The 62,203-nt window shown below is 48.2% G+C and overlaps 4 protein-coding genes across 6 annotated transcripts in view; 1 reads left to right on the forward strand and 3 right to left on the reverse strand.

Annotated features, from left to right (window-relative positions):
* Nucleotides 1-3,317, reverse strand: part of BNIP5 (BCL2 interacting protein 5) — a gene marked incomplete at its 5' end in the record, with an annotated part of 4,713 nt that extends 1,396 nt beyond the window's left edge. Inside the window, 4 exons of the mRNA XM_018079562.3 lie at nucleotides 181-242; nucleotides 713-847; nucleotides 1,500-2,236; nucleotides 3,283-3,317. Coding sequence (XP_017935051.3) covers nucleotides 181-242; nucleotides 713-847; nucleotides 1,500-2,236; nucleotides 3,283-3,317 — 969 coding nt within the window. The remainder of the gene's footprint in view (nucleotides 1-180; nucleotides 243-712; nucleotides 848-1,499; nucleotides 2,237-3,282) is intronic.
* A 7,372-nt stretch (nucleotides 3,318-10,689) lies between these two features.
* On the reverse strand, nucleotides 10,690-16,576 carry ETV7 (ETS variant 7). Its single transcript, XM_008922368.3, is given in 9 exon segments — nucleotides 10,690-11,634; nucleotides 11,961-12,061; nucleotides 12,373-12,515; nucleotides 12,799-12,990; nucleotides 13,025-13,066; nucleotides 13,870-13,977; nucleotides 14,214-14,378; nucleotides 14,649-14,947; nucleotides 16,536-16,576. Coding segments are annotated over 9 exon segments (1,203 nt in total). The 3' UTR covers nucleotides 10,690-11,522.
* A 1,456-nt stretch (nucleotides 16,577-18,032) lies between these two features.
* On the forward strand, nucleotides 18,033-46,138 carry KCTD20 (potassium channel tetramerization domain containing 20). Of its 3 annotated transcripts, none has more exons than XM_008922358.3 (9): nucleotides 18,033-18,085; nucleotides 22,830-22,904; nucleotides 36,812-37,011; nucleotides 37,841-38,120; nucleotides 39,169-39,271; nucleotides 39,790-39,910; nucleotides 40,839-41,036; nucleotides 41,502-41,612; nucleotides 42,958-43,391. In XM_008922358.3, exons 3-9 carry the CDS (start codon nucleotides 36,861-36,863, stop codon nucleotides 43,248-43,250), a joined length of 1,257 nt encoding a protein of 418 aa, XP_008920606.1. In that variant the 5' UTR covers nucleotides 18,033-18,085; nucleotides 22,830-22,904; nucleotides 36,812-36,860; the 3' UTR covers nucleotides 43,251-43,391. The 3 variants fall into 3 exon arrangements, with proteins under 3 accessions (XP_008920606.1, XP_017935229.1, XP_017935228.1); XM_018079740.2 differs by lacking the exon at nucleotides 18,033-18,085 and adding an exon at nucleotides 24,305-24,352 and having other exon boundaries at nucleotides 22,863-22,904; XM_018079739.3 differs by lacking the exons at nucleotides 18,033-18,085; nucleotides 22,830-22,904 and adding an exon at nucleotides 29,459-29,508 and having other exon boundaries at nucleotides 42,958-46,138.
* Nucleotides 46,139-47,022: 884 nt separating this feature from the next.
* Nucleotides 47,023-60,646, reverse strand: STK38 (serine/threonine kinase 38). The gene is made up of 13 exons (XM_018079764.3): nucleotides 60,361-60,646; nucleotides 57,817-57,868; nucleotides 57,550-57,672; nucleotides 56,963-57,046; nucleotides 56,137-56,260; nucleotides 55,384-55,538; nucleotides 53,715-53,817; nucleotides 53,146-53,207; nucleotides 52,485-52,602; nucleotides 52,019-52,142; nucleotides 51,255-51,350; nucleotides 50,916-51,010; nucleotides 47,023-50,119 (listed from the first exon to the last, which is right to left on the reverse strand). Exons 1-13 carry the CDS (start codon nucleotides 60,531-60,533, stop codon nucleotides 49,989-49,991), a joined length of 1,440 nt encoding a protein of 479 aa, XP_017935253.2. The 5' UTR covers nucleotides 60,534-60,646; the 3' UTR covers nucleotides 47,023-49,988.
* Between the last annotated feature and the right edge of the window lie 1,557 nt (nucleotides 60,647-62,203).

Below are 62,203 nucleotides of genomic sequence, written 5' to 3' on the forward strand. Positions count from 1 at the left end.
GGTGCCCTCACCCCACGCTGAGGGAGGACACACAGACAGCCCCGACCACGCCCAGGACTGGGGAACTGGGAGTTGCCATTTCCTTGATTTCACTGATCCCCTGCGCCAGGGGATCGATGGTGCTGCTGCATTTCACAGCAGTGCAGAGCTTGGCCCAAATTCCCTCAGCTCTCCTCTCACCTGCCTGTCCAGCTCGTCTCCTGCGCTCCGGAGCAGGGCCACGATTCTCCTGATGGGTTCATCTGCAGACAGAGATCCCACATTATCTCCAGCCCTTTCTCCAAGCCTCCCACGCCCACATGCTCTGTTTAGTCCCCAGAAAAAATTCCCTGAGCAACATTTGTCCCTCTCCATCCCTCCAAAAACCATTTCAGCCTGTTCCAAGTGCCTTGTTACCCTCACCCAGCAAAACCACACTCCTGCCTTGGAATTTTGCCCTTTGTGTGGTCTAGTTGGAAGTTGGAAGTTGTCCCTGCCCATGGAAGAGGGAGGGAATGAGATGATCTTTAAAGTCCTTTCCAACCCAAACCATTCTGAGATTCCATGAATTTCTCTCTCCCCCAATCAAGACCTGATGCTGAAAACCTCCACCAAAGCCTTTGTATTCCCTGCATCAGGACTGCAGCAGGGGTTGGGTGCTGTGCAGGCTCTGTGTGGGGACAAGTCTTGTGTGCATATCTTTTCTGTAGGTGCCAGCAAGGGCAACACTCACCAACCCCATCGGTGCCAGGTGGCTGTGGGGGCTCCCCAAATCCACTTGCTCTGCTCCCCTGGCTCTCACTGCCCTGCACGATCAGCCCAATCTCTTCTGAGACCTCTGTGTAGTAGCCATCGGGCTGCTCCACCTCTGCTGGAAGAAAAACACACATTCAGCAGTGAGGATTATTTTTGTTGGTGATTGATTGAAAGGGAAAAGCAGCTGCAGCAGGGACTGGATGTGCTGGTGCCCACCCTGGATTAGTGCATTCCTGTGCTGGAGGATGTGGCTGCGCCTTCTGAGCCACAGCTGAGCAGCTGTGACTTGCCCCAGATCTGCCAAAGCTCCTTGTAAATCCCCTCACCAGCGTTTTGGCACTGGAAGGGGTGGAACTGGGTGTCCCACGGGCTCTGCTGCACCACACCCACCCCCATGGCAAATGTCAAACACCTTAACATCGGCCCCGGAGTGGTTTGGGATTTAATCTCAGGTCTCAGACACAGGTTTAAACTAAACCACCGTGACCCTTGGTTGCCAGAGGGGCGAAAACTTGTGCTTGGGTGGTTACTGCCAACATCAGGCTTGGGGTGACAGGTGCTCAAAGCACGGGCAGAACAACCCTTTCCTGGGGCAGCGGGTTGGGACTGGAGTCTCCAAAGCCCACCCCAAAACCCCAGAAAGCCCCGGGAGGGCGACACCTCATTAGAAACCAGCACTAAACATGACGGTTTTCCCAAAAGAAGCCCAGGGAGGTCCCGTTGGGTGAAGGGGTGGGTCAGGGGTGGGTGAGTGGGGGTCCCACCTGGCGTGGCCGGTGCCAGGACGTGCCTCAGGGGAAGGCAGCCAGGTCGCTTGGTCCTCGCCCCGGATCCCGCCTCCCCCCGCTCCTCCTCCCCGTGCTTCTTCAAGGAGAAAACCTTCTTGAGGCTGGTTTTCCTCTTTGGGGCTCTGCCTGGCACTGGGGACGTGCTTGAGTCTACTCTGTGCTTTTTGGCTCCTTCTGGTTTGGAGCCCTGAGAAGCTTTGGCATCTTTCTCCTTTGCTTTTTGCCCTGCGTTTTCCTTCTGGTCCTCAGGGCTCCTCTTGAAGAAGAAATTTAAGAAACTTTTCAACCAGGTTGGTTTTGAACCCGAATGTTGGGGTTTGCCTTGGGAGGAGTTTTTTGTGCTTTTCCTCTTGGGCTTCGGCCCCTCTTTAGGGACCTCCTGGGGAGCTTTGCTGTCATCATCCAGAGCCTCTTCCAGGTCCAGCACTCTGAGTCCCTCCTCCTGGTTCTTCTTGGGGCTGGATTTGGCACCTGAGTACGTACAGAAGTCGCTTTCTGACCGTTGCAGCCCGTCCGTCTTCCTCCCTCGCCCTCCAGTTTTCTCCTGTGGGGTTTGTTTGGCCCCTGGTGGGTTCTCACGGCAGCTCAGCGAGCGCCTGACATAAATCTCCAGCACTTTCTTGGCCTCTTGCCTGTCCAGGGAGAGGATCTTGCCCGACGGCTGCCTCCCCACATCCCACCGAGGCACCTCCTCAGCCGGAGCCCTCACGTTGCTGGGGAGAAAAACAACATTTTCAGCCTGGTGCTTTTGCTTTCCCCAAGTGGCTGCACAGTTGGGTTGGGCATGATGGAAATCCTCCCCCCCCATTCTGGCACCCAGGTGTGCCTGAGACTGTTAATGTTCCTGGTTACTGATCAGCCAGTTTTACAGTGGTTATCTGGCTGCTCCTGGTGCAGGGTTTTATGATGGACTGTAGACACCACTGATAAAGGAACTGAAACTACAGGGAGCGGGAGATGGGCTGGGCATGTCTCAGGGGAGAACTTGGTCACCATCCAGGGGGTTTCACCCAGTAAGGTCATCACCCAGACACCCTCCTGTCATCCCATTGCAACGTGTTCCCACATTGTGATCAAAAATGACACCCCAGGAGCACACGGTGAATGACACAATTCAGATTTTTGAGTATTTCCCCTTAAAGAATTGGCTGCTAAAAAGAAAATCCTCCCTCAGCAAGGCTGGAGAGGTCAAGGGAAATATGGGCTCCTGTAAATCTGCTCAGTGACACAGTCCCTCTGAGCTCCCACCAGCACAGGGCTGTGAACAGAGCTCGGACCACCCACTCCCTGCCTTTCCCATTGCCCTTTTTCTCTGTATTGGCAAGCAAAATTAAACAGGAATGTTGCTTTTGAAAAACCAGGAAGCTGTGACCGTGCCTTGTGTTGGTTTTATCTTTGAAACCAATTTCACCCTTCAAAGAACCAGACCCAAAACAGACTTTCTCCGCCACTGAACAGCACAGAGGGAGCAAGCACAGAAACCTGGTACACTGGGCTGTAAAACCACCCTGGAGTTGGGCATCAGCCTCCCCTCAGACTCAGTGAACGTCATCAGAATGCCCAGCACACCCACCCACCCCACCTTGGCCGGTTCTGGGGATCAGGAAGACAAGTTTCCTTCATCCAAGCCAACACCAAACCCCACCAACCACCCAATAACAAATCATTCCACTAAATTTAATCACAGCAAAGCCACAACCCCCATCCTACTTCGACGATTCGAGTGCATTGGCCACACTGTTCATTATTTGGTTTTTACCTTTCCATCAGTATTTCTGCCTGTTTGGACACAGGTCAAGACAAGCTCCTCGGCCACAGGCGCTAAGGGTTCTTCTCAGGCTCTCCTGGGAGGTGCCCTTTTATGCCCAAGCCGGTGGAGGGCTGAGATAATTCCTATTTTTAGCAGCCATTCAGGTAGGAATCCCCGTTATCACCGCCCTCGTGGCGGAAACCAGTGGGCGTGAGTTTCACTGGAGGAGAAAACAATTTCCTTGTGACAAGTGGCAGCAAAAACAGCATAAAAATCACCTGTCAGCCGGTGTCAGAGCTGGCCTTTGAGACCGGTTATCTCAGGCAGCTGCTCGGCTTTGGGTTTGGTTTGGTTTGTTGTTTTTCACTGTGCGTGGTGCCTTTTATGGGCTTTTCTGGGTTGTTTTTGTAAAGGGAAGTCGTAACTTTTCTCAGACAAAAGAAGGAAGCAGATTGCCCTGCTCGTGTCAGTTCCCAGAGGATGTTGTGGGACCACAGACACTCTGGGACACGGTGCTGTCAGGTTGTTGAGACGCAGAATCAGAGTCACAGAATATTTTGAGTTGGAAGGGACCCACGAGGATCGTCGAGTCCAATTCTTAAGTGAATGATCCATACAGGGATCAAACCCACAACCCTGGTGTTGTTAACACTGGGCATGGCTGGGCTGAAATCCTCCAGACCTTCAGACCCACCCTAAAACATGAATCAGCAGCAGCTCATGACCCGAATCCTTCACAGCCCCGTGGCTCCCACTCAGCCTCTCCCAGGACCACAGCATCTCCCACCGGGCACATCCCAACACCTGCAAACCGCACCCGAGCCAAGAAAATCTTCTTAAGATCAAACCTTTCTTACACCAAAGCTCCTTTTGACCCCAGGGCCACCTCTGTGCCCACCCCCGTGAGTGTGACACCCTCCGGCAGGTGCTTCCCCCATTCCCCATCACTATTTTGCCACCTGATGGCAAAATTCCGCACTGCACCTCGCAGGGAGGGAGCCGGATGCTTTTGCCGGGCGGGACTCAGGCTTTGGAAAAACCCCTCCTGGAAAACCCCTCGGAAAGATTGCCAGCCGAGCAGCGATGCACTGTCTCTGGTTTTCAGCTGGGATGATGTGCAGCCAAGGTTTTCCCTGGATACAAATGGCCTTTTCCCGATTATGGGTTCGGTTTGCAGTCAGAACAGCCCGGGATTATTTTCTTCCTTTCTGTAAACTCTCTGACACATAATTTCCTGTGACTGGGAGAGATCCAGTGCACGTCTCTCCTGAGCCCACACTGATGAATCAGAGTCTAGTATTGATTTGGAATTACCTGGCTCGGTTTTTCAGCATCCCCATTTATTGATAAATAATTAAATCCTCCATTAGGAGCTCTGTGCTGCTCCCCAGCACATGTCCACATCCTTCCATAAACAGGTCAATTCCAGGGGAGGAGAAGGACTTTCACAATCAATTTTGTTGCTTTTTTAACTCTGAAACACCCATAAAACAAAAAGCCACATCCACTCCAGCAGTTTGGCCACCTCCAGTTTGGAGATCTTGCTACTGGAGGTTATTCAAGGCTGAGTCTAAATCCCATCTCTGCTCATGGAGGGCTTCTCATGGTTCAGCTGGGAATCAGTATTAACTTGTGACCTCTTGCAGACTTCTGCTCTCTGTAGTAGCAATTCCAGACACAGCCTGGAGATGGGATACCTGAAGTGACACCAGGAAAAATCTTGACCTGAGCTGTGATTCTGGATCCAGATCTTTATGCAAGTTCAGACCCCTCCTGGGATTTGGGACAGGCTCAAAGCCAGTGGGAGAGAGGCATAAGAAAAAGATGTTTGCAAGAGACTGAGACGAACCAAAACCCCACTACAAGAGTGGAGGGGAGGGATCTGGATCCAAGTTTGTCCACTTTTCTCATCAGTATTGGAGAGAAGGAGGAGGCTGGTAGGATATGTGGTCATGAGGAGGGAGCACACAATGCCAGGGTTGGTGTCTTCAGGCCAGAGATGCTGGAGGGAAAAGCAGAATTAAGTCCATGGGGATACAGGAGGGGATAACCAACCACCTTGCAGGAAATTGTTTCAGAAGATGGAACAAAAGGAAAGGAGAGGCATTGCCCACATGGAGCTGTGAGGAACAGGGGATTACAACAGGCTCAGAAGGTGGCAAGGGTCAAATCACCCAAATTTCTTTGGAAGAAGACCAACAGGACACAAGGCTGAGGTTGGACATCAGGAAAACTCTCCTCTGCAGGAGGGTGGGACAATCTCAAACTGGTGTCTAGAGGGGTTGGGAATCACCACCCTTGGAGGTCTTCAAGGCTTGGCTACCCAAAGCCACAGCCAACCTGAGTGGGTGTTGGAGCCTGCTGTGTTTTCCATGGACCACAAAGGTGCCCTGCAGCCAACACCAGCCACGAGCCAACAACAACCTCCTGGGCACAAAAACATCCATAGTTTCAGATCTGAAGCATAACAGGGGTACTGAGGAGAGCACCTGAACCATGACAGGAGTGCTGAGGAGAAAACCTGAACCATGACAGGAGCATTTGGGGAGCACCTGAACCACAATGAGGGGTGTTGAGGGGAGCATGTGAACCATGACAGGGTGTTGAGGGGAGCATGTGAACCATGACAGGGGTGTTGAGGAGAGCATGTGAACCATGACAGGGGTGTTGAGGAGATAACCTGAACCACAACAGGGTGTTGAGGGGAGACACTACTCCCTGCACCAGCCCCAGTTTGGATGGACAGCACAGCCAACACATGGCTTTGCTGGAAACCTCCCAGCCCAGTTGTGCAGTTCATCTGATCCAAGAGGGTGCTGGGCACCAGCCCCCAAAGAAAATCCTCTTTTCCTCCACCCCTGAGCCTGGTTTTAGCTTCCCCCAGCACATGAGTGGGGTAAGAAAACAGCCACTGTGCAACACTCTGCCCCAAACACTGCCAGACCTGGTGCTGCTGAATGTGGGTGATGTTCTCCAGGGATCAAAGCACCTGCAAACCTTTGGGAAAGCCCACACAGGGCACCTGCCTGTGTTCCACTGCCCCTGATTCCAGCCATGTCAAGGGCTGTGTGCTCTCCCTCCCCACACACCCACACCAAACTCCCCGGCACAAGCAGTGCTGACTCTGTTGTTTACCAACAGGGATGGCTCTCCATTCCAGGAAATCAGCAGATTTACAGCCCTCCTGCCACTGTTTATAGCAGGGAAAGACACACATTGCCCCAGGGAGGATATGAGAGATTCCCGGGAACTCCAAAATTCCCAAATTGCACCTTTCCCCCAGGAACGAAAGCCCTCAGCCCAGGTCTCTCAGGTGCAGGTGGTGGGACACTCTTGGCACTCCATGGGCAGCAAGAGCTTTCTGTGAGGGCACATTTTGTCTGGGAGGAACCTTTGTCCATATTCAATTTTGGGAGTCGGACTGGCAATTTCAGTGCAGGGTTCCTGCAAGGGAACAACAGCCCTTCCCCCAGGAAAGAAAGCTCTTACCCTCAGTATCTCAGGTGTAAGTGGTGGGCCACCCTTGTCCCTACATAGGCAGCAAGAGCTTTCTGTCCTGGCACCTTTTGTCTGGGAGGAATCTTCACCTGTATTCAATACTGGGAGTCAGACTGGCAGTTTAGGGCAGGTTTCTACAAGGAAACAGCAGCCTTTTCCCCCAGGAAAGGAGGGCTGTCAACTTTAGGTTTCAGGTGCACTTGTTGGGCCACCCTGAGCCAAGAGTGGCTGACCAGCTGCACGTGAGAGACGGACAGTGAGGGCTTTCTTTCCTGGGGGAAGGGGCTGTTGTTTGTTTGCAGGAGCCCTGCGCTGAAATTGCCAGTCCCACTCCCAAAATTCAGCACAGGTAAAGATTCCTCTCAGATAAAAGGTGGCAGGACAGAAAGCTCTTGCTGATTATGGAGTGCCAAGAGTGGCCCACCAGCTTGACCTGTAACACAAAGGTTCCAGGCTTTCTTTCCTGGAAAAAAAGGGCTTTTGTTGGCTTGCAGGAGCCCTGTGCTGAAACTGCCAGTCCAACTCCCAAAATTGAATACGGACGAAGATTCCTCCCAGATAAAAGGTGCCAGGACAGAAAGCTCTTTGTGCTTATGGAGTGTCCTGGGTGGCCCACCACTTACACCTGAGACACCGTGGGTAAGAGCTTTCTTTCCTGGGGGAAAAGGAGGTGGTTCTCTTGCAGGAACCCTGCAATGAAATTGTCAGTCCAACTCCCAAAATTGAATGCGGACGAAGATTCCTCCCAGACAAAAGGTGCCCTCACAGAAAACTCTTGCTGCTTGTGGAGTGCCCAGGGTGTCCCACCAACTGCACCTGAAACCCAAAGATTATAGGCTTTCTCTCCTTGGAGAAAGGGCTGTCACTCGTTTGTAGGAGCCCTGCACTGAAATTACCAGTCCCACTCCCAAAATTCAGCACGGATAAAGATTCCTCCCAGATAAAAGGTGGCAGGACAGAAAGCTCTTGCTGATTATGGAGTGCCAAGAGTGGCCCACCAGCTTGACCTGTAACACAAAGGTTCCAGGCTTTCTTTCCTGGAAAAAAGGGCTTTTGTTGGCTTGCAGGAGCCCTGTGCTGAAACTGCCAGTGCCACTCCTGGAAGTCAATACAGAAGAAGATTCCTCCCAGACAAAAGGTGCCAGGACAGAAAGCTCTTGCTGCCCATGGAGTGTCCAGGGTGGCCCACCAACTTTACCTGCATTACAAAGGTTACAGTTTTTCTTTCCTGGGGGAAAAAAAGGGCTTTTGTTGGCTTGCAGGAGCCCTGTGCTGAAACTGCCAGTCCAACTCCCAAAATTGAATACGGACGAAGATTCCTCCCAGACAAAAGGTGCCAGGACAGAAAGCTCTTTGTGCTTATGGAGTGTCCTGGGTGGCCCACCACTTACACCTGAGACACCGAGGGTAAGAGCTTTCTTTCCTGGGGGAAAAGGAGGTGGTTCTCTTACAGGAACCCTGCGCTGAAATTGCCAGTCCGACTCCCAAAATTGAATGCGGACGAAGATTCCTCCCAGACAAAAGGTGCCCTCACAGAAAACTCTTGCTGCTTGTGGAGTGCCCAGGGTGTCCCACCAACTGCACCTGAAACCCAAAGATTATAGGCTTTCTCTCCTTGGGGAAAGGGCTGTCACTCGTTTGTAGGAGCCCTGCACTGAAATTACCAGTCCCACTCCCAAAATTCAGCACGGATAAAGATTCCTCCCAGATAAAAGGTGGCAGGACAGAAAGCTCTTGCTGATTATGGAGTGCCAAGAGTGGCCCACCAGCTTGACCTGTAACACAAAGGTTCCAGGCTTTCTTTCCTGGAAAAAAGGGCTTTTGTTGGCTTGCAGGAGCCCTGTGCTGAAACTGCCAGTGCCACTCCTGGAAGTCAATACAGAAGAAGATTCCTCCCAGACAAAAGGTGCCAGGACAGAAAGCTCTTGCTGCCCATGGAGTGTCCAGGGTGGCCCACCAACTTTACCTGCATTACAAAGGTTACAGTTTTTCTTTCCTGGGGGAAGGCAGTCATTCACTTGCAGGAGCCTTGTGCTGTAATTGCCAGTCCGACTGCCAAAATCGAATAGAGGAAGATTCCTCCCAGACAAAAGCTGTCAGGACAGAAAGCTCTTGCTGCCTGTTACACTCTTCATTAAGCTATAAGTTGCCCAGAGTAGTTATATTTTTATTTAAGACTTTTTAAAGGCCTTTTGGTTCGTTATAACCACTAATTAGCATCGGAGAAAGAGTCACACACTCTTCTCTAAGAGAAATTCTTTTTCATTTAGTGGAAAAAAATAAGATATTTTGGCAAAAGGTTTTTACAGGAGTAAAATTCAGCCAAGAAAAAAGCATTTCACTAAAACATTCACACAATTCCAGGCCAGAGTGAGCTGTGCTGTAGCCAGTCACAGGCTGCAGGGCTGTGGTGTGCTCGGGCTACCAGGCAGGTCTGACTTGACTGGCAGCCCAGCTACAGGCCTTCAGCTCTGCCCTGTGCCCTCAGCACAGGCTTACCACGTTCCTGCAGGTCCTTCCCCACCTGCACACACACACAGAGTGAGATGGTTCTGACCCATATCAATAATTCAGTGAGATTCGGATCCAGGATCTCACACCTTCCCCCCAGGAAAGAAAACCCTTACTGCCTGTCTCGTGTGCAGGTGGTGGGCCACTCTTGGCACTCTGGGCAGCAAAAGCTTTCTGTTGTGGCACCTTTTTTCTGGGAGGAATCTTCTCCTGTACTGACCTTCAGGAGTGGGACTGGCAGCTTCAGCACAGGGCTCCTGCAGGCCAACAAAAGCCCTTTTTTCCAGGAAAGAAAGCCTGGAACCTTTGGATTTCAGGTGCCCTTGGATTTTCACCCTCTGAGATCAAGGAGTGTTGAGAGGTTTTGGCAGCTTCCCAGGCAGGAGAGGAAATTCCCGTCCAAGTCCAGAGTGATCCTGAGTCATCACAGGAAAAACAAGTGAACAGAGGTCACATCACAAGCACCGGGGTCACCAACTGTCACCTGCTCCAACAAAACAAGCACACAGGTTGGGGAAGTGATGGAATGCTCAGTAACCATCAGGGCTGTTTGCATGGCAAGAAAGTGTAGGGATGTCTTGTTAAGGGAAGGTCACGAAAAATGCACCCATGGGTGTGTATTCCAGGAGTGGCACAGGGCCAGCGTGGGACAGTGGCCAAGGAAGGAAGTCTGCTGTCCCACCAAAGATGTCCAGCAGGGCTGGAGAAGATTTACCCTTACTCTGATGGATTTTATCCCAAGAAAGATCTGGTTTTAATCTTCCCTGGGACAAAAAGCCCCCTCTGTGAGAGGAAGGATGAGATCTGGGTGCTTCACTGCACCTTCCTGGTGTGGTGCAGCCCCAGGCTGCAGCTTGGTGGGTGCTGGGTAACCTCCAACCCCTCTCCTAGCAAGGATTTTGGCCTCCCTTCCCGGCCAGGATCTCCCACAGGCTGTGACCTTACGCTCATTTACCCCATTAGAGCTTTTCCTTTCCTTCTCCTCCCTCCCTTGAATTGCCAAGCACCTCCTTTTTGCCAGTGAGCTGGTGATTTTTTGTGGAAGTGAAACTTCTGGGGCAGTGTTTCCAGAGCTGCTGAAGCTTTGCCAATCAGCCACCACCCATCCCACCACCACCTCTTGCTGGCTACAGCCCTACCAGCATCTCCAGCCTCCAGCTGTAAAGTAGTTTTGGAGGAGCAACACCAGTTACAGCAAAAAAGGAACTGTAATTTCAGGTTGGAAACCACCAGTTTTGGTGGAAACCTCATGGTGCAAAACCCCCCATGTCTGTGCTGTGTTCACCCATCAGCTCCTGAGCGGCTCAGATTGCTGCACTCAGGTGTAGAAGTTGCCCAAAGACCTTTGTCCTGGGTAGGAAAGCTGGAATTTCCCAGTTTCAGACCTTTAACCAGCAAGAAGTGGGATTTTCAACTTTACACAGTCACAGGATTTTATTTCCTCAATGAAAAGCAATGTGAAAATATTAGTGGGTATTTTGTGTTTTCAAACACACACACAAACACACTCTGTTCCCTCAAGGCATTCCTGCTTCAAACTCAAAGCAAATAACCACATATCTGACCAGACTGGGCTCACAGTCATTACTTTCTTTGTTTCTTTTCACATTATTCAATCAGCTAATTACAAAAAGCATCACCTGGAGGGAAAGGAGTTAAAGTGAGAACCAGCTTAGGGCAACCCTGGAGCTTCAGCCAGGCCTGATCCAGGTGGATATTTCACCACACTCCCACCCTTAATCACAGGGGAGCCACTGTGATTCCAGTATGCCCCATTTCTGCAATACAAGTCCATTTAGAAGTCAGGGAAATGGCTCAGACTCAGAGCAGCATGTTCACACTCAGGGACACCACTCACTGCAAAGGCTGCTCAACCCAGAGCACACGCTCTGCTCTGCTCAGCACATCTCTCTGGAAGAACAGCGGGATCTCTGCCAGCAAGTCTGAGCCTTAAAGACAAGCATCAAAGTTTTCAGAGCAAAAATATCACATTCTCTCCCCGAGGGCAGGAGAGAAACAAGCAGAAGACCAGCCCACACACATTCCCATGCACTGTCGGGGCTGGGGGATGGTTTCTGGGGGAGTTTTGCTAATGAAGCCCCAGAGATGTCCCAGCTTTGGCTCAGGGCAGGTTTTGAAATCCAGGGCCAGCTCTGTGGCCTTCTGTCCAGGAGATGCAAGACACACCAGCACTTCCCAGCAGAGCACAAGTCTGTCTGTGAGGCACCTCCAAAGATTTTCTAGAGTGAAACCTCCAGTGGGTCTTCTTTTGAATCTTCATGGTCCTCATTCTCCAGCTGCTCCAGTTTGCTGGATTTCTCATGGACAATCTCCCCAGGAGTCTTCAAAAACCTGTGATACATTTTTGTCATGACTTTAAGGGTATGTCCAAACCCAGCCCCAAAGCAGGCTGTAAATACTGGAGCCTTTGCCCTCAACAAGGCCAGGCTGGATGGGCCTTGGGGCAACCTGGTCTAGTGGAAGATGTCCCTGCCCATGGCAGGGGAGATGAACTTTAAGGCCCCTTCCAACCCAAGCCATGATCAGCTGAGCTCTGGAGCTCACCAGAGGGGATCTGCCACCCTTGGGCCTTGCTGAGGATCCCAGCTCTTGCTTGGAACCCAGGAAGCACCATCAGAGGGGGCCTGGGTTCATTTCTCTGTTCTGCTTCGTCTCACCTGAACAGCAGCTTCTGCCCTGGCTCCTTTTTGATGATGTTGAGTTTGTAGTAATGTCTGAGTGCTCGTGACATCTTCTCATAGGTCATGTTCATCCTGTTCTGGAAAGGGGAAGAATTGTGGGGTGTTGAGTGAAAGCAAGTGCCGACACCTGGTTTGGGTCTGTCTGCAGCAGGACCACAAGTGGAACATTCTAGATGGTTCCAGTGTAGGTCTCCAACCCAGACTGCCTTCACAATCATCATTTTCCTTTCCAGGGGATGAGAAAGTCCCTCTTTCTTGACCAGGCTGGCATCTCAGCAACCACCGTGCCCCCCCTTCCCCTTCCCTGTGCCATCAGCCCTGGGGAACAGGTCATGAAAGGGACCTGCAGAAGCCCAGGGGTGACAAATTTGTTCTCAACTGCATTTACCTTGTGGTTCCCCCAGAGCTGGGCAAGTCCATTTGGGTTAACCACCCGGAAGACCTTGGCTTCCTTGTCTTCCCACCTGATGTAGGGCTCGTAGCGGCGGTCGGAGAGGAGCTGGTACACATATTCCCACAGCAACCTGCAGTCTGAGCAATGGGGGGGGGGAATAAATGGTCACAGAGCTCCCACTGTGCTCCAGCGAGGGTGTATCAGCACCAGGATCACACGTGGCAGCAGTGACAATAAATATCAGAAGAGCCCAGAGCACTTCTACTGCGAGATCTCAGAACACAGGCACGAACTGCAGTTTGTTCAGGGGGGCAAACTGAGGTGGGGAAGCACGAAATAAAGGGGAGGGAGACAGCTGGGCAGACAGGACAAAGCACCATGTCATTTCCCCGAGGAGCCAGGCTATAAATTCATAGTTACCTGCCATTTTCCCATCCACTGGGGCCAACGGGGTTGTAGGAAAGGAGCAGATGGCACCTGCCCTGCAGCCACTCTCTGAGCTGTGATGGGACAGGTTCAGTGGCTCCACGTGGCTGAGGAACACAGGCTGTTGTTCACAGCCCAGCCAGGAGGGAACAAGGACTGGGGCAGCCTCAGCACTGCAGTCTGCCCCTGCAACTAAAAGGGAAAAAAAAGCCAAATAAACACCCTGTGGCACATTAGGGTAGGTCCCAGATCTTCCAAAGCCTTGAAACAGGAGGGGAGGGACAGCCCAGGGTGGTTATCAGCCTGGTGGAGCCCAGACAGGGGAGGAGGGTGCTGAGGAAAGCCTGGGATTTTCCTAAGGCAGGAGCAGCAGAAAGTCCAGGAGGGTCAGAGGAGATGCCAAGTAGGGTCAGGGTCAGGTACAGGGGAAAATCTGGAACTGGAGGATGTGCCAGAGCACAGGCACCCCCTGGCAAATTGTTGTAGAGACTTAAGGTGTTCATTACTTTACAAGAGCCAGCAGAAGTGCCCAGGATCCACCTCCCAGATCCACCTCCACACACAGCCAGCCATGATACCAACCTCTCCCCACCCCAACCCCTACCTGGGCCCCCCCAGGGCACTAATAAGCCTCACTGGCCCACACAGCCTCACCTGGGGCCTCTCCCCACTACCCTTTGGCCCAGAAGCTCTATTTAAGCTCAGCCCTGGCTCCTCAGCCCTTTCCCAGCTATGCAGCAGGACCAGTCTCCAGCAGGGCTGTGCCTCTGCCTGACGCTTGACCCTCCCTGATCCAGATCTCACTCTGCAGGCAGATTTCTTAGGGAAGTCATAGACTTGCCTGGTCACTACAGACCCCCCTGGTGCTGCTTAGGCCTGATTCTGGCCAGACCTGCTTCATCACTACAAACTTCCCAGATGACCTGGACTTTGTTGGACCTGGTTGCCTCTCTCAGGTGCTGTGGGATGGGTTCAGCTGGCTGAGCTCCAAACCCCAGGTGTGTGTAACCCACTGGAGCTGTGGGCAGGTTCTGCTTGCTGGGCAGCTGCTGTTCTCCATCCTACCTTCCTCCGTGCTCCTGGCCTTCCCAAAGGGTGAGTTCAGCAAAGGGCTGCACACCAGAGCTCTTCTTTGAGTCTTAATGAAGCAGAGTATTTCATAAAGCACATCACCTACAGGGAAGGCAACTCTGCTCAGATGACTTTGGACAACAGACTCTCTCAAGGTGATGTTGCTGAGGTTATAACATAGCAGAATAACAAGGTTATTCCCCCCCAACAACAAGGGTTGTCCTTGTCTCCAGCACCAAAGTGCTAAAGCCTGGCCTGCTGGGACCCATCCAGCCCCTCTCAGCAGACCACGGGTTGTGCTTGGATGATCCTTGAGACCCCCTTGCACTGGGTCTAACCTGAGCTGGGAGCTCGGTGTCTGAAGTCCTCCTTGGTGAGGATGCACAGGGCTTTGCCGTTCATTTCGAACTTGCTCTCGTCGGTTTGCCGAAGGGAATATTCCCTCTCAGCCCATCTGAGCCAGTGGATCACGTCATCCTTGCTCCACAGGGCGGGCTGGATCCCTGAAACCAGGAGCAGCCTCTGAAACAACTCTATCTCCATCCTCCAAACTGCTGAGGGACAGGGTGGGATTTCTTCTCTGTCATCGAACTTTCCCTCTGGATTAAGCACTCACAGATCAAAAACACTCCAAAGAGAGAAAATGAACCCTGATGACACTTTGTCCCTCTTGCCAGCAGGGAATGGTCCCTGGGTGGGACACTGTGGCTGTACCCACCATATCCCACCCTGCCCTTTAGTAAGCAGCTTTGACTTGCTCAACCTCTACTCACTCAGCCTGCCTGGAAGCTTGAAGATCTCCCCAGTGCTGATGAGTGGCTGTCTGGCCTGGGATGGGGGTGGTAATGAAGCTGCCACAACAGGGCTGGAAGAGCTGATGGCCACTTTGCCCTGGGGAAAAGAGATCAGACATATCAGTGGGGTCAGTTCCCAGTTCTGGTCCTGCCTTGGCTTTGGAAATGCCTGCTCCAGTGTTTTCAAGCTGTTTTCTCCCAGCAGCCTGTTGTGCTGTCTGCAGCTCTTCCATACATCTTCCTCACGTTCTTCCTCGCCCCAGCCCCAGGATGAGTCTCTGGTTGCCCAACTCAGTTTTAGTAGCCAGAGACTCCCCTCTCTTTCTCCAGCTCTTGTCTTTAGCAGAGGAACCTGCCCTCAGTCAGGCTCTGGAAGGAGGTTATCCATCCCCACTGCCCCATGGGCTGCAGGGAAGTAGGAGATGGATCCAAGACTGGCAGAGCCTGCAGTGCCTGTGCTCCCAGTTCCTGCAGGATCCTCAGATTCTCGTTGGATGCCCAGGGTTTTAGGACAGCATTTCAATTATTTAGAGTTGAGAAATAAAGCTGGCAAGAGTGCTTAGATTTGGTCTTAAAAACACTGTGTGAAGAGAGATCTCCAGCTTTATCCCCAGTGATCATTTGGGCATAAGGGGAAATGGCCATCCCACCCCTTTTGTTGACCAGCCATCGAGTTCCAGCCCTTCAACAATTATTTTTCTCTCTCAGCCAGAGCTCACGAGCCACAAGGGAGCTCAGATCCTGCTTCCAGCCCCATCTAGATCTTGAACATTACTGGCAGCCAAGCAGATAATATTTCCCCTTAAAAATCTATTCATGTGAATCCCAGCAATTTCTCAGCTTTACCCACTGGAAAATTAACAATTTTGCAGGCAAATGGTATTTTCTAAAGCAGTTGCCAACTCTGAGCACTTCAGGCTCAGGTAGGTTTTTGGAGGTGGTTAAAGCAGCCTCCCCTCGACTGTGTGTGCGGGGTAGAGGAGCTGAGTGTCCTGAAAATCAGAGGTGAAGAATGTTACAGTGGCAAGGCTTGGAAACATCTTAAATGCAAAGCTGATGTTCCCAAAACCAGGAGAATGGGGGACAGGAGGAATGCACTGCATCCCTCCAGGGAAAAGTGCTTCCCTGGCAGTAGCAGCAGGTTGGTGAGGGGTTTTCCTCAGCAGAAGGACAATTTGGTGGCTGCTGGTTGTCTCTGCAAAGCAGGCAGGTCCATGACACTGCACAAGCAAACCAGTGGGACTCCAGAATAAACTCTGAGCAGGCTTGGCAGCAATGCAAACTGCCTTTCAGATTCATTCTAAGCAATAAGGGGAAAATAAAAGTGAAAGAAATGAGCAGTGTATTTTGTCTAGAACTATCTAAAAGTTATTTTATTCTCCCATCTGTGCGACTCTCTTACAACAAGATTTACAGTAAAAACAGAACAAATCTGGTATTTTTCTTGCTCCTAAAGATTTCTAGGCCACGAGATACATTCTGAATTTTTATTACTTTCTCCCGATTTTATGTTCTCGCTTTTATCCCCGTTTATCTGCTTCCACACGTTTCCAAGACAGTTTTTCTTTGCTTCAAGAGGAAACACTGTCCTTGGAGGGGTTGGAGTGGGAAAGCCAGAAAAAAGGGGGGTGAAAAGGAACCCCCAGATGTGTGAGAGCAGCTTTTGGCTCAGTCCCAAATGGGTGGGGGGGCGAAGCCCCGCGGCTGCTCCGGGCTCTGCGAGGCCCTTTGGAGGTGGGCTGGGTGGGGTGGGGGGTCACCCTTCGGCGGGGGCACGAGCTTCCACCTCGAATGGAGGGGGGGAAAGCCCGTGGGGACGGGGAGGAGGGAGGACGAGGGCCCGGGCAGGGGACAGGCGGTCCCTACCTGCATCCCCGGCGCGCCCCGGAGCCCTCGGTGTCGCGCATCGGTCAGGTCCCGGCCCCGCCGTCCGCTGCGGCTTTCGGCGCGATCGTGGCGAGAAACGAAATCGAAAACGAGCCGGAGCCCCGGGAGGCAGGAGAGCGGCGGGGGGCAGCGCCCGGGGCCGTGGCCTTCACCCCCCACCACCACCACTCCGCCCCTCCCGGGGCCCTGGACCCGAATCTCCTCCCGCTCCTCCGGGGGAATCGCGCTCCGCCCGGGGCATCCCGATCCGTTCAGGGGAATCCCGCTCCACCGGGAGCATCCCGATCCTCCTGGGGCATCCCGATCCCTTCAGGGGAATCCCGCTCCTCCCGGGGCATCCCGATCCGTTCAGGGCAATCCCGCTCCGCCCGGGACATCCCGTTCCGTGCGGGGGGTCCCGCACCGCTCGCTGCCGGCACCGGGACAGCACCGGGGAACCCTCTTCTCCCGGGGATCCCGTCCGGGAGATCTTCTCCCTGGATCCCACACGGCTGGAGGAGGGAGAGATCCCGAGACAGGCCGGGATCACCCTCGAATACCAGGGCTCGTCCTTTGTCTCCGCCGGGCGGGGCGGGGGGACCCGGGGGAGGGGTCTGCGAGCAGCGGGAGGTGGGGGCACACCTGTAAGGTGCGCACCTGCCCGCTCGCACACCTCAGGTGTGGCGAGTAGGCTCACGTCGTGGGGGTCTACTGGGAGGGATTGGGAGGCACTGGGATAGACGGAGAGGGGCTGGGATGGGATTGGATGGAGCTGGGAGGGACAAAAAGGGAACTTTTAGGAAGAAAAGGGGGCCTGGGAGTGACTGGGGGCCACTGGGGATAGACTGGGATAGAATTAGAGGGAATTGGATGAGAATGGCAAGGACTGGAAGGGACAAAAGGGGCACTTGGAATGGACTGGGAGGCACTGGGATAGACTGGGAGGGGATTGGGTGGGACTGGGAGGGACAAAAGGGGCACTGGGAGGGGACTGGGAGCCGCTGGGGCCACTGGGGTAGACTGGGATATACTGAGATGGACTGGGAGGGGGCTGGGAGCCATTGAGAGGGGACTGGGATAGCCTTGGCGGGGATTGGATGGGACTGGGAAGGACTGGGAGGAACTTTTTAGGGACAAAAGGGGCCCTGGGATGTACAGGGAGGGCACTGGGATAGACTGGGAGCACACTGAGATGTATTGGGAGGGCACTGGGATGTCCTGGAAGGACACTGGGATAGACTGGGAGGGCACTGGGGTGTCCTGAAGGACACTGGGATAGACTGGGAGAGCACTGGGATGTATTGGGAGGACACTGGGATAGACTGGGAGAGCACTGGGATGTCCTGAAGGGCACTGGGATAGACTGGGAGAGCTCCGCTCTCCGGCCCCCTCACGCCCCACCCCTTCCCACTTCTTCGCTTCCCATTGGCCAGTCTGGGAAGTCAATCACGTAGCGGGGCCAATCGCCTGTCGGTGTGGGTGGCGGGCGGGGCTCAGTGGCGGGGCTCCGCCCACCGCCCGCCCGAGGGAGCGGCCGCGGCGGGGACGCGGTGAGTGAGGCCTGGAATGGGGGCGAGGGGTCGGGACTCTTTGGGGCTTTTGAGGGGGCTTCTTCCCGGCTCATTATGAGCCTTTAGGGGTCTCCACGGCCCTCTCTGTGCTTTGCGGGCGGTTATGGGCCCGGGGCGTCTGTGGTGTGCCGTGGGGTTGGGGAGGGGGGGGGGGGGCTTCCTGGCGCCGCGGGGCAGGGAGGAAGGTGCGGGGCTGAGGGGAATCTGGGGATACAGGGGACAGTCGGGGGGTCTGGGGATCACAGGGGACATGGAGGGGGATGCGGAGCCGGGGGGGGTCAGTGGGGGCGTCAGTGTTGTGAATGGGTTAGGTGGGGCCTCAGGGGACGTGGAGAGGGGCGCGAGGCTGAGGGAGGGTGCGGGTGTCACAGGGGACATGGAGGAGGGGGCTGAGGGGTTGTCTGGGGTGGTCACAAGGGGCTTTATTCTTGTCGCTGGGTTTCAGAGGGGCCTGGGGCGCCAGGGGGTTGTCTGGGGGGTCACAGGGGACATGGAGGAGGGTCTAGGGTCACCGGGGCTGAGAGGGGGTCTAGGGGTCACAGGGGACTTCATTGTTGTGAGTGGGCTTTGGGAGGGGCTGTGGGGCTGAGAAGGGGTCTGGGGGTCACAGGGGACATGGAGGAGAGGTCTGGGGGGGCTACAGGGAGCTTTATTGTTGTCAGTGGGCTTTGGAGGGGCCTGGCAGGCTTTGGGGGCTACTTTCTGTGTGTTTGGGGGCAGCACCTTGTGTGCACTGAGTGGGAGCGTCTGTGGGGCTGGGGGTGCCCCTTTCTTTTTTGTGTTTACTTGGAAAGGGGGTCTTTAGGGCGTTTCCTGCACTCTGTGTTTGCAGGGGGCTGGGGCTGTTATCCGTGGGTTAGTGCTGCATCCCTGTGTCCCTGACATGTCACCCTGTTTCCTGGGCTGTGTGGGAGGCCAGGACTGTGCCCAGTGCCCTGTGCTGAGCCTGCTGCTGTGCCCACCACCCCCAGAATGGAACCAGCCTCCCCTTGGGGTGTTGCTTGGTCACACACTGCCCTCCCATGCCTGCTCTGGGGCTCTAGGCTGGTGCAATGTTATTCTTACCATGGTTTTAGGCTTGAGTTTACCTTCCTTGCCCTCCCTCCTTTCTGTCCCCACTGGTCTTTGAAAGGAGCAGATGTTTTAAGGGATTTTCCCCTAAATGAGTGAGTAGGTGAGACCTCAGCCCACTTCTGCTTGTAGGCACTTTCTTGTGTCATCCCTGATCCTGCCTCTCTCTGTGCTGCCTTCTCAGTGACCTGAGGCTTTTCAGGGAAGGGGTGATAATAATGCAAACAGTCTTGGGTATGAGGTTTAATAAGGCCAAGCTCAAGGTGCTGCACCTTGGTTGTGGCAACCCCCGGGATCAATCCAGGTTGGGGAATGAAGGGATTGGTTGCAGATGGGGGGAAGGACTTGGGAATGAGATGTTGGATGTGCCCCCTCCACGTGCACTGGCACCCAGAGACCCCCCATATGCTGGGCTGATCCCACAGTGTGGGCAGCAGGGGAGGGGGGGATTCTGCCCCTCTGCCCCCTCAGGTGAGACCCCACCTGCAGAGCTGCCTCCAGCACTGGGGTCCCCAACACAGGAAGGATGTGGAGCTGCTGGAGCAGGTCCAGAGGAGGCACCAAGATGATCAGAGGGATGGGGCAGCTCTGCTGTGAGGAAAGGCTGAGAGAATTGGGATTGTTCAGCCTGGAGAAGTCTTTGGGGTGACTGACTGCAGCCTTCCAGTACCTGAAGGAGCCAACAGGAAGATGGAGAGAGACTATTTAAAAGGGCATGGAGTGACAGGATAAGGGGAATGGCTTCCCACTGCCAGAGGGCAGGGTTAGATGGGATATCTGGGAGAAATCCTTCCCTGTGAGGGTACTGAGGCCCTGGCACAGGTTGCCCAGAGAAGCTGTGGCTGCTCCATCCCTGGAAGTGTCCCAGGCCAGGTTGGACAGGGCTTGGAGCAACATGGGATAGTAGAAGGTGTCCCTGCCCATGGCAGGGGTAGAACAAGCTGAGCTTTAATGTCTCTTCCAACCCAGGCCATTCTCTGGTTCTATAAACCTGGGAGGTTGAGAAGCTCTGTAGGGGGAGTTTTTTGAATGACTTTGCCAGGATTGCTGCAAACCCAAATCCTGTTGTAGCAGTAGGTTATGGCTTTAAGGCAGAAAGTTCTCCCTGAACGTGCCTTATCCTCACCTCAGTCCCAGTCCTTCCTGCACAATCCCAAACAGTTCACTGGGAGGAGGTTGTGGCTGGGAATCAGTGGGAAGGCTCAGCTTTCCCTGATGAGGTGTGTCCTTGTTTACCCTGTGCTAGGGCTGTGAGGCTGCCACTACACACAGTCACCTGGCTTTGAGGGCTGTAAATACCTCAGTTCAGAGAAGTGTTTTTTGTGATGTAAACATCAAAACAAGTGAATTACTGGGGTCAGAAATTGTAGGTTAGTTTGTAGACAAAGCTGCTTGTGAGAGTTGTTATTATTCTTCAGGCTGGATTGCCACGTGCCTTTATTACTGTTCTATTTAGGGACAGTCACCTTTTACCAAAATAGACTGATGCTGTTTATAACCTCTGAGTACTTACATCACTAAAAAAAGATGCCCTTTTGCAAAGCAGCCTGTACAACAATTGTTTATCCTGGCACAATTGTCTTTATTTCCTATAATAACATCCACGTAAAAGGGTCTTCTGTGCTCTGATCTTACAGCTCAAATGCAGCAGTTTATGTAGAATAAGTGAAACCTGTGCAGATGACTGTGTCTAGACTTATTTCAGCTTATCTTAAAGCAATTAGGAAGAGGTTAAAGTAAGTTCTGCTGTCATGGAATTAGGCACGTGCTGAGTTATTGATATTGTTTCAAGACAGACCTATTTGCAGCACAGAAAAAGCTTTTGGATCTCTTTCAGTGCTGCCTTTTGCTGGTAGAGTTGAAGGGGGTGAGTTTTCTGTTTGAAAGGAGTGATCTTTGTTGTAGGAGTTCATCACATCATTTTATTTTTGGGGGGCTCTCTGTTTGGTATTAAACTGTATAAATGAGTGGTGCTCAGTGAGCCCAGTCAAGCTGCAGGTGCTGACCTGGAAGAAGTTGTAGTTGGAAGGACCAAACTGGTTATTTCTATTCTCAACAGTGGTGAGAACCAAGTTATAGCAAAGCCATTTGAGCTTTGATGTGGATTGCATGGACCTACAGGCAGAGGAAGTGGCTGGGGGCTTTATCTTATTTTTTTGGTGGGGTTTCTTGGGGTTGCTTCTTTTCTGGACAGGTTTTGAGACAGTTCTTTGAGTGGAAGCTAAGACAGTCATTCCAGAAGCCTCATCACTGATCTTCCTTGTGCAAACAGAAATGTATCATCTGAGATCAGTCTCAGTTTGTTGGATATGTTCAAAATCACTCAGAGTTACACTTTATTTTCCTGTGCTCCAGAGGAAGCCTTACCTGAGCTATGTCTTTTATAACCATCAGAATTGAGAAACCCTCTTCCCTGAGCTGATTTAGTCATAAATCTGATCCTACCCCAGTGTCTTTGAGGTACCTTCATGTCTTGGCACGTTCAGTCTTTCCTTCTCAGAATCCAACAGGTTTCATAAGCAGTGGCTTGGAGTTTTCTGTTCAGGATATTGTACCATTTCTTTGTGTGGTGACTCAGTCTGTCTCTATAGCTCATGAGAAGTAAGAATCATCATCTTGTTTTATTAGTTGCTGCTTTCAGCACCAAGTTTGGGCCATGCCAGGATGTGTTTGTCACTCAGCCTCATCTTGAACTCCTTCCCTGTGCCAGTGATGGGCAGCCAAGTGTTTAGTTCACAGTGTAGCAGCACAGTCAAAGGAAGCAGAGTGTAATATTATTTAAAAATGTTGCTATTAACTCTCCTTTAAACACCTGAAAACCCACAAGCAGAAAATTTTGGGTGTAGAGAAAGGTAAATAACACTTCACCCTTTGTAATGAATTTGCTCTAAGGCTCCAGTGCTGTAGTTAACACCACCTTTGTCCCCTTTTGCCAAAAGCTGGGATCATAAAGGGACATTGGCCAAGCAGTGGGACTGGATTAATAATTGCATCAGAGCTGCAGAGTCCTGTTAGGAAAGTCACTGCAAAAGAGGCCAACCCAGCAGCCAAAGAACTTGTGAAAGGAGCCTTGCAGGGCTCCCTGACACTGTATGTCCCTGTGCACTCTCACTTTGGTGCCTGTTCCTGCCAAAGCCACTGTCAGAGGCTCTTCTTCCTTCTAGAAAGTTTAATAAATACAAAGCAAGTCTCCCTTCAGCTTCAGCTCGGGACAGACTCTGCAACTGCTGCATTCTGCTCTGGGATCCCAGAGGAGTGTGTGGATAATGAGCTCTTTCTTTGCAAGAAAAATGCTGAGTTGGTGCCTGCTGATAAAGGTCACTTGAGCTGTCTAAAGGATCTCCTGATTTTTAGATGAATTGCTTAATAAGAAGTGAATTTATCTGGAGGATCAGTTCATTACTGGCTAATTTAACCCACATCCAGACAAGCAGCACAATAAACACCTTTCTGTGAGGGAATGTGAAAGGATGAGGAGCCACCAGCATTCTTTTCCATACTTTAGTCATAAGTAGCATAACCAGAGCTAATGCTGAGTTCAGAAATTACCAATTTGCTAAAATTAACCTTTTCTGTAGAAGCAGTGTAATTGCCATATCTGGTTTTTGGGGAGACCTGGCCAGACTGTTGATGAAAACCCCTCTAATTTCAGGTTTTTGATGCCTGGATTGGATCTCCAGTTCCAGCATGACAATCAGCTAAAGCTTTTGGACCTTCTTTAGCCAAGGTTAGTACAAATTTGGGTCCCTGGCTTTTGGATGGCTTTGCCATGGGAATTCTTCACTGTTCTGAGCCTTGACAGTAGAGAGAACCTGGGACTTGTAAGCCAGGCAGCTGGAAGGGAATGTGTTTTGGGAATCTGTTACAGGGAAATAATGACAGTTGCTGTAAGTAAATGAAGTCCTGGGAGCTGCCTTCCCTGTGTCTCATTCCATCAGCTTTCATGGACCTTTCCCCTCCTGTGTCTTGTTCTAATTTGCAGTCACAGTGTGTCCTCTGACCTGGCAGAGACTTTAGGCTGGCCTGGGTGGGTTTTGGCTCCACACAAAAGAAGGACTAAGGACTTTTGAAGGGCAACACAGGCCTGAAATTGAGAAGGAAAATCAATGGCTGTTAGTCTTGGGAGCAGCACTGAAGTGGGCTGTAGTCACTGAAGCTCAACATTCAGTAATTTCATCTGCAGTTTGGGATTGTTTTTTCCCTCTTGCCCTCAGAACAACCTCAAATGTGTTATGTGCAGCTATTAGAAATGGTGCTGATCCATGGATTGCTCCTGGGAGCGGGAATGTTCAGTCCTCAGTTTTGCTCCTGAACACACAAATATAGTAATACCCTTGTGAACTATAAGTTGGAACGGGTCATATTTATCCCACTGTCAGAGTGGCTGGAGAATTACTCAGCTATTGACTGTGAGAGTGAAAATCTGCCTGAGATTCAATACTGAAATAGCCAAAAGAAGCAATAAAAAAAGGGGTGATGGAAGTGGAATGAATATAGAGAAATGAGACTGCAGCTCTGCGTGTCAGGTTTGCCTCTGCAGTTTGTGGACAAATAATATAGATTAGCCTTTATTAGTCATGCTTTCAGTAGCAACAGTGAGTATTACAGGAACTGGGAAATGAAATCAGTTACCAAACAGCTCTCATAAAACAGTCCCTCACTTGGGATGGGGTGTTGTAGTTCAGTCCATGCAATCAGGGAATTTTCAGAAGGAAGCAGAGCTTGGCAGCCATAAAACCAGCAGAACTGCCCCTTGTGACAGCAGTGAGAGGGTGTGTGACAGTTACTGATTGCTGCTGGTAGGCAAAGTTGTGGCTGTGCAGCTTTGAAAAACAGATGGGTCAGGTGTAAATAGCAAGGGATTTTTAATAAATGTAATTCCTGGTCTAGAAAGCACAGCTGAGTCTCTTGGAGCCCAGTGCTGTGGCTCCCTGTGCTGGGACAGCAGCTAGTCCCATTTGCTGGAGGGAATCCCTGAGTCCACAGGATCCCATTGGATGTCCTGTAAACTGCCTGGATTAAGCACCTGCCCCAGTTTGAGTGGTTTTTCTCAATTTAATAATCAGTGATGCTGTTTTTCTCCAAGTGTATCTGTTTTATAACTGAATGACTGCAGTTCTCACTCAGGTTGTGCTGGTAACTTGGAGAAACTGGAGTGAGAGGTCCACAAAGGAGGTGAGTAGGGAAAAGGCAGGAAGGGAGGAACTTCACAGAGTTCCTGGTCGGGCTGGAGATGAGCTGGGTGGATTTTCCAAGTCCCTCAGTTCATGTGCTCCCATTGCATCTGCTAGTTCAGCATAACTGGAACAAGCAATGGAGAAAAACACAATAATGGAGCTTTAACCTACATGAAAGTGAGCTCATTTCTTCTTCCTCTGGGCGGGGGGATTAAAAACTGTGGTGTTACATAGTCTCTACCCCCAGAAAAGCCTCCAGTCTGCCTGGAATGTTATCTGCTGGGGCAGTTGGGAGTTATGAATGAGTTCCCTAATCCATTGACAGAAATGTTCCAGCAGGCACTTGCAGACTTCCCTGTAGTCTGATGGTTTTTGAGAAGCCCTTGGTCAGGTGTTGGGGACTGATACAGGCTCAGGAGATGGACATTTATGTAGCAAAGGCCTTTGTACTGATAGGATTTTTGGAAAAAAGACCTTACTGCCTATATTGGGAAAGGAGTCTTTGGAAATTTTTTAAAAGTTTGCTTTGTTTCTGGAAACTTTAATCAGGAGACCAACTAAGGAATAGAAAAGAAATACAGATTATTAGAATTTCAGTTTCTAATTTGCTGTTACATTTTGATTTCTGAAATCCATGGAGTTTCTCTAATATAGGTAAGCACAATCTGGCTCTTTTCTATAGAATCTACTTCACTCTTTTCCATTCAGACAGGCCAAGTTGCAAGTATAAAAAATAAGATTATTCGGTGATGGGCAAACCAGATGATTCAGGTGTGTTTGAGGAATGGTTCAGTTTGATATAAAGCCCCTCAAAACCACAAGGCTTTGCTCACATCCAGTTTCTACGAGTTCCCATCTAATGGTGTTTAAATTAGGTGATGTTTGAGTCATTTGGGACTGGGCAGGTTTTAGCTTTTACCCCAAAAGCTGCTGTGCCACAGAGCCATTTCAGACCTCCCTTTTGAGTGGGATGGAAACCATCGATCTGGGTGCTGCACTGATGGGGAGAAATATTGATCCCTCACATTTCTTGGGCATGTGGGAGAGCAGCTTTCCCATTCCCAGCTTTCCCATCCTGTGCCAGGGCTGGAATGTGTCTGTCCCTGCCCCATTTCGGGGGGTTTGGGGTGCTGGCCAGTGGGGGAATGGGAGGGAAGTGCTTCCCTGGGGAGGGAAGTCCCCTCCCAGGGGGAATGATGTGCATCTCAGGAAGACCTAAAGGAATGTATCTGATCTGAGGAGCTGCTTTCACGTGGGGTTCTGCTGAGGAGTGATGGACAGCTGGGTTAGAGATGGTCCTCTGGGAATGTGCTGCACCAAACACTGAAGTGAAACCAGTCTGATGATTTCTGTTACCTTGTGTTGCCTGAGCAAGGGGGAAACTGGGGTTCTGTTTATTGATAATTATAAACCTGGGGAGAGCTCAGTGCATTAGGGCTGTGCTATATTTAAATGGTGTTTTGTCTGCCAAATGTCCCTATTACAAAATGTTCTTTGCCAAGATCATGGGCCTCTCCTTTTAAAAGCTGCTTTTGAAGCTCTCAGTTGTTTTCAGAAAATTGGTTAATGTCCATAGCTGGGGCATCTCTTGTCTGTCTTCACTTTGTGCTGTTAAGTCATTCCAAGAGCATTTTAAAGGTGGTGGGAGCAGCTATGGGAAATGCCACTTCACCACTTGTAGAGTGGAATTATTGCATTTCTGAAAGATGAAACTATTATTAAAGCAGAAAATGGAGTGTTCTCCAGCCTCTCCCCCTGTGTGCTGCAGACACTCAGCAGTGTCTTTAATTAGGCTGTCACAGCTGAAGCAAAAATAACAAAACAGAACCTCTTCTGAACCAGCTGTGAGATTTAAAGGCTTTTACTCCTCCCCAGAGCAGGGAGCCCTGACAGGGAACATTCCAGCCCCTCATCCTACCACGGGGCTGGAGGAAACATTCACCTGCTGGTCTTGAGCCTGTTGGGATTTCTGCTCGTGTGAGGGGCAGTGCAGCTTTACCACCAAGAGCTGATTTCTTGTATCCCCAGTCAGATTGACAAAAGCCAACTCATTTCATGTTAAAAGTTCTAAAATGTCACTGTTTTGGTCATGTCTGATCAGGACTGAGTTGGAATTCTTGGGTTAGAGAGCTGCTTTGGACATGAACAGACCCTTTAATTAGCAGGCTCTGCACTAAAATCTATCTTGTTAAGGATTTGTTAAAATCATGCATAAACTGGAATATGCTTATTTATTTGTGAATCTCTGGGGTTATGCAGCAGAGTTGAATATTCCTCCCAAGGACAACCTTTGAAGACCATTTCTTTGAAATAAATTAATTTTTTTAAGTCCTGGCCTTTCTTTTGCATGTTGGCTTGGATATAAACATGAAACCAGCTGCAGTTTTGGCAAGAATATTGATGGGTTCTTTCTTGTCAGATTAAAAACAAAATGGAGTGGACTGTTCTGGAATACTCTTCAATTTTAGAACTTTCCTTTTTCAAGAGTGACCTTATTCAATGCCCAAATGAGCACCTTTCCTCTGCACCACCACCTCATTATGTGTGTCGAAACAGGCATCCTCTCTGCTTTTCTCAACTTTGTGTATTTTTTTTTAGTGGTATTTTCCCTTTTTTTTTAAACTCCCATAAAATATGGCTCCAGTTCCTGGCTAATTTTGCTGTACCACTGCAGTAGCCAAATATTTTTGTGTAAGAATTATTAGTCACAGGAGAAAGAATGCAAGGGAATATTCTTAGAAAGTGTCAGAACTATGCTTGACATGTAAAATATTTATCCAGACGTGTAAACAAATCAAGAGGTGTTTTGCCAGTGTCCCACCGTGAACTTTTGTTGGTCTGGAGTCATGAGCTGCATTTCAGTTCTTGAAAATAAGGTATCAGGTTCTCTGCTGACATGAACTGGGAGTGCTGATGGTTGGCCTCACCTGGCTGAAATTTTAGCCCCTGCTTTTGCCTCCCTAAAAATAAACCAAGATGTGTTTTCCGAAGAGCTGTAACTGTGCTAAAAAAAAATCCTGTGTTTATTTTGGGTTTGGATTACTCTGCATTGCTTGTAGTTACTGATGTGGCTCCACTCTGTGAGTAGCCTTATGTTTGTTTTGCTTTTTGGTATTATCAGTATCTTAGTGAGAGTTAAACAGCGGGTTTGATTCAGGGAACTGTTGTTTTTGAGGACAACACTGATAATCTTCCCTTTGTGCCTCTGCTCCCAAGGAGCATCTCGGCCCTTCAGCAGGAAAATTCAGCTGTGGCTTTATCTGAGCTGCCTTCCAGTGACTCTTGTGGTGAGACGTGGCAGTGCCTCCTGGGGATGCCACATAATCCCCCTGGCAGGGGTCCTGTCTCATCCCAGAGTTTGGGACAGATCTCCTGTGCTGGGTGACAACACCTGAGTTTTGCCAGGCCTGGTTCTGCCCTTCCACACTGGGCCTTGAGTCGTGAACCTCTTTCTCAACTCTGCAATATTTCAAATTAAATTGCATTCCATTGCAGCTTCCCCCGTTTTGTTTCGGTTTCTGTTATTATTATTATTATTATTATTTTGAAATCCCTTTGGTAAACAGCTCCTGTAGCTGCATTCAAACTTTCAAAACTGTGCCATCTATTGTTAGTTTTCCAGACTGCTGCTGTGTCATTGGTTAAAAATCAATGGCAGTTGGAGTTGTAGGGCACGAGCTGGGAATGAGGGAGCAGTTACTCGTTGGGATCCCTTCCAGAGGAGGAAGGTGGAGTTTGGAGCTGCTCACAGCCCTTCTAAAATAAGAGTCAAAGCAAGTAGGTGCCTTTTTTTAGGGGTGACACGCCAGATAACTTTTTGTAGGAAACTAAAAGCTCCATAAATGAGGAAAGAGTGTTTTGTTTTAGGCTGATTATTCTCTCTGCTGATATTCTGCTCTGAGATAATCCACTCATATTAATTATAAAAGCTACTCTATAAATTATAGGTATAAAAATGATATAAATTATATAAATTTATTTTATATAATATATAAATGTGTATTGTTATTAAAGCTTTTTTTTTTGTAGTCCTGTTGATGGCCACCTGCCTCACCTGCTGTGGGACAACACACCTTGATTAGAGGCTGTTGCTCTTTACATTTCCCCAACTTCTTTACCAGGCCACAGGTGCTTTGTTGCACCTGAATCTAAACAGGCAAGATAATTGGGCATTAAGGGAATAAAATCTTGCCCCCAAACCAAAGGTATTAACAAGTGCTTGAAATGCAAAAGTCAGTAAATTAGGGACAACTTGGAATTTTTTATGTTGGATAGGTTGTTTTTAAGTAAGATCCCTCTTAAGGCATCTTTCATTCCCAGTTTAAGACTTGTCAGGACATGTTTTGTCACTGGCATTGGTCAGGATAAAAAGAGTTTCCTGCTTCTTCGGGCTCTATTTACATTAAAAATTCTGTATTGTTGGTGGTGTGTGATGTATTTAATTCTGTTGTTCTGTGGAATTGTCTTTGGAGCAGTCTCTGGGAAATCCAACTCTTATCTTAGGGGAAGGCAGTGAGAAAAGCAGAACAGATTGATTTCATATTTGAGCTGAGAGAGGGGAACCTTTCCAGGTGGCATAAAAGTGTGTCAGCTCTGCCCTGCTGTGTGAGGGCCCCTGAGCACTGAGGGAGGGGCTCATGATGTATCAGAATAACTCATTTTATCCTCATTTACTGTAAATTGATTTGGGCCCAAGGCCAAGGTCTTCTGGACTTGGGAATCCACATGCACATGGTTATGTACAGATCCAAAAAATCTGGTAGTTGATTCCTCTCCACCTGCACAAGGGACATGTGGCAGGAGGGTGTTTAACAAAACTGGCCCTCTTCCACCACACAGTTCCTGCAAAAACAGGCTGAACCAGGAATCTGGGAGAGAGACAGAATTTGGGGGGGGGGACTTTTGCTCGAAAGAGAAGCCTTAAAATAAAACTGTTTGTCGGGGCACAGATGGTTGTGTTCAAACGTTCGGTGAATCAGCTGCGGGGGGGGGAGGACTCTTAAACTGGAATTTTGCCGTGAATCAGCTCTGGGGGAGTGACCAGCGCTGCTCCCAGAGGTTAAACCGAGCCCTGCCGTGCCTGAGTGCTTCCCTGGGATCCAGGAGGATTTGGGGATCCAGGTGCTGGCAGCACTGAGGACGGATGAGCCGGCAGTAAGTGAGGAGCTGGGAGGGGGTGCTGGGCACAGGGTTTGCTCCACAGTTACTCCAGGAAAAAGGGGGGGATTAGTTTTCTCTCAGAAGCTCCGATGGCTGCAGGTGGATCAGATTCCCTTTAGAATTCCCTCAGAAATTCTCCTTATGCTTTTTTTTCTACAGCTTACAATTAAGAATGTGTGAATTTGAAACGGAGTTCAGTTTAGCTGCCCAAGAGCAAAACTTGAGAAGGAAACCAGCATTTTAAAATCCAAAGGGATAAGGCAGCTCTTGCTTTTCTGCTCTGTTGGAACACGTGGGTTTTTCTGAAAGCATTATAAGTACTTTTGCAGAAAGTGGTAGAACAGAGAACACAGCAAAACTCTGTTTTCTGCTGCTCTTTCTCTTGTTACAGGTTTTTACATAAGTGTTTGTAGCTTAATCTGACACAGATGAAGGGAAAGTGTAACTCATAGGTGTCACCTGCCTCAAAACTTTATTTAGCGCAGTATTCTCTATTTTAGCAGAGGAACATTTGTTTTTCCTGTCTCTAGATAAAAATAACCTGCTTATACTTGCAACAGCTCATCTTTAGCCAGAGTTTTTCCCTTTTACCCTCATCAGATCTGCACATTCCATCCTTTTGCCAAGGAAGCCAGCTTTATTTAAATTGCTGAATTCAATCAGACAGCACTAGCAAAGCTGCCACTGCCATAGTGGTAAAAAGCTCTTTATGAGGATCAAATACATAATTTTTTTGCCTTTATTCCAGCAGTGTGAAGAGTGGAAATAGCCTTTATAGTTTGCTTGGTTGTGGCTCTTTAACACAAATACCTTGAGCCCCACAGGGAGGGAAATAGAAAAGCATTAACCTGTTGCCTTGGTGGAGAATTTTGTTCCCTTCTGACCCTCCTGGTGGTGGGACATTGCTGTGGAGGGACAACTTCATCCATCCCATTGATGAGGCTGCCATGAGGACTCTCCTATTTTGGACAAGTCTGTAAAAGGTTACATCAAGTTCATAAATCTCCATGATTTTTCTGCATGTGTTAATTTTAGTGATTAAAAAGAAGTGATGCTCTGAGTTTGGGGCACTGATGTGGCTCCTTTAACAGAGCACTGGTGGTGACAGAAGGACCTGGTGAGCTTTGGGTCTTAACCCCAGGTGTGCAAGTGAAGTGTTAAACCATTAAAAGCAGACTGCCAGCTGTAGTTTTGAATTGCATTGGTTGAAACAGTGGATTTTTGTTAAGCCTCAAGTAAAGGAGTAAGTCAGTAAACTTTGCTAACAGTGCAGCTCTATGCACAGAATGGGAGGAACAATCCAGCATTTCATCAGCTTCCTTGCTGTCTCTTGCCAAAGTTTTTGGGCTGCCCTGCATTGCATCAGTCCTGCTGGACATTATTTTCCATCTATCATTTGGAGCCAGATGGAAAAGGAATCCTCTGTATATTGATAGAGTTATTTCATAACAAGGGGAAAGCTTTTTGGCCGGTGCCTGTGCTGGTTCAACCTTTAAATCAGCTTTTATTGTCTGGTTGTGTTCATGTTTGGAAAACGAAATGAGGATCATTAATAGGTACATGAAGAGCATGATAAGGCTCCAGGTAGGTGTTTTTCTCTCTGGTGCAATCCATGTGATGCACTTCCATGTTTTTCTCCAGTGGTCCAGGTGTACCCACAGGTGCCAGGGAGTGGCAGCCTCAGACCTGCCAACTCTCACCTTGCCCTGGGCATCTCCTTTGGTTCAGGTGCACAGGGCAGTGCCTGGGGCTCCACCTGGGGACTCCAACTTCCCTCCTTGTGGGACACCTATGGAGCCAGGCTGGGAGAGCTGGGAATGTTCAGCCTGGAGCAGAGAAGGCTCCAGGGAGACCTCAGAGCCCCTTGCAGTGCCCGAAGGGGCTTTCCCTTTACAGAGTAGGAAATCAATCATTAGGAGTTTGTTTCTCTGCTTTTATGTTCAGAGAAACTTTTGGCATGTTCCAAGGATGTCTTTTAAGAAATTTATGCTGGTTTTGGCTGATAGAGAGTTAATTTTCTTCCTGGTAACTAGTAGGTGACTGTGGTTGGGATCTGTGCTGGAAAAGGGGGCTGGTAACACAGGGGTGTTTTAGTTATTGCTTAGCAGGAATCACACAGGGCCAAGGTCTGCTCTGCTCCCCACCCCACCACTGAGGAGTTGGGGGGACACAGCCAGGACAGCTGAGCCAAGGGATGGATATTCCACACCATAGGGAATCCTGCTTAGAATATAGAGGTGGGGGAAGGAGAAGGAAGGGGGGGGGATGTTGGGAGTGATGGTGTTTGTCTTCCCAAGTCCCCATTAGGTGTAATGGAGCCCTGTTTTCTTTGGGATGGCTGAACACCTGCCTGCCCATGGGAAGTGGGGAAGGAATTCCTTGATTTGCTTTACTTGCACGTGCAGTTTTTATAGAGTCATGGAATCCCAGAAGTCATCTCATTCCACCCCCTGCCATGGGCAGGGACATCTTCCACTAGCCCAGGTTGCTCCAAGCCCCATCCAACCTGGCCTTGGACACTTCCAGGGATGGGGCAGCCACAGCTTCTCTGGGCAACCTGTGCCTCAGGGAAGAATTCCCCTCACAGGGAAGAATTTCTCCCAAATATCTGTCTGCCCTTTGGCAGTGTGAAGCCATTCCCCCTTGTCCTGTCAGGCCATTTCCTGACTAAGAGTCCCTCTCCACCTTCCTTGTGGCCCCTTCAGATCCTGGAAGGGGCTGTGAGGTCTCCACACAACCTTCTCTTCTCTTTAGCTATTAAAATGTCTTTATGTCAACTCACGAGCTTCTGTTCCAGCTCTCTCCCCATCCCAGCAGGGAACATGAGCACGTGTGAGGCTGAGCTGCCATCTGGGGTTAAACCAGGACAGACATTAAAGCCAGGCTTTGGCCATTGTGGAAAAACATGCAGTTCCATTAGAAATCCATCTTGTTCTGAAGGAGTTGACTGTAGAATTAGGTCAGGCACACCCTGCGTACTCGTGTTTCCTGCTGGCTCATATTTCTGACAATAATTGTACATGGGAATGTTTTTGTGGACTTAAAGGAGTGTTGTCACCTTAAAAAGCAGTTGTTTGGAGTTTTATTTCAGTCCTGGTGGTTATGCTGTGGTTTAGGAGGAGGGGGAGGGTTGCTCACCACCTGATTCACTCACTGCTTGTCCTTCCTTGCCGTTTACAAACCGAATGGTGAAGTAAATTACTCATTTCTACTATTTTTACTCTCTTACAACCTCTCTCCTGCCATGCCAGATGACAGTGAAGCCGTGCAAAAGCTGTCAGATGTTACAGCAGGGGCTGTAATTCAGTGGGTTTGGACAGCTCAGCTTTTCATTGTTTTCCTTTGAAGTTTCTGTGAAGTTCTTGATACCTAAAATACTCTGTAGTGGTTCTTTAAAACAAAGTCCCAAGGGTAAGGAATATATCCTTATCAATATAACAAAATATTATATTTATATAATTAATAAAAGTAGAAACCAGCAGGTTTGTACTGATGCTTTTGTTACCTTTTGTTTAATAAAGTGCTGCATCTTAATGGGTTTTCTCTGCTGGGCATGTTGCTGTAGTTCAATTCCTTTTCATGGCACACATCACCTTGTTTATGGTGCTCTGTGCAACTTAAGCCATTCAGCTCCTTCCAGCAGCTGAGGGAGAACTGTAAACCTTGGGAATGGCTTTGGATGTGCCTCAGATTCGTTAGGGTGGGGAAGGATAACGTGCTGAAGATCTTCCCAGCCTCTCAACGTTGCAGAAACGCTTCCTTCTTAAGGATTGCACAGAACAAGGATCACCCTCTTCACCTCTGCAAAGCATTTGGAGCATGAATTGTTTGTGCCAAAGGTTTGTTGCTAAATAAAACTGTTTCCACTTGGTGATTAAAAATAATTTAAATATGACTTCCATATTTTTCTCTCAAGAAAAGACAAGGCTTCTAGGCAAGTTCAAATAAAGATTATTTCACCAGGACCACCAGCACATGGTTTGGAGACAGATGTTTGTGCAGTTGCACAGCTCATTTTTGGTGTTGGCATGTTCTGGAGGGAGGAGGGACCTACATATCCCAAGTTAAGGTAACCAATGGCCAGAGCCAGATGGGAATTTATGATTTTTGACTCTGATACTGATTTCCTTTAAAAAAATAAAATCTCAGCCTGTTAAGGAGCTCTTTGATCTTTAGTGTTGAATGTGACTTGAGCTTCTGCTACTCCTGAATGCCCAGCTCCCAGAATCCAGCTGAGTCTTCCAGCTTCTCTGATTTTGAGAACACAAACTGCTCCTCACCTGATCCTCCAGGATTTGAGAACACAAACTGCTCCTCACCTGATCCTCCAGGATTTGAGAACACAAACTGCTCCTTACTGATCCTCCAGGATTTGAGAACACAAACTGCTCCTCACCTGATCCTCCAGGATTTGAGAACACAAACTGCTCCTTACCTGATCCTCCAGGATTTGAGAACACAAACTGCTCCTCACCTGATCCTCCAGGATTTGAGAACACAAACAGGTCACGGAGAAGTGAGAAAGAGGTTGAGGTGCTCGTTCACTGCTCATGATCCATTCTGTGGTACCAGCTAATTTACACTTCCCAGAGGGTGGAAACATGCATGGAAAGAGCCTTGGAAGGAAGGTGGTAACCTGGGAATTGCTGGTGCCTGGAGCTGAGTGGTGAACGTGCTGCAAGTCAGAGTAGCACCTGGGTAGGCAGTTCCTCTGATCCTCAGGATTATGGTTCCTCCTCTGTGTCCCTGTTTTCTCTCATAAAACACTTCCCTGCAGTGTTTCCCAGGGCTGTTAGGAGCAATGAGCAGTTAATATTTGTAAAAAGCTTTGAAGATGAATAGTGCTAATTATTATTTATAGGTATTCACTCTCAGCACAGGTAGTTCTCCTTGATCCTGGGCATGAAAGGAAACCAGGACATTTGTAAGCTGGTCAGGCAGGAGTTTGGCCTTGAAGTCTTTGTGTCCTGGTTTCCCTGCTGGGTTCTGTGTGTTTGCAATATATTTGTCTCATTAAATCACCACTTTGGGGATTTATTGTACGAGCCAGATGTGCTAAAGGAACCTTACTCACTTTCCTCAATTCTGCTGACACCTGGTGTGCAGGATTTGGGATGCCAAGAGGGGCTGCAAGGCAGGGAATTGTCATCAGCCTGGCCCAGGTTGGATAATCAGCAGGGCTGGATGTTCCACTTCCTGAAAGATTCAATAAGGAAAGTCAGATCTGACACTGGAAGAGCCACCACATTGCAAAGAGCAGCTGTTTGTGAATGTGTTTTAACAGAAGAGAACAAGGAGAAGGGTGTCCATCAGCTGGGGTTTTTCTCCTAAAAGTCCTGTTTAGTAGATTAAGCAGCAGAAGAATAGGAAATTATCAGGGAAAATTCATGTGTTGTAGTTCCTGTGTATCTGATGATAGTTCTGTAAATAATTTCAGAGCTGTTGTAGTTGAGGACTGCTGAGGGGTGTTCAGGGTCTCTTCAACTGTGCCTGCATTTAATTAGAGCTTGAGGTGATGAACAGAGATTGCAACATTCACCCAACCCAGTTTGGTGGCTGTGAAATTCAGTCTGTTGGGGCTTTGTTCTGTTTGACATCTCTTCAGTAGGGCTTGGAAGGCAGAGCTCTGGGGAAGGTGTGGAGGCTGAGTGTCCCTGGATAAAGCTGCCTTTCTCTGATTCCCTGCCTAAACTCTGCTGAGTAATGCAGGAAATAATCAGGAGATCATCCATGAGTGTTCCCCAGTGCAGGGCAGTGTTCACAGCCACTGGTGGGTTTGTGGTGGGAGTGATGGGGGGATCTGCCCAGGGTCCAGGAAGATGTGGGGAGAGGGAGTTTTCCAAGGCTGTGGTGGGTGAGAGCAGAGGGGGAGGTGATGCCCTGAGAGCTGCCCAGTTGCTGGGACTGAGATGACCCTTGGAGGCTCCTCCTGTCGCTGTTCCTTCCAGCCAGAGCCATTAAAAAAGAAATGGGTTTGCTGTTGCCAAAAATTTTCCTTCAGATGAACATCACATGATGTGTAAGCAACAGATTTTCTAAAAATACACAGATATAACAATGCTGGCAACTTAATATTGGGTTTACAGAGCAAAGGAAAGGAATTGTTTTTTCTTTTTTAAATTCTCATTAAGAATTAAATGGTTCCACTGACTGCCAGTAACAATGGGCTTGAAACCCACCACTGAACTGCTCATTAAGGCTTCACCCTCAGCAGGTCCTGTCCAGAAAACTGGCCAACTCTGCCTTGGCATTTGTTGTTTTATTAGTGCTGTGTTTTATCTGGTTTGTCTCTACCAGGCAGGGCTCTGCCAGGAGACAAGAGATGGCACCCACAGGCCCTGGAGTCTTCATTCAGCCAAGGAAAAGACACAGGACAATTGTGCAGCAGGGGGGAAACTGGGAAAATTCATTAATGAGGAAATTGGTGCTTTGTGTTTTAGAGAGTAGAAGGAAAACAGTTGAAGGCAAGAAAGGAGAGCTGGTTCTTGTCCAGGGCAAAACAAATGCCAGAGAGAGTGAGGGAAAGAGGGCAAAGAAATCTGTTAGGAGATACAGGGAGTGAAGTGGGTCTTAAAGATAGAAACAAGGAGGAAGAATTTCACTTGGAAAAAAAATGGAAGCTGTGTCTGCATATTCTGGAAGAACATTCCAGATCTGAGTGGTGTTGGTTAAATCATCGTGTGTGAGGCTTCTCCAGTCCTGGATGTTCTGCATCATACAAGTGGGTTTTGTAGGACTGTTTTGGGTTAAATCCTGGAGTGAGCACTGTGTGACAGCAGGGGCATAAATCAAGAAGGAAAACCCAAAACCAAGGAGTGACTGGGAGCAGGGAACCTCCTGGTCAAACCTCACAGTGGTTAAGTGGCAACTCCTGAGCTGTTAACTGGGAAAATGTTATATTTCAGGCTGTAGCCATGTTACAGAGCTCATTTTGCCAGGGCTGGGAATCAAGAGATACATAAACATTTTTAAAGGGCACTAGAGTTCTGGAGGGAGGATAATTGCCAGGAAGGTATTTGCAGGAATGCACATGTGATCTAAAGAGTTTAGACTTAGCTTTAAAAAAAGCAAAGGTTTATAGATTAAATATATTTAATAGACCCCTGGTTGCTTTAAACACTTTTTTCGTTTTCCTAAGTGAGTACAGGGGCATCATAAGCCTCTGAAACACAGTTAAATACCTACAAAAATGCCTTTTGAGCCTGAGGGACTTGGCTTGTGGTAGCAGATGCAGGGATTTGAGCTTCATTGCTTGGGAGTTCCCTCCAAAACCAACAACCTGGTGTTTTCTCTGCAGCTCTTCCCTTAGGAAACGCCACCAGCTCCTCACAGCACGGAGGCCCAGCATGAATGGGAACTGTGCTGGGGGGACAGACTGGTCGAGGAACCCGGAGTCCAGTTGCCCTGTGGAGAACAGAACTGTGGCATCTCATGAGTCAGAAGAAAGTGCTGTGGTGGTAGGAGGTCACAGCTCTGCTGCAGTTCCCAGGACTGAGGGTAAGTAAGGATAGTGTCCTCACCTCATAATCCTCAAGGGAGGTTATTTTTTGTTCTCTGAGGGCTGTTCAGTTTTGGAAGAGGTTCCAGTATCACAAGGCAGGCTGTACTGGGGAGTGTGTACCCTGCTCTAAAGGACAGCAGTTCACAGCAGAGTTCAGCAACTTGGCAGCATCATCCCATGGGAATGCCCTGGCTGGCCAGCTCATGGCTCCTGCTGGGATTGTCCCTGAACAGATTCCCTGGAAGCAGCTGGGCAGTGTGTCCACCACGGACCAGCATCAAGCACTGCTGACCTGCAGCACCTGGTGAGGTGTGTGCTGCTGCTGCAGCTGCCTGGGAGGGTCTGTGTCTGTATTTTGAGCTTGTTTAATTCCTGTGCTCCTGCCCTTTGCCACTGAAACCATCACTGGGGTTCGTTAGGAAATTTTTTTATCCAAAAACACAGTCTAGTTGTGTCGGGGAGGGTTAGGTTGGATATTAGGAAAAGGTTCTTCCCCCAAAAGTGATTGTGCACTGAACAGGCTCCCCAGGGCAGTGGTCATGGCCCCAAGGCTGACAGAGCTCAAGAAGTGTTTGAACCACAGTATGTGGTGGGATTTTGGGGTTGTCCCATGCAGGGCCAGGAGTGTGACTGGTAATTCCTCTAGGTTCCTTCTAACTCAGCATATTCTGTGATTCTGTGATACAACATTACTCTGACAGTTATGTCTACTGGAATCCTTAATTGTATGACTCAGTTTTCTCGTTGCAGTGGGAGGTGTTACTATGAAATGATGTTTTCCAATAAATTCTCTCTTACCCTGCAGTGTTCATTTGTCTCCCTCAGGTTTGGAGCCCGAATGCCGACACAGCACTTGCCCAGGAAGTCCCCAGATCAGCTGCATGCTCTCTGCTCCTGAAGACACTCACAGCTGCCATTTCCCAGATGGAAACAAGAGACAGGTGGAATATTTTAGTCCCCAGGAACGCCATGGATGCTGTGCTTTGTCTTCAAGCAGCAGTTCACAGACAGTGGCTCCTGAGAAAGTGACCCTTGTGGTGGATGGCACTCGCTTTGCAGTGAACCCCCAGATCTTCACTGCTCACCCTGACACCATGCTGGGAAGGTGGGTCACGGCCCTTGTTTCCAAGGTAACTGAAATGGGTCAAATGTTTGTTAAAATGGAGCAAACCCACAATGTTTGTTTTGTGATCTCATCTGTGCACACAAGCAAAGCAAGGGTGACCTCAGTGAGAACTTGCCTGTGAGGGAGGCCCTGAAGACCTGACCAGGTGGAGAGCTGGTAATTCTCTAGATTGAGTCTCCCTTTGGTCCACTTCCATCAGAAAATGCACACTTTAAGCCAAATGTAGTCTCATTTTCTTTTCTGTCCAAGTGTTTGCCTGGTTTGTAAGCAGTACATCTGTCCACAGCTGATAACCTCCCTCCTGAGTGGGGAGTATGATAATGCTCCATCCCCTCCTGCTGCCCTCTTTTGATACTCTCCCAAAAGAGAAGTTACTCGGCTCCCTCTAACAGGACTGGAAGGTTGGAACCTGCTTCTGCAACAAGAAACACTCATGTTCTGTGTTGCCAGCACTTCCCCCCTCTCTGACCAAAGGTCAGTCCTGTCAGGTCACTGACCCTTGCACTGGTCACTGAGTAAAACACAAATGAAACAGGGGATCAAAACACGTGGAGTTATCGGGTGTAGGTCAGTGAAAGGGCTTTATTGCCAGGGGATTTTCTGCCCCAGGGCTGAATGATCTGTTCCTTGACTTGTTCCTTACACAGTAGCTGTAGCAACAGAGCCCAGACTTCCCTGAGCCAGCTCCTGTCCCTATTTAGCATGGAAGTAAAGTTGGAGTGTGGGTTTAAGTCACTGTATCTCTGTGTCAATGGTCTGGGTTGGAAGAGGCCTTAAAGCCCATCTCATTCCAACCCCTGCCATGGGCAAGGACACCTTCCACTCTCCCAGGTTGCTCCAAGCCCTGTCCAACCTGGCCTTGGACACTTCCAGGGATGGGGCAGCCACAGCTTCTCTGGCCAACCTGTGCCAGGGCCTCCCCACCCTCACAGGGAAGCATTTTTTTAACCTAAGTGCACCTCTTTGTCCCTGGAATAAATGTATTTCTGTATTCTTGTGGAATTACATGGGGTTTTTCTCTCTTCAGAATGTTTGGACCAGGAAGAGAATACAATTTCACCAGGCCCAATGAGAAGGGAGAGTATGAAATCGCAGAGGGGATCAGCTCGGCCGTGTTCCGCACGGTGCTGGTAAGGAGATGTTTGCAGATGGGGAAAAAAGAGAAATAAACAATCTGTTTGTCACATGTGCAAAGCTGAGCCATCTCCAGGCAGCTGCACTCCCTGGGACATTCTGTTTTTACATTTTGCATCGTGATTTTTAAAGAAAAAATATAGGAGACCTTGGTAGAAGTCAGTGTTTCCAGATATTTGCTCATCTCGCCTTTTACCTTCCCTGAGTCCTGTTGTTGGAATTCCTGAGCTGCACCCTGACCTTGTGGTTGCATATTAATGTCTATTGCATATGAGATATTACTAAACTCTGTGCCATGGGAAAAGTTTTAACTGGAGCTCATCATTTATCAGACCCAAGAGGACCTGCAGATGTAGCTTCTTGAACAATCAGGGTTGTTTTTACTGTTCAAAGAGCTCTAAACAGCCTCTCTAACTCTCAAATGCTGGTAAACAAAACCAAGAACTAATTAGGAATTATCAGAGTCCAAGACATCCTTAATTTTTCTCTCTAAAAACTGTCCTTATATTCACAGGATTATTACAAAACTGGAATCATTAACTGCCCTGATGGGATTTCCATCCCAGACCTTCGAGACACATGTGATTACCTCTGCATAAACTTTGATTTCAACACAATCAAATGTCAAGACTTAAGTAAGTATGGAAAGAAATCAGCTCCTGGGAGATCAACTGCGTGGATCCTGATTCAGTGCAGCTCTTAATCATGTGCTTTAGTTTAAGCATGAACATGTGGGTTCCACTAGGGCTCAAGTTGCATTTAAACAGCTTCTTTTTTGCTGCCTTAATCAGAACTGAAGTGATTGAATCCTGCAGAATGCAGACATCTTGGTCAAAAAGCAAATTATAAACATTCTGGTCTCTTTTTGTAACAGAGGCCAAGCAGAGCTTGCTGTTATAGCCCACAAAATGAAAGCTAAAAGCAGGGTTATGACTCGTATCCAAAATGTAGCAGAGAATCATGAATAATTTAAGCTAAAGAATGATGGGCAAAGCAGGAACAAAGGATACCAAAGCTGGGAAGTAGCAGAGTTCCTAGACATGAAGGGATTTGATTGGGAGCAGCTTTTTGGTGGGCATGCTGGCCAAGAAAGTACTTTTGGCACAGGCAAATCTGTGGAAAGCACTGTAGTGAAATGGAGTGTGTGGTACAGGAGCACAGGCCGTGGGTGGAATTTCCTGCCCTCTTCTCTGATGAGTGATCACAGAGAAGGCAGCAAAATGTACTTTCAAGGGTAGAGGTTGTTGCTGGGAATTCAAGTTCAGTATCAAAATGAATTATTCAGTCTGTTACTGTTTCACTGTATTGGTTGGAGCTTGGTGGGGGTTTTTTTTGTGGCCATGAAATGGTTCTGCAGTGTAATTTGTATCCCATTTGAAATGCAGTCTGTACATCTGATTTTGCCAGTTCTGGAGCTAGAGGCTGTTGATGCCTCTGAGCATATGTTGAGCAGTTTGTCTAAGGAAGAATTCCCGCTGTGCTCTTGGATAGATCTGGAAGTGCAGAGCTGGGACACATTTTCATAGTGTAGAACAGCTCATTGTCTGATTTCTGCCTCCCCAGGTGCTCTGTTACACGAGCTCTCCAACGATGGGGCTCACAAGCAGTTTGACAGCTACCTGGAGGAGCTGATCCTGCCCATCATGGTGGACAGTGCCAGGAAGGGGGAGCGGGAATGTCACATCGTCGTGCTGACAGATGAAGACACCGTGGACTGGGATGAAGATCATCCACCTCCCATGGGAGAGGAGTACTCACAGAGTAAGGGCTCTGCACTGGGGCTCCTGGCTCTGTGTGCCAGGAAAGGACCCATTCCCAAACTCCAGGCTTCCTCCAGGAGGAGGTGCTGGCACATGGAGCCCTGTCTTGTGCACTCCTTTTGAGCTGCTGCTGCTGGAGGCAGGATACCAGAGCTGTGCTCTGATCCCTGTGTTGGGACTGACAGCACACACTGCAGCTTTTCCTTGTGTTTCTGCCTCCTCCTGAGCCTTTTCCTGGCTCCTTAGTGAGGGAATACTCTTTGCTTTCCACTCCCATCACCTCCCAGTCTGTCCTGACTGTGATGTGCATCACTACCCTCCCACAAGGAAGTACAGCTAATCCCAGTGAGGAGAACAGGCACCTTGAAAACCACACCTGGTTTTAGGCAGCCTCGCAGCTGAGCACGTCAAAAACAGGGAGAAGGTTCCTCTTTGTAGATTCTAATCACCTCTTTTATTTCTCAAGTCCTTTACAGTTCCAAGCTGTACAGATTCTTCAAGTACATCGAGAACCGGGACGTGGCAAAAGCCGTGTTAAAGGAACGGGGCCTGAAAAACATTCGCATTGGCATCGAAGGTAGGGTGTTGCTTCAGCAAGGGAAATCCTAAAACAGGTGACTCCACAGTCAGTAAAGCCTGGTTCCCTCTGAACTCCAGGCATTTCCTGGTTTACTCTGTGGTTTACATTTATTTTCATGAAACTGGTCAAATCTGGGCATGTTCCTTCGCCTTAAAGGAAGGTAAAAGATACATAAAATGTACCAGTAAGCCTAGGAATGAGTAAACAGGAAACAGGAGTCAAATGCTTCCACCTGCTGCTCCAAGCAGTCCCTTAGGGATTTAGAGAAAGTTGTGCTCTGTCCTGGGAGACTGTCTTATTTTTATAGTAGCTATGTTTGCTCACAAAATGCCTGGTGCTGTGCAGCTGTTGATCCTATGACTGACTACACAAAGTGCTGCACCCTCCTGTCAGAGAATCAGGGAATCATTTAGTTTGGAAAAGCCCTCTGAGATCATTGAGTCCAACCATTAACCTGGCACTGCCAAGCCCACCACTAAACCATGTCCCCAAGCACCACATTCACATCTGTTTTAGGTCCCTCCAGGGATGGTGACTTCACCATGGGCAGCTGTGCCAGGGCTGGACAACCCTTTTGGTGAAAAAAATTTCCCCCATATCCAACCTAAACCTCCCCTGCTGCAACTTGAGGCTGTTTCCTCTCATCCTGTCCCTTGTTCCCTGGGAGCAGAGCCTGACCCCCTGCTGGCTCCCCCCTCCTGTCAGGGAGTTGGAGAGAGTGAGAAGGTCCCCCCTGAACCTCCTTTTGTCCAGGCTGAGCCCCCCCAGCTCCCTCAGCTGCTCCTCGTGCTCCAGACCTTTCCCCAGCTCCGTTCCCTTCTCTGGACACACTCCAGCCCCTCCATGTCTGACCCCAGGATTCAAGGTGTGGGCTCAGCAGTGGGACAATCACTGTCCTGGTCCTACTGGAACATTATTGTTGGTCCAGACCAGGATGCCCTTGGCCTCCTTGCCCCTCTGGGTACACCTGGCCTCATGTTTAGCCTTGGCCCTTCTCATTTTTTCCCCTGCATAACCTCATGACATCCTCAGAGTCCTCCTGATTTGCCTGCCCCTTCTTCCTCCTTTTCATCCCCACCTTTGGCACATGGGAATGGCCTGCTCCTGCAGCTTCAAGTTTTCCTTCTTGAGGAATGTCCAGCCTTCCAGAACTCCTTGGCAGGGGAAAAGAGAACAGTCTTTTGCAAGCCAGTGATGTAAAATGTGGAATGTGAGCATTTGTCTGCTGAGCTGTGTGTGTGTGTCCCTCCCTGACCCCACAGTCACTCCCACCTGGCTCTTCTGGAATGCTGCTGTGAGTCAGAGGGGTGCAGTGCAGCTGAGGGGCTGTCTGTGCTTCCAGGCTATCCCACCTGCAAAGAGAAGGTGAAGAGGAGGCCCGGTGGGCGCTCAGAAGTGATCTACAACTACGTCCAGCGGCCCTTCATCCAGATGTCCTGGGAGAAGGAGGAGGGCAAGAGCCGCCACGTGGATTTCCAGTGTGTTCGGAGCAAATCCCTCACAAACCTGGTCACGGTGGGGGATGATGTCTCAGAGGACCACGAGGTGATAATGCATCACCCCCCCCAGGTGGATGAACTGGACAGGCTGAATGCCCCCTTCTCCCAGATGGTTTTGAACGATGTCCCGGATTAGTGCTGGAGAATCCTGCTGGATGTGGGAACATCTCAGCGTGGTCTCATCCCGAGCAGTGGAACACAGACTCCTGCAAGGTGCTCTATTCATGCTCTTACTGCGTTGTCATATTACAAGCATGTTAATAAAGAGCCACACTCCATAGTCTTAATTGTGCAATCAAAAGCAACATCTCCTCAGACAAAAAGGAAACGATGCCGTTTGTTTCTGCTACAAAGGCTTCCGGATTGGTGGGTGCTGAATATTTTATCTAAACTTCTAAAAGAAGAGCACAATTATGTAGAAACATCTTGTTTGACATGAGAGAGGAAATTCTGGGCCTGTCAAGACAAAGCTTTCCTTTACCATTAGGCACTTAGCTTTGCTTTTGTGGGAATCAGTTACAGAGAAGTGAACATCAAAGCAGGACAGATGATGCTCTTTCATCAACCAGCAGAAATGTAGCACAGTTGTGACAGCAAAATCCTGAGCGTGGAGGAATCTGTTTGCACTGCCACCTGGCTTTGGATCCAGCATGCTGTACTGTCTAGAATAAACCAGGTCCATAGGAAGCTTATGCCTGTTCACAGGAATGTCCCATATATACTTCTCCATGAGATGGAATCATTGTTTTTAGGAATGTTTTCTGTTAAGTTCAGTAAAATGAGTAGATGGTGCTGAAGGAAAACCCAAAAGAGACTGTAGCTGATGCTTTACCAACCAAGTAAATCTGTTTAGTAGCCAAGTAGATGTGAACCTTTCTAGAGGTGACTGTGCATGCTACAGACTTTCAGTTGTCTCCTCCATCCCCCTGCTCAGACAAAAAGCCAGTGGAGGAGCTCCCAGAACAAACAGTACCTGAGTAAAATCCATGGTCTCATCCACCTTAGTTGGTCAGAATTCCTGTAGACTCTCCAAGGAACACTGTGCTGCTGCAGCTTTAAAAGGCCAGCTACTTCCCAGTGTGGAACTGAGTGGACTATTTTGTTGTCAGACAGGTAAGAAATACCAATAGTAACCCAGCCCTCAGGAGAGAAAAATACTCATACCTGGCAACAACTCCTTTGCTGCTCTGAGTGTAGTATCCTGGTCTGTGTAAGGCTCTGGGAATTTTGGGTTCAGGGCCAACAAAGCTGTGACTGTGAGAACAGACACACTCCAGGCTGGTTTAGCATAGATAGGTTGGAGCTTGCTGGTCTTGTTCCTGCAGCAGGAGTTTCTTTTAGGAATTTTCTGTAGGAATTACCTGTAGGACTTCCCTCTAGGCTGACTGATGAGCACATGGTGAGTTCAGCTCTGCCCCAGCTGAGCTGAGGGCACTCAGAACAGGGCAGCCTCACAGAGCCATCCCTTCTGGCTGGAGGGGAGTTTAAAGACTCCAGAACTGCAGTATTTGAACATGGTGCTGCTGCAAAGAAAAGCTGAAACCATTCAGGAAGAAAGAGAGGGACAGGGTTCCTTGCAAAGTTGTTCAGGTCAGTGCTGCTCTTAGATGGTGTTGAAACCTGGACCATTTGGGCACTGAGCTACCTGGTCAGACTTGGCAAAGCAGAGGTCAGTGTTAGTCTGCCCCTAGAAAGTTTAATCCTTTATTATCAGGACTGCATCATACATCAATTTGTATTATTCTCCCTCTGACTGCCAAGTGCATGGAGCATTTGCTGACCAGTGAGGATTGCTGCTGTTTGCTGCTGAGGATGGTTGTGGTTTTCGGTGTAACATGACAAGATCAAGCAAAACTTTTTAGTTATGAGTAACAAATCTCTGCCAAGACACCTCTTGCTGATATGTTCAGTTCCCATTTGTGTGGATACAGGTTTCTGATTCTGTTCTTAGCTTTTTTCCCAAGTGCAGCAAATAGATCTCTTCTTTTTAAAAGTGCCTGTGAGAAGATTTCAGGTCCCAGGGTTTCAGATGCCCAAGTTCCACCTGAGTACTTTTGAAAACTCCTCCCTCTGTGTCATTGGGTCAGTACAAGAAGTGTCCTTCAGTGCCTGCACAGAGCTGGGGGGGTGTGCAGTCACTCCCTCTGTTGCTCCAGATGAATTTCTATTTTTGTAGTAGAGAAAGGAAGACATATGGACCATTAACCTCCCACCTGGGGCCAGACCAGCCCCATTCCCAGCCCTGGTGATGAGCCATTCCCTCAGGACAGACAGCAGCACTGGTGAGCCTGTGTGTGCCCAGCAGGGATGGAGGTTGCCCCCAGGCCCTGTGTGCCCAGCAGTGATGCCCCCCAGGCCCTGTGATTATGTTTTTCAGTGTGTATTTATTTTTACTACAGTGTCAGTTTTGATTATTTGAGTATTGGTATTGCCCAGCTGAGTTGCAGTTGGAGCTTGCACATGTTCTGCTCTAGGGACTGAAGGGGGGGTGTTGTTGAAAGCTCCTCTTCAGGACTCTGTCAAGGCATCAGGTGCTGAGAATTGGACCTCGATGGCACCTTTTGGGATCTGACAGCAAAGTGCCATGGCCAGCCAAACCAAATCCCACCGTGTGTGTCCCTGAGCCCAGGGGTCAGCTCAGCCTCTGGAAGGATCTGGCCAGTTTGTTAGAAACAGTGGCCATGGGTTAAAGACTGTCACTGCCTGTAGGAGCTCGTGGTTCCCTGTGTAATCAACTGGACCTCCAGCTCCCATGATTTCCATGAAGTTTTTACCACTCACCCAGTGTAGTTTATTGGCTTTCCCAAGTAACTAAAGATGAATTCAGGATTTTAATTTTTGTTAGTAAAGTGAATTCCTTTGGAACACTGAATAAAATTGAAAAGGTGTTTGCTTTTCCTCCTCTCACGGTCACCTACTTCAGGTACAAGGTCAACTCTTGTCTTATTCTAGATGTACTGAAGTGTTCCCCATGCTGTGTATGAACTCCAGATGTATGGTTTCTGTATTAAAATATAAATTATATGTGGCTTGTTTGGCTGTTTTAAAACTTGTTTTAAAACAAGTAGAAGAGTAGAAGAACAGGCTGGGGACAGGGGGATAGAAGGTTTTGTTTCCTTGCTTCATAAAGTACCTGTGGTTGTGATCCCAAAGCCTCAGGAGTAGCCTGGCATCAGACAGAGCCTGGTTGATTTGGCAGGGCCCAACTGCAGAGATGTTCCCACCTTTTGTACTGAGAGGACTCTGAGTTTCTTTCAGCTCATCCCAACTCACTGCAGGGATGTTCCAAAGGCAGCCCAGGCCTGAGACAACCCCCCTTGACCCTCAAACTGCAGCATCTCTGACAGGCCCCAGGATTTTTGGTCAGTGCTGTGAAAGGTGCTCTGCACTTCTACCTACTTGCCTTTGGAAGAAAACAGCTTTGGAGCTGTTTGGCTTTGATTTCCACCTTCAGCCTTGGATGGACTTCCAGGGTTTTAGTGATGAAGCTTGGGAAAGGCATTAAGAATTTGAACAAGGTGAGATTTGTGTGGAGACCTCAAGAGCACCTTCCAGTATCTGAAGGGGCTACAAGGAAGGTGGAGAAGGGCCTGTTCATCAGGAACCAGAGTGACAGGACAAGGGGAATGGGTTCAAACTGCCAGAGGGCAGGATTAGATGGGATATTGGGATGAAATTCTTGGCTGTGAGGATGGTGAGGCCCTGGCACATGTTCCCAGAGAAGCTGTGGCTGCCCCATCCCTGGAAGTGTCCAAGGCCAGGTTGGACGGGGCTTGGAGCAACCTGGGCTAGTGGAAGGTGTCCCTGCCCATGGCAGGGGGTGGAATTGGATCTCTAAGGTCCCTTCCAACCCAAACTAGTCTGGGATTCCACAATTTCAGTTTGTAAAACACAACATGCCAGCAACAGTGTGTCTACGAAGTGGATTTTATTTATTTACACAACACAATGAGATCTATCCATAAAAAGTTGACTACACCTGCCAAATTTTACAGTGCAATTTTGGAACAGCTTTTAAATATTTACAGAATGCTTTTTCAACTGAAGAGGTTAAGGCAGAGTCGGGGCACAGTGATAAGAAACACTTAGTGCAGCTTTGTGCTAGGCATGATACAGAGATGAACTGGCAGCATAAGGTGTTCAGATCCATTGGAAATTCAGACTGGAATTACTCCTACAAGTCCAGCAACTGCAGGTTAATAAAAAAGAGCCAAAGATACAAACAACCTCAAAACACAAGCAGCTAAGGAAAATGTTTGGCTACCATGGGAGATGGAACAGGCATCCAAAATCCTTAGTTAGCAGTGAATTATGGATCCTGGGAAGGAGACACTGTAGGACACACTTTTTTTCCCTAAAGTTGGTGAAAAACTGGAATAGGAAGCAGGCTTAAAATGCACCTGGGATACAGATGCTACCACTGAAGGTGTGTCCAAGAGGACTGGATTCAAAGACATCCAACTTCTGCTGGAAGACAACAGGAATGAGGTACCCAACTGCTCCTCATGCCTTTGAAAAACCACCTTGAGCTCAGTGACCTGAGGGGTCACACTTCAAACACAGCACTAAAAATGCACAATACACAGTACTAGAGAGCTGGTTTTTTCACAGCAAGTCATCACAACTTATAATTGTTTAGCTTCTTTGGTATTTATAAATAAAAATGCTGGTCCCTTTCAGTAAAGGGCTACGAATGCAGCTACTATCTCAAAATCATTTGTTGCTAATCCACAGCAGCTTGAAAGGATTCTGATTTTTATTTCATTTTAAGGCAGTAACTAAGTAGTTAGGAATTGAAAAAAAAATGGTTTTATATTATTTCCAATGGTTTATAAGGCAACATTTTCAAATGGCTGGAAGAAACTGCAGGAGAAGTTGGTATCAGCCCTTCACACAAAGTACAAAGGGAGCAGAAGGTGATCTTAGGGATGAGTTGGTAAAAGCCTGATCCTATAAGTCATTCCTTCCGTTAGCCCTTATTCATCCAAGTGAGCCCTACTGACTGCAGTGATCCTGGGATCACTTCTGATTAAGGCTGCTTTGCATTTCAGCTTGGTAGGATCCAACTGGTACCTAAACTGCTTATGGCAAGTCATTAAAGTCGTGGGACAAGTACAAAAAGCACAGGGGTTGGTGAGGGAGAGGAGAGGACACGAAGGAGTTATGTACAGTACTGGCAATCCCCCATCAGTCCTTCAGGATGGCACTCAAAAGACATGTAGGTAAAAATTCCCTAAAAGCACCTATTAAAAAAAGTTCCACTACAAACCCATTTTGTTTTGTTTCCTAATCAAGAAATTCAAGACTAAACAGCCCTGGAAGCCTTTTTTTTTTCCTGTGAAACGTCACTTGAGCTTTGTCTTGTCTGTACTCTGGAGTTAGTGTTCAGCACCAACAGAAGTCTGCAGGAGTCCAAGATAGTTCAAACTGAGACATGCTTTTAGAAACCTCAAAAAGTTATAATTTTTATCAATCTGATTGCAAATTACAGACTGGAGCCAGGCAGACCCAAAGGGTTAATGCCACCTGCCCCTGGAAGTGCAGAGTTAACTACAAACAGGCTCAACGTGGAGCTCGTGGTTAGAAAAAGGAATTAGGAAAAGCTCAACTGATGCAGAACCCTCCCTCCCAGAATGGTACCATGTTCCCAGAGAGGCTTAGGCAAGGAAAGGCACTTTGGGGCTCTCCTGTAGAGAATCTGATCAGAACTTTTAGAAGTTATAGTAGGCAATAATCTAAGAGTGGACACAGTGGGTTCCACTGCCCCAAAAGTGACCCCAGTCTGTGGAAGACTCCAGGGACAGATGGTTCAGCCAGGACAGCAAGAGCAGCTCTGTAAGGAAACACTAGGCAGGCCTCCATCAGCAACATTCTGATCCTGTTCTGCTCAAAACCAAGAGCAAAAACGCCACAGATGTTTTTTTTGTCTTTAAACCAGTGAAGATGTAGCAGAGCTCAGATATGGCCGAGAGATGGCACCAGCCAGCCAAGGGAGCCTTGGGCTGAGCCAGCTCTGCACAACTTACCCACCAAGGATCAGGTTCAGGAAACTTCCCTCCCTCTGCTCTAATTCCAGATGCACAGTGTGACCAGTTGTGGTTTATCTGGGCTGTTCACAGATCCCCCCTGTCACACAGCAACCAAAGACTCCGTGCTCGGAGCAGGGAATGGCCCATTTCTCCTCTATCCGGGGAAGGAAAAGTGTTGCACAATTTCTTAATTTAGAAAAAATATTAAATGGCTTGAGGGTAACTTAGTACCAAAAGTAAAGTGCACCAGGACTGGAGGCCACTGTGACAGAGCTGAGAAATGCTATTGAGAGGCTTCCAAGAAGCATTATAAAAACAGCACTACAAACTAAGGTTAAGGCAATCCGAGTTGTGTCCTTCTGCTCGACAGTTTCCTGGAGAGTTGTCTGTCTCAAGCTTTAATTATTGCTTTGTTACTGGAGTCCTCAGCCACTGGGCAAACAGTGCTGGCAGAATTGGCAGAGTGAGTTTGTCACTAAATGCAGGACTGGCAAACAATCCTACAGAATCCCGTGCTTTGCAATGCCACAGGGAAGGCTCCCATCTCCCGATGGACTGTACAACGTGGCAAAGGATTTAAAAAGGAAAAACTCTTGCTCCTGAAGCAGCAGAAGGTGCTGGCAGCAGAGATGATGCAAACACGTTGTGGAATTTTTCAATGGCGCAGGAAAAAAAAATCCTTAGTAACAACCAGGTGTGTAACAAAACAGGGCCCTGAAGTCTCCTCCGAGAGTTGACAGCCCTCAAGTTTCCTTTAAAAAAAAACCAAAAAAATTCTTTTATGGGTATAAACCCGAAGTACAGCAACAGAATTCCACGGCTCAGAAGTCCCAGGTAAAGCTGTGTCACTTCCCTCCTTTCATGTAGGACGGGATTGCCCCTCGGGCCGTCAGGCCCTCGAAACGTTTGTAGGTGTAGTTGATAAAAACCCAGTCCTTGTTCTTGTAGTCGGTCTCTGGGTGGTTGCTTGTTGCCACTGGGAAGACACAGAAGAAATAAAGTTACCCTTTGGAGACTGCCAAGTTTATTTTCATACAAAACACTGGATGTGGGATAGGGCAGGAAAAAATATCATAAACCCAGGATTCAGCTTCGTGCTTCAAGCCCAGGAAAGAACTGCTGGAGCACAGGACACGGCACAATGATTTTAAGCTAAAAGAGGGTAGATTCAGACAAATTTTTTACAGTGTGGGCTGTGAAACACTTGCACAGGTTGCCCAGAGAGGTGGTGGATGCCCTGGGAGTGTCCAAGGCCAGGTTGGACAGGGCTTGGAGCAACCTGGGCTAGTATAAGGTGTCCCTGCCCATGGCTGGGGGTTGAATGAGATGAGCTTTAAGGTCCCTCCCAACCCAAACCATTCTGGGATTCTGTATTTAAACTCATGGAGAAATGTGTGACTATGCTGTGATCCTTTAGAAATTTACACCAAAACATCCCCTTTCTGTCCCACCCTTCCCCACCCACTACTCCAAGTGTCAGCTGTGCCAGCAGGGATCAGCCAGTACCAAGGTCCTGCTGAGATCTGAACTGGCTGGGAGCTCTGCTGCCTCAGAGGTGCCCTTTCTCAGATAATTCCCCCATCATTTCCATCCTGCATCTCCTGGAACCCCAATTCCAGCTTGCACACCCTGCACCACGAGGCTACCAAGGCATGTGCTCATGAGAAAAAAAAGTTAGCATCTAGTAAGATCCTTTCTGTGATTAACAGGAAAGATGATTTTACTGGAGGAGAGGAAAGATTGTTGACATGCAGAATCAAACAATCATTTACCTGTTGGTTTAAGGATATCAGATTCTGGAAATTCATCAAAGTTTGAGGTATCATCAATGCTTTTAATTTCTATGGAAATCGCAGCAGGTCTCTCTCTGCCAAGGAGAGCAGATGGAGCATTAAGATTTCAAAGACAAAGCAGGATGCAGCCACTTTCCCTTTCTTAACAGAATCAAGACTGAAAGTGCCTAAACCTCAGCAAGCTTCAGGTAGGGAACAAAATACTTTAACCCACGCCTGGATATGATAAATTCCATTCACCTGCTCCCTGCTGCTGAACAGGACTGGCCTGGACAGTCCCTAGAGAAGAGCAGCTTCCTTTTCTGCAAAGCATCTTACCTGATGTGCTCCCAATCAACCCCTTCAAAGAATGGGTTACTCTTTATTTCCTCCACACCAGATGCACCAATTCTGTGCTCCCATTCACAGCAAAATCTGGGATGGAAGGAAGAATGAAAATGAAGGGAGAATGAAAATGAAAGCATTCCACCCAGAAATGGAACAGCTTTCTGGACTGATACTGCTACAGTTTCTTAACATATAAATGGAGCAGACTAAGAACTCCCACAGCAAAACCAACACACAGACTTATGTTCAGGAATGTCGTGTCCAATGCCACAGTTAAGATGTGCTATTCCTTCACAACAGGATAATGTGGCCTTTCTATTTCAGGACCAGGATAGAGCAGGAGAGCATATAAAGTCTATAAATGTAGACCTTTATATTTCTGTCCTGAGAATAGATAATGATTGGAAATACAATGAGTCAGCAAGCACTGGGATACATTTGTATGCTCCAGTGCATACAATGGCAAAATCATTCCTGTTGTAAGAAGCCAGCTCTGGCAAAAGGATTAAAGTGGCTTCCATGAGAAGCTTGCAAGCAAAATAAGGAGCAGAAACATTTTGCCAGAGCAGTCAGGGAACAACTAAATGACCTGAGACAAAAGTATTTGACGAGGGAGTTCAGCATTTGGTGCATGTGCACAATGGTTTGTACCATCAGGGTTTTTCCATGTGAAACAAGCCATGAGAGGCACAGAACACAGTTAGAAAGACAAGAAAATCAGTGCTATATTAACTGGCAAACCATGTGACTGGCACCTTAAAATAAGATCCTTTGCTTTATCAGAGATTGGAACTTCTGGAGGAAATGTCAGGGTCTCTTTCCAGTTCATCACTTTCTTATAAGTCTCTTGAGGAGTCTCGGAACAGAAGGGTGGGTAACCTGAAAAGAAACAAAAATACAGCCTTAGATAAAGGAAAAACAGTTCCTGAAGTCTGCAGTGTGCTGGTCAGAGCACACCTCACTGACCAGGGAAGGAGTGGATGCTCTGAGCACATAAACAGGTTGCCCAGGGAAGCTGTGGCTGCCCCATCCCTGGAAGTGTCCAAGGCCAGGTTGGACAGGGCTTGGAGCAACCTGGGCTAGTGGAAGGTGTCCCTGCCCATGGCAGGGGATGGGACTGGATGAGCTTTAAAGTCTTTCCCAGCCCAAACCAGTCTGGAATTCCCTGAAATGCAGCTGGAATCCTACACCACAGTCCCTGTTTACAACCCCTGCACTTACCAATCAACATCTCGTACATGATGACCCCCAGGGACCACCAGTCACACAGCTTGTTGTACCCAGTCTGCATGAAAACTTCAGGAGCAATGTAATCTGGAGTTCCCACAGTAGAAAAAGCCTGGAACAAACACCATCAGTCATGCATCTTTAGGGAAAACTGCCTGACGTGGAACTGGGGACTTACACAACACTGGTTATGTTAAGGAAGACACCAGATTGTCTCTGAGATCCTTTAGCAAAGCTGGGTAAAGCCTTTATTTCCTGATATATAGAGACAAAGTCAACATGTTCATGTGCAGGTGTCTTAAAATACCATCAGGAATGTGGGGAAAGGTACCACTGTCCAGATACACCTTGGAATGGGTCAGCAGCCCTTTGTTAGATTGCATGGCAAGAACCTTTAGTTTTGGCTGGCAGGCATCAGATATCCATGCAAATAATTCTGGCAGTGCCATCTCAGGCACATGTGTCACCAGCTGTTCAGCAGATGGGTGAAGGACAAATTAGAGTCATTCCTCTTTTTTTCCCAAAAAAAAAAAAAAAAGCATCAATCTCTTCCTTTCAGGATTGTTCAGAACTCTGGAATGCTTTAACCCCTTCCATGTGCATCCATGGCCCATTTGGATGCAGGAACATTTCCAGCCAGGTGAGATCTACTTACCAACTGCCTTCGATTCCTCTTCCAGGTCTCTGCTTTCCTTTTGGAATTCATGTTCTGAAAAGCTAAAGGAGATTCAATATCTGTGACTGAATCCATTACAATAGTCACCCAATACACATTTTAACCCCCAAACTGTTACACCCTAAATTTAAACCTACCAGCAACTTCCAAACCCATGTAAGATTGACAACATCTGACTGACAACAGCCTTTCATTATTGATCCATGCTTGCAGGGTTTATTTAAATCCATAATCCAAGTTATTCCATATCCAAGTATGTTCAAAGAGCCTGTCCTTGCTTATTAATTTAAATAACACTTAAGATCCAGCCACCATCTTTTCATGCCAGGTTTATTACACATGCAAAGGGCTACAGCAGAGCCTGTTTCAGAGACAAACTTCTGGAAGTGAAGATGGGTTTTTATTTTACAGAAAATCAAAATTACATCTCAAGATGTAATTTAATTATTAAACCCCCCCCACTGTAGCCTTCTACCTTCACACTAAAATGAGTTATGTCAGGCACTGAGAACAACCACCCAGATACCCTTTGGAGCCAAAGAACTTACTGAAGTCACTGGGAAGACTGTGGTTCAAGTTTCTATAAAATTCTGTCCTGTGGGCTTTCTTCAGTCCAGTACACAGACCAAAGTCTGAGAGTTTCACGTGGCCCTAGAAATGAACAAACCAACCAAAAGACAGAACCAAGACAAGACATTATCAGAGCAAATCACAGAATCAGCAAGGTTGGGAGAGAGCCCAGCATCATCTTCACCCCCCTAAACTGTGTCCCCAAGTGCCACATCCAGATGCCTCTTGAACACTTCCAGAGATGGTGACTCCACCACTTCCCTGGGCAACTTATTCCAGTGGCTGATCATGCTTTCCAGGAAAAAATCTTTTCTAAAATCCAACCTAAACCTCCCCTGGCACAGCTTGAGGCTGTTTCCTCTTGTCCTGTCCCTTATTCCCTGGGAGCAGAACCTGACCCCTACCTGGCCACAACCTCCTTTCAGGAGTTGCAGAGAGCCAGAAGGCCCCCCCTGAGTCTCCTTTTCTCCAGGCTGAGCCCCCCCAGCTGCTCCTGCTGCTCCAGCCCCTTCCCCAGCTCTGTTCCCTTCCCTGGACATGCTCCAGCACCTCCATGTCCTTTGCATTCCTTGTTTTAGCCTAACACTGGATGTGTACATGGAATGAAGCTATTGATACTTTCATCACTATTCCACAAAGAAAGCCCTTCAAGAAGCCTCTGCTCCTGCAGCTCCCCATCACTTCAGAGTGAAAGGAAACATCTCCAGATGCAGCTGCAGCCCCTGGGTTGTGAACTGACCCCAAGAGACAGAAACACCTTAAATTCAGTGACTGGATCTGTCCTGGTGCATAACATGACCACACTAAGTGCAATTTTTAGAAGTATATCTAAAATATGTATTTTCAAAGCCCCAAATTTATCTACATCTAGATGTAAACACACTGAGTTGGACACAGTGCCCAGAGAAGCTGTGGCTGCCCCATTCCTGGAGGTGTCCAAGGCCAGGTTGGACAGGGCTTGGAGCAACCTGGGCTAGTGGAAGGTGTCCCTGTCCATGGCAGGGGGTGGAACTGGATCTCTAAGGTCCCTTCCAACCCAAATCAGTCCAGGATTCTGTGATTCTATTATTTACATCAGTAATTCCAACCTGGTAGTGGGACAGGAATTATTTACTGCTGGCAAACCTTTTCCAAGCAAGCTTGATTTTAGGTATATTTGGAGTGAGCAACAGGAGGATACTCAAACAATGAGGCTTTCTGCAAACTAACCAGGTAGCCTGGCCAGCCCTCAGGAATAGATCCTGATCCTGAGGGAGATCCCACCTCCATTCTCAGTCTGGAACAGCCACATCCTTCATGTTTGATAGAACCATCTATGCCCATGCTGGCAAGTGGGAGTGTAACAGATGTGAGAGCAAAAGGAAACAGCTTTGACTGCAAGGGGAGAACTGAAACTCCAGCTGAAAGAGCCAAAAATAGCTTAAACAGTTGTCAGAGGGCTCGAGGTCTGAGCACAGCTGGGGTGGAAGGGAGGTCTTTCCTGGCTTGGGTTTTTCCCAGGATTATGGCAGCTACACCTCAAAAGCTGGAAAGAACAGGGCTAAAAAAAGAAGCACCATCTTCTGTCACAACCCTCATCACTAGTTCAGGTCAATATTAAAAATCACAAGGCCTATTTATCCTCCCCAGGGAGTGGCCAGTCCATACCTTGCTATCCAGGAGGAGGTTGTCTGGTTTTATATCCCGATGGATAAAGCCCAGCTGATGGATGGAATCAATGGCAAGCACGGTCTCAGCAATGTAGAACTGTGTCTCCTCCTCTGTTAGAGTGTCTTTCTTCATCAACAGTGTCATCATGTCACCTGGAAACCCCCCAAAGGTGAACACACAGGCTCCACTCTCACTAATTTAAGACATTAAATTAACAGTCCATGTGACAGTCCAGGTTGTGATGAGGAAAGAATTGGGACCTTCTGTCCAGTTTCCCACTGGAACTTCTCCCCCCTGCAGCCTCCAGGTACCACTGTCCCACCACTTTCAATTTTCAATCAGGAAAACCAGATTTGGGATTTTATCAGTCCATGTGGTCAGTCCAGGTCATTATGAGGAAAGAACTGGGACCTTTATAGAAAAAAAGCTATTTCTGCTGCATTCAGTTAAAACCAACAGGTTAGAGAATCCACACCTGGTTATGTGGGGGTTCTGCTGACAGCCAGGGGAGGAACTAAAAGAATACTTAGGCCAAGTTTAAACACCTGCAGCTCAAACCCAAGCAGGAGACCTCAAGCTTGCCCCAAACATCTCAGTACCCCCAAAAGCAGAAACCTTTACAAAGACTTGTTCCTTCCCAGATGTACAAACACAGGGCACCCACACACACTCTGATCTCAGACTATATTTGCCAATTAAGAAATTAGCAATCCCCAAACAACAGGAAAGCAGTTTTTGGATTCCAGTTACCTCCAGGCAGGAACTCCATGATCAGGTAGAGGTTTAGCTTGTCCTGGAAACTGTAGAACATCTTCACAACCCACAGGCTGTCAGCCTCCACCAGGATGTCCCGCTCTGCACGGATGTGGCCAACCTGGACACACACAGATGCCCTGGGTTAGTTTTAGCTGATGCTTTTATTGCACAGGCAATTCAAGTATTATATTGGAAAGCAGCAAATACTGAGAATTCAACAGTCAAACCTCTGCACAAGGGCAGAAACACCATCAGAATTTCAATATGTGGTTAATTATATAGTATGGTTTATATGTTATATATACCCATTAAACCTATATATAATATAAATCATACACTCAAAAATATCTCAATTCTTTACAAAAATATCAAACCATTAGATCTCTTTTTGAAAACCCAGAGCTTCACCCCAGTGCTGAACAAGAAGTGACTGTCTCAGATCATTTTATTCCCAGAAGCACTACAGGAAAGCCTTAAAAATGTTAAATGCTGCTGCTTCATGTCTGTCTGAGTCTGAATTCCAGCAGCTGCATCACTTTGAAATTTATACCTGATCCCATAAGTCAGAAATGCAAGAAAACACTGATCTTGAAGTTTCCAATGAATCATTTGCATGAGTTTGTGTTGAAAGACCCCCTAGAAGACGAGTCCTTAGGAATTCAGAGGTTTTTCTGACTTATTTCCTCAGTAAAAAAAGAGGGAAAAAAAAAAAGCCCACAACTTTTTAGCTACTAAACCTAAAGCAGAGTTGCCTGTTCCTCCTCTGCACATCCCAGTGACCTCCTGGAGTCACCCAGTGCTGCTCCAGGGGGGTATTTACCTGCTCCTTTTCGAGCATATCAGCCTTGCGCAGTATTTTCATGGCATAAACGTGCCCCGTGTCCTTCTTCTGCACCAGCCTCACCTGGGGAGCACACAAAGAACTGCAGTCAGACCCAGCACACCTCTGCACAAAGCTGGGGATCAAGCCCTTGGCTTCCACTTAATGAAAACAGATTATGAAGCCCCAAAAAGCACAGTGCTCAGAAAGAGCAAAAAGTCCCGTTAATTCTAAGAGATAATTTTAGCAGAGATGGCACCCAGCAATTCACACCTAAAGCAGGTGCTCCAAAGGCCACCAGAAGAGACTTTGCAAGGGCCCTCCAGCCCTCCCTAAGCCCAGCCCCAGGAGTTCACCATTAAAACCCTCTCCAAACCTGCCCATCAAGTCCTTTTCGACATCGTTCAGGTTCCTTTAAAGCACAGAATGTTTTAAACCAGCATTTATTAGGTAAAGAGATGCACGTGACTGTTCAGCTAAAAATCAATCTGTGGTTGCTACAACATTTACCTTTTGCTTGTATAAACTAAGCAAGCCTTTAACAGACTCCAGAGCCAGTTAAAACCACATTTTTTTTCTGGACTCACCTCTCCAAATGCTCCTCTGCCTATTACTTTTAAAGACTCAAAGTCCTCCAACCCAAGCCTTGTTCTCTTTAGGCGAAGAAACTCCGTTTCCTTTTGTGCATGAGCTGATCTCCTGATTCTTTTCTAGAATTTAAGAAACCCCAGTGAGAATTCTGCAGGTGGGTTCCACAGGGATCACAGCAACTTCAAGGAAAGATCCCAGATCTCCATTTGGAAAAGAAAAATACTTGTATTTAAGCATTAAGATAATTTTTCCATATTTGTTACCTCTTCATCTTTTAAGCCTTCTTCTTCCATCATTTGTTCTAGTTTCTTTTGTCTAGAGCAGAGAGAAATCAGAAAAATAAAGGTTGAATCATTAACCTTGTTTTTTAATCAAATTAGAAAAATAAAGGTTGAATCATTAACATTGTTTCTTAATCACGTGCACAGATCCACCAGCCCTGCTCTGTGCCAGCAAATAGCAAATGTATTATGGACAAGGGAGACTCAGGAGATTAATTTTGAAGCATCTACTATCCAAATTTAAAATTCCAGCTTTGTCCTCTTTAATTTTAATAATCTAAACCTGCCTTGAGTTTCACATGTTATTCAACTGTACATTTTTGTTGTACACAAACCCAGATTGAGGAGATCTGGGTTCAATTCTCATCTCGTTCTGACAGCTGGGCAAGTCACTTCAGGGCAGAGCCATAATAAACATCAAAGTCTCACCTATTCCAGGAAGAATTGGCTCTTTAAACACATTTAAAATTTCTCTGCATCTCAAACTCATCATATGCAAGAGGAGAAAAGTTACTTTAGATTGCCTAAGACCTGAGATACTCCAAATATTTGGGAAGAGGAAACGTGTCTGTACATGTTCTCCTCTTTAAAGAATTCAGAAATATTTACAGCCTTAGTCCACAAGGGTCATTTGGGAGAAAGGAAAGAAGGAAGCAAGACTTCAGAGGGGGAATGGCTTCAGGGGACACTTGCAATGATTATCCTCTGGGAATTTTTTCCCAATGCCAACGATATTTACAGCTGGCTGAACTGGGATTGGTGGTTTGGGGGGTTTTATTGTCTAACATTACAAATGCACTAAAAAATTCCTTCTCTTTCTGCAAGTCATCCTTCACAAGATCCTCTTCCTGTCTCCTGGGGCCCTGTGCAGCTGCTGCAAAGTGATAACATTTGGGGTTATCACTTCACCATCATGCACATTTCAATCGCTTTGCCCTCGTTTAAGAACCCTCTGAGTCCAGTCCTCCCAGTCCACACCCAAACCAGTGACTCCAGCAGCCAGTGCAGTGCACAGAATTAAACAGCTCAGGTCAGAACTCCCTCAAATATCCTTACTAGGCCCAATCTGCACTTCAGGGTACAGTGTCAGCACCACTGAAACTCCAAACTGCACAACCACAGACACAGCTGCTGTTACAAAAAACATGCAACTTATAAAGTCCAGTCTGTTTGTTCAGACAAAGTCTTGATCCCAAACAGGAAAAAAACCCAAACATTGAGATTTTGGGGAGTAGACAATAGTGCTCATAATAAATAAGTACATTTAAAAAGCAAGGGCTGTGCAAAGAGAAAGAAAGGAATTAAATCACTGATGTTTTCTGTCTGAATTAGACCTCGATCTCTCCTAATCTGAAACTTTGAAGGAAATATCTCTGCAAGTTAGGATTTATTTCTAAATTGCTGCCTCATTTCTGCAGCTCCTGTAGTGAGCTGGCATTCATTGCTCCAGGAGCTCGTTATGGCTTTGGCAGCAAGGCCAAAAGGGAACCAACACTGATTTCCAAATTCTGATTATAGACTCCATGGCAAGCTGGGAGAACAGCAGAAGTCCCAGGGCTACAGCTTGAGGGTATTCAGCAAATGAGAAGATCCAGCCAAAGGAAAGTCACACAGCTCAGTCCAATCCCATTTTATACTGGATTGATGGATTTAAAGAGGTGCCACAGGTTCAGGCAGCAGAGTGACTCCTCACAGCAACCCCTCCTTGTCCCTGAAAAGACTGTCTTCCTTTAGGTCCTGCACATGGATCGAGGCAATGCCAGCACTAACACAGGCTGGGCAGATAACTGGGACTGGGAGCAGCCCTGGGGAGAAGGACTCTGGGGTTTGGTGGATGAGAGGCTGGACATGACCCAGCCCAGAAACCTCCCGTGCCCTGGGCTGATCCCACAGAGTGGGCAGCAGGGGGGAGATTCTGCCCCTCTGCCCCCTCAGGTGAGACCCCACCTGCAGAGCTGCCTCCAGTTCTGGGAACAACAGAAGGATGTGGAGCTGCTGGAGGCAGTCCAGAGGAGGCCTCAGAGATGCTCCAAGGGCTGGAGCCCCTCTGCTCTGGAGCTGGGGGTGCTCACCTGGAGAAGAGAAGGCTCCAGAGAGACCTGAGAGCCCCTTCCAGGGCCTAAAGGGGCTCCAGGAGAGCTGGAGAGGGACTTTGGACAAGGGATGGAGAGACAGGACAAGGGGGAATGGCTTCCCACTGCCAGAGGGCAGGGTTAGATGGGATATTGGGAAGAAATTCTTCCCTGTGAGGGTGGGGGGCCCTGGCACAGGTTGCCCAGAGAAGCTGTGGCTGCCCCATCCCTGGAAGTGTCCAAGGCCAGGTTGGATGGGGCTTGGAGCAACCTGGGCTAGTGGAAAGTGTCCTTGCCCATGGCAGGGGGTGGGATGAGATGAGCTTTAAGGTCCCTTTCAACCCAAACTATCCTGGGATTTTATGATTTTTGCTTTGGCTCAGGAAAGCTAAACGCAGTTAATATAAATTTGGGCTCTTACCCAGTTTGGAAAAGAAACAAGGAGGATCTTTACCTCATCTCTCTCTCCTCGTGCTGTGCTATGAGGTTGCTGTAGAAGTTTTCTAACGTCACCTTTGTCATCGTAACTCGCTCCTTGGTGTGGTTGCTCATGGACGAGCACGGTGTGGGGCCTGTCATTGCCATGGCTGCTAGGAGAGAAAAAGGGAGGAGAAAACTAAACATCATAAATGGCAAATAACCTTCAAACAAGAGCTGAAATCAATTAAATGATGCTGAATCACAGAGCTCGGATTTTAACAACAAATACCACCAGTCTGAACTAAGACGAAGTAGGGAAAAGTCTTACAAAATAAAAGGTACAAGTCAAACTTCCTGTTTTGAACATATTTGATCTGAAAATAAGAGGGAAGGAAACTTAAGAAATATGGTGCCTCAAAAACCACAATTTCAGCCAGTACTGCGTATGTTTGTTGCTCCCAACACATTCTATCTTTAGTAAATGTTTAAAATTCAGGAATATCACCCTGAAACACCTAATCCAGAAGTTGTGCTTCCTGTGACCCCTGCAGAAATAACTCCATCAGTTGCCTCCTGGCTCCTCTGCTGTGAAAGTCATCAACATCCTGAAAGTCATCCCACTAACAGCGCAACCGAGGGAGGAACAAAAAAGGCATTTAGTTGCCTCTAAGCACTTTTCCTAGATGTTTTCACCCATAAAATTTGGACAAATCCAGAAGATCACTGCCTTTGAACACACTGCAGTTTAAAAAACACCCCCAAAAAACAAACCCTAGTGTAGATCACTGCCTTTGAACACACTGCAGTTTAAAAAACACCCCCAAAAAAACAAACCCTAGTGTAAGTATCCTACATATTTATTTCTGAGAAAAAATATATATTTTCATATTTTCATTTCTGTCTTTGTGAACCCAATATGTAAATACTGGTGTGTGCCACTTCCGACCAGTAGCAGTCTCAGGGCATATCTGACAACCAAGCTGTGCTTCCTAAAATGCATTAAAAACAAAGATTTCAAACGTGCAACTACCCCTTAAACTGGTTTTCCTGGGTATCACGTAACTCACAGTGAGGTACCGCTTTTGCAACTGTTACTAGAAGTTGCAGACAAACATAGGTGAGACACTTCCCCTTTGTACAACCCTGAGTGCTGCCAACCAGCTCTGAGTGACTCTTTCTGTTCACTTTTTGCAGCTGTTTATGAGGCGTCACCGCCAGGCCCCTGCAAACCACCTCCTCTACAGACACCAGCTCCTTGTGTGCTGCCTGTGCAGGATCCTGGCGGAAAAGGACCTTCAGCTGGATGATTTTGGGGATGGTGCTATTTCTTCATGCGAGGTGGGACCGTGGCTTTGTGGAGGAGCAGCTCTGAGTGACTCCACGCAAAGGGGGGGTCACATTCTCCGTGTGCTCCCAGAGAGAGGTTTTACACCCTGCAGAGATGAGCTGTTACATCCCCAGAGATGGGGCTGTTACAACCCCAGAGATGGGGCTGTTACAACCCCAGAGATGGGGTGTCACCCTCTGCAGAGATGGGGCTGTTACAACCCCAGAGACTGGGTGTCACACTGTGCAGAGATGGGGCTGTTACACCCCCGGAGATGGGGCTGTTACAACCCCCGGAGATGGGGTGTTACACCCCCGGAGATGGGGCTGTTGCACCCTCGGAGATGGGGTGTTACACCCCCGAAGATGAGGCTGTTACACCCTCGGAGATGGGGCTGTTACACTCCCGGAGATGGGGCTGTTACAACCCCGGAGATGGGGCTGTTACAACCCCCGGAGATGGGGCTGTTACACCCCCGAAGATGAGGCTGTTACAACCCCAGAGATGGGGCTGTTACACTCCCGGAGATGGGGCTGTTACAACCCCGGAG

The sequence above is a fragment of the Manacus vitellinus genome, unplaced genomic scaffold, assembly GCF_001715985.3.
Source record: "Manacus vitellinus isolate BGI_N305 unplaced genomic scaffold, ASM171598v3 scaffold_47_pilon, whole genome shotgun sequence".
Lineage (NCBI taxonomy): Eukaryota > Metazoa > Chordata > Aves > Passeriformes > Pipridae > Manacus > Manacus vitellinus.

Bases quoted from the DNA above. Each gene is read 5' to 3' on its own strand.
- KCTD20 (XM_018079739.3), top strand. The intron at 39,911-40,838 runs GTAAGTATGGAA...CTGCCTCCCCAG, and splicing joins AATCAAATGTCAAGACTTAA to GTGCTCTGTTACACGAGCTC. The intron at 41,037-41,501 runs GTAAGGGCTCTG...TTATTTCTCAAG, and splicing joins GGGAGAGGAGTACTCACAGA to TCCTTTACAGTTCCAAGCTG.
- STK38 (XM_018079764.3), bottom strand. From the start codon at position 60,533: ATGATGTTTAGTTTTCTCCTCCCTTTTTCTCTCCTAGCAGCCATGGCA. The intron at 57,869-60,360 runs GTAAAGATCCTC...TCTCTGCTCTAG, and splicing joins CACGAGGAGAGAGAGATGAG to ACAAAAGAAACTAGAACAAA. The intron at 51,011-51,254 runs GTAAGATGCTTT...TCTCCTTGGCAG, and splicing joins GTTGATTGGGAGCACATCAG to AGAGAGACCTGCTGCGATTT.